Source organism: Corvus cornix, chromosome 4, assembly GCF_000738735.6.
Source record: "Corvus cornix cornix isolate S_Up_H32 chromosome 4, ASM73873v5, whole genome shotgun sequence".
In the NCBI taxonomy this organism is placed as follows: Eukaryota; Metazoa; Chordata; class Aves; order Passeriformes; family Corvidae; genus Corvus; species Corvus cornix.
The window spans coordinates 43,685,322-43,757,410 of record NC_046334.1 but is presented as its reverse complement, the minus strand read 5'-3'; positions in this window follow the sequence as shown (position 1 = coordinate 43,757,410).

Below are 72,089 nucleotides of genomic sequence, written 5' to 3'. Positions count from 1 at the left end.
AAGCTATTGGAAAGGACAGTCTCATTCAGATGCAGCTCACACTGTGTTGTGTAAGAATGCATCAGACACTTTATGACTTCCTGGGGTAGTAAATTTTCGTCTTGCTGACAACAGGAGTAATTGCTGTGTGCAGAATAAAATCTTCTGTTTTTATGAACTATGCTTCCTTATTTCTATTAAAAATCTTAATTGCTGTTATTACTAATCATTATAGTTATGTTTGTGGAGAAAGCATAGAAAATTTTGCAAATTAACATGTTACCATGGAGGACAGAGAAGCAGTGTAATTTCCTTGGGTCTGGAAGCTGTGTATTCCACATTATCCTTTGTATTGTGATGTTTTAAAACCCTTTTGGCATTATGGAGGTGTCTGTACTGAAATTTCTGCAAAGGGGTTCAGAGGTCTCTTGTGAAATGATGTTATACTAGCTCTCCACTTCACTAAAAGTACACAAATCAAAGGAATGTCTTAATAAACAAACTCTAGATACCAGGCTATGGTTAATTTGTCACAGCTGTCTTTGCTTGTGCTATAATTGTGGTTTAAAAATAGTAACATGCAGACATTATGTGAGAAGAAGTGAGAAAGTGAGAAAAAGTTAATATACTCTAGGTGATGTGCCACAAAAATAAACAAAACAAAGCAAAACAAGATTCAGGACAGCTTTGTAAGCTGTCCAGAGCTGAAAAAAAGCCTTTTTTCTCCTTTAGAGTCACTGAAAAGTGCATATGCTTGCTCAGTTGGGATTTTTTATGTCAGAGAGCATATCAAAGCCTCTGTATCAGCTCAAACTTCCCTTGAAATTCATAATCCACTTTAAATCTTGATTTTTAGAGCTGCTTTCCCTGGACAAGAAAAGAATCATCACTTGTGACAGGTCTTACAAAAGGCCAACAAGGCAGGTATCCTGATGGAATTCTGTTACTGAACAACCAAGCAGGACAAAGAGGCAGATTAAATACTTTATAAGCAGTTGGGAGAAGTCTCACAGTCTCTGGCCCTTGGTGGGGGGACTTCAGCTTACCAGATGTCTGCTGGAAATATAGCAGAGAACACAGCCTTGGAGGTTCCTGGAGTGTGTGGCAGACAACTGCCAGACACAGCTGTGAAGGAGCCAGCTAGGGGAGGTACCCACTGGACTTGGTATTCGTGTATAGAGAAGGACTGGTGAAGGATGTGGTGCTTGGAGACCTCTTGGCAGTCATGGAACTAAGGAGGTGCTCAGCAGAACCTTGGACTTCCAGAAGGCAAACTTTGGCCTGCTTAGGAGCCTGTTGACAGAGTCCCTTGGGGGGCAGTCATGAAGGGCAAAATGCCTTCATGACTGCCAAATATCAAGGGATGCTGGCCATTCTTCAAGAAGGACATCTTGAAGGTACAGAACTAGGTTGTTCCCATGTGCAGAACTCACAAAATTCCATCTAGTTCCATTAGGTAGATTTCAGTTATTAATAGGAAAAAAGCATTGCTATTTACATAAGGAATATGATGGCTTCCCATAAAGAAAGGTTTCATCCATCACAAAGACATTAAGTAAGAATGACTTGTTAATGTCTCTCAAAGTGTAAAAGATACTAATTATATGATGCTATGCCTTTTCCATACAGAATATCAAAGACTTGCAGTAAGATATTTAAAATCTGTGTCACAAAATCACTTGAAATTCAATTTTTCTTTCTTGAATTAGAGTTTAGCATATTTGAATTTAAACATTTTATTGACCTCACACATAGTTTCACAAAAGGTTACAGTCTCAAATAAATATTATGGGGATTGGGTTTTTTCAATAAAATTGCATCTTTTTAGAAGAATGAAGCTGAAAATATTGGTATTTCTGTATTTATTTAGAAAATTATTTTAAGCATATAAGCATATCCTTTTGAGATTTCAAAGCTCAGAAATACTTCATCTAACTTATTACTCTCTTGCACAGCTCATTCTTTCACATTTCACATTTGTAGATGAGCTTATTCCTCTCCCACATTTCCCATGATAGTTCCTACTTTGAAAGAAACAGAATTGAGGTCAGTTCTTTCACACAGGATTTATAGTGTATACTTCTGGTTTTAGCAATGCCTTTAGCATACTCTGTTCTGACAAAAATCTTTTGTACCTCAGGACAAGAGAGGTATGTTTCTTGATCTGATTCTTAGAGTGTTCATTCCACAACTAAACAGGTTTTTTTTCCCCTGTCAGCTCCTTCTTGAAATTGGTTAAATATCCCTCTCTGCAGGCAACTAATTTGTGCAATTTGTAAAAGGAAAAAAATTAAGCATGGTACCTATTTGAACATTGTAAATGTTTCATTTTTCTTGATAGAAGTGATTATGCTGGCACTTTTTATGTATTTCATCTGTCTAGTTATGAACATGCAGAATTTTCCCACTGAAAGGGTAGTGAAGCACTGGAATGGGCTGCCCAGGGAAGTGATGGAATCACTATCCCTGGATGTGTTCAAGAAACGACTGGACATAGCACTTAGTGCTTTGGTTTAGTTGACGCGTTGGTGTTCAGTCAAAGGTTGGACTCAATGGTCTTGGATGTCTTTTCCAACCTTAAAGTTTCAATGACTCTATGAGAACTATAATAATACAGTACTGCATTTCTGAATAATTTATACTTTTTTTTCTGCATATATAAAGGTACATATCTTCTGTGAAACATTGGCCATTTTCTAAAGCACTTCCCTGTTAGAACCCCGGGTTCAGAGAATTTCAGTCTTTCAGTGCTGACAGGCAATGATCCTCAGAAGCACACTGTATTTGACCCCAGGCCTTGGGAAAAGCTTCCCGAGTTCTGTGATAGCACTGAGATTGTTGCTGTGTAATTAAAGTTATATCAGTGGGTGGAATATGTAGAGATGTAGAAAATTTAGTTTTCTGGGATATAGTAATATTCATGTAACAAGGTGGAGGATTTTGGGTGTAGGTTAGTTCTTCTTTCTTCTTCCTTCTTCTTCACAAGCCTGGGTGATCTGGTATTGGTTCAAAAACCCGCAGTGTGGAACATGAACGATTAGTTATTGGATTATAAGTAAAAACAAATTAGTTGGCATTCCATAATTGGGTAATTCAGGCTTTAAAAGACCTTGGAAGGTAGAACTCTGGGGCCATTTTCACCTTGTTAACTTAGAGGCACATCCTGTGCAGCTGCACTATAGATAAGAAATAATAAACATCTGCATCTGAAGAAGAATTCCACATCACCTGCGTTTCAATCTGAACTCTGAGTAAAAGAACCAAAAGACAGAGGCAGAGAAAGAAAAGAACACAACAGAAAATGTAATACTTCCCTTTCTGTGTTTGGGTATGGAAATATTGCCAACCGAACATGTAAAATAACTTCATAAAAGTATTTAAAGCAGTTACAAATAGAAAGTAATTTCATTGGTTCAAAATACAACCTCTATTGCTTGTGAGGAGACAAAATCTGGAATCAATAGTTATTCACCCCTGAGATAGTATCTAAATAAAGTTTTAAATGTTTGCACAGATATATGCCTTAATTTGTAAAGGTAGGTAAGAGAGTCAGAATTTTATAAGGTAGGTAATAGAGGCAGGTAATAGAGACAGTTTTCCTTTGGCTTTTCCTTTGACTTCCTTTATGACATTGGACAAATAAATCACCTGGTTTTGGCAAGATGTTGTATAATATCCTTTCCAGATGAAACACTGTTATCAATCTGAGATTAGGAATGGGAACACTAAGAGTCTTAATGAAATTCAAAACATGCTCATACCAGATATTATAGTTATGACAAGCTCACAGAAAACAATTTCAGAAATATTTTGGTGAGTATACAGTGCTTATAATAAATAGATTTTTTTTTTTTTTTTAGCCTATATGCTTCATTTATGCTTTGGATTTAATTCTGTTCAAAAATTTTTATTATTTAGTTGCTTAAAATGCAGGCATTGTTTTTAAGATACTGAAGAAAAAAATTACCTAACCCTGAAGTCTTCAAATGGACATTTATTTAATTTACTTTGTGCTGTATTTCCAAACTACACAGTCATCATCTGGAGATCAGTTTTATTGCATATTAAAGATCATGGTTTTAAAATCAGAGAGGAGGACTTTTATCAGGTACTGATGAAGACAATAAAAGACCTAGTGACACAAATAATGATCATAGTATTTAAACTGTGTCCTTTCATTTTCCTCAATTTCTTCCATAAAGAGAAATTCAGTCTCCCCACTTGGATTACTGGGCAAAAAGTTTTATCTTCTCTAAAATGAAGGAAAGTTTTTTGAAAATGAAACCTCATCTAAAATACAAAAAGTAACCCCAGACAGAATGTACAGAAACGTTGAATATTTCTATGCCCACCAGGTCAGGTGTCTAGGTTTATTACCAAGAAAATGAGAAAATGGAGCAAGAAGGAAAAATCTATTGCACATCTAGAGAAAGCCCAATGCACAGCAGCTTACACCCTGCTACAGGGCAGGGGTGTGGTTATGTACATACTCAGACTCAAGAACTACCACAAAATGTTGTAACCACTTGTACCAGGCTAACACAAGAATATTCAATGCACAGACATGCAAGAACAATGCCATGGAAAAATATGTGCACTTTGTGTGCAACATGCAGACAGACCATATTAGGAATCACATTGATACAAACACCTATTTGCATAGACACTTGGCAACTTCTTTGTAAGACTATTTCACACATTCACACCACTGTGCTTATTTCTGAAAAAAAAAAAAATTTTTTTTCCCAAGGCTCAACCAAGCTTACTTGCATCAATAAGTTTTATACTGAATTGGTTCCCTTTTGTTCAAGTCATTGGCAAAGACATTTGTTTCACTATTGGATAAATTATTGGCAAATTTTCCTCAAGAACACCTCAGAAGAATCCAGATTGTTTGCAGATCTATGTCCATTTTTGTTATAAAGTGAAAACGTTGTACTTAGGTTATGCTTATGCTTTTCTTACTGCTTCTACAAAACATAAACTTCAGACCTGCTGTGTTCATCAGGGTTGAACTCAGCAACATGCTCTTACATAATTGCTGAGAAACCTTTATGCTACCTTATTGAAGTCAGATGAATTTTCCAGAAACAGAATCACTGAAAGTCTTTGTTACAGCAGAGGGAGAAAGGAGATAAAAAAATGAGATAAGGTGTGTAGTGGCATATAATATTTTTTTGCTTTTAGTGGCTTAACTCACTCCAGAAAAAAAAAGGTTTTGTGTATTATACAAACAATACATGCTTGCTGTCTCAGAAAATGTTGCTGGAAAACCTAAAAAAACTGTGATCTTCTGTTCCTGCTGTTGCTGATAACATCAGTTATTATTTTGTCTTGTCCTTTCCTCCATGTCTCTGTCAGATAGATTGCCATCACATATCTGGAAAGGGCACATGTGAAATATATGACATGATTCATTTCATCAAAGGTCAAAATGAGATGAAGCTTTGTCTGACCCTACAAGAACAAGTCACCCACCATAATTGCAACAGTTGCTACTGAGAAAGCAAGACTGCCAACTTGCTGGAGGAGAAAACAAAAACCTCTGTCGAGGTAATCCAAACTCCATGGCTGTCTCATCCGTGCAGTGTGTTGGTGTAAGGGCAAACACAATAGCCAAGAGGGGAAGATGAAATATATTTCTATGAAGGTACCACACAATCCCAGGGAGCAGATCCAAGGGGAATCAGGTTGCTCTGTTTTACCTCAGCAGCTGCATACAGCAGCTGTTTTAAGCAGGAAAGTTACCCTTCTTCACATGACATCTCACAGACTTTGAAACTCAAAACTTAAATTTCCCACCATCACATTGATGGTCCTAGTGGGTCCCTTACAACTCAACATATTCTGTGATTCTGTGATCATGCATGAGGAAGCCAAGAAAAAAATACCTGAGTCACACATCTTGGGCTTTCTTCTGTCTGGAAGAAAGAAGGAGACCAAACCCCACTCAAGTGTTAGAGATCACTGCCTCTTGTCTCACCCTCCTCTTGGGAAACTGGAGCAAAACAGAGGCTTTTAATGTTCATCTATAAAAAGAAAACTTCAGATCTAATTGTCAATTTACATAAACACAGCACCCCAAAACTGAGCTCAAATGTTGATAAGGAAAAGTGTGGACAATCTGCTTCATAGACAGCTCACTTAAAGGAACTAACTAGTCACAGAGCATAAACATATGTAAATATTTGATTCACATGGGTTGAATCAGAGAGAGCAATGACCTCATGTTTCTCTAAGGGATGGGTACTCAGTATGTTGTCAGATTATAGCTTTCAGCCCTGTGTCTGCATTATAATATATCTCAATAAAAAGGCAGCAAGTTGGAAATGAAGTTCAGAGCTTAAAATCTCCTCAGATCCTGTGTATTGCTTGAATTTCTCAGTAACCAAATAAGAAAAACTTATGTATCATGGAGCATTTTGGATTTTCCAGTCATATCATTTTGTCTAACAAATATTCTCCTTTGTGTCACTCATATTTTTAGATAATGCTTCCTATATTAATAAGACTATGCCACAGCTGTACTGATATAATCAGGACTCAGTATTTTATGCTTATTTTACTTTTTGGTGTATTCAATTAGGACTTTATTTTGCATTTGGTCTAATTTCTTCTCTTTTGGGCAAGGCATGATGATGTGTATGTCATGATGTATTTAGCTTCAGGCTGAGAATTTGGCCAGTCTTCATGTTGTGAGCTTTTATCTTCACTTACACAGATTCCAGTGTTGGACAGAATGGGGCATTTGACAGGTAGGTGAAGTAATCAGTTTACCTTTTGTCACAGGTGTATTCCTGGCAGAGCAAATAGATATTGTTAACCGCTGCTTAACATTGCTACTTCCCTCACTTATGTAAAATGTTCTCACTCTTAAATATCCATATTTATCTATATCCTTTTAACAACAAAAAAAAAAAATCGTTCCAAGATTTATGCTCTGGTTAGATGTACTATATGGGATGCAAAGATACCATTTGAAGTTATATTTTTTACTTGAATTATACGAATGTTCTTCCCTGATTTATCAGTGTATCAAGGTGTTTCTTGAAAGAATCTGCAATGGTTTTTTTTGAAAACTACTGTCCTTTACTAGCCTTTCCAGCCAGGAGGAGTGACATTTTCATTTGTTTATGCCAGATGAAAGCTTTTAATTCAAATACACAGCCTCTCTCACTCACATAGTGTCTAATTTATGTACTCTGAAAAAACCAAATAAAATTACAGCAACATTTGCTTTTTAATATCATACAGAAAAAAACCCATCAAAGTCAGCCATGCATGAAGCAAACATACAGGAAGGGACCTTAAATCCCAGCTGCTGACAGATCATGAACCAAAACTGCCTTTTATGTATCTTGAAGAGAGAACTTTGTTATCATCTATGCCATCAGTAGCAGCAGTATATTCACTGAAATCATTATCCCAAAGTGCAAGGCTTGGGATTGTCTGAAAGAGCTTGTTCATTTATTCATGAAGTAGAACCACAAGGCTTCTGTGTAGTGTTGAGGCTTTCTTTAGTTAGTAAGTCAGCGAAGTAAGGCATTAGTTAAACTTTGCCTGAATAGTATGTTTATTGTTTAAAAGAAAAGAAGAAATCAGAATATTTCTGAAGTAAGAACAAACAGGTTAATCTCAGGTATTTATTCTTAAAAGGTTGTCAAGAATTTTGCTGCACCTAAATGCACTGGGAAGATGTTTGTTAAGCACATAAAACATAAGGGATGTTGGATTCACTCTAACAATGAGACTAGCAAAAAAAATGACTACACAAATTTGATTTTTTCCTAAAGCCCTGTAGATAAGAATTGCCAATCTCCAGCAGAGTTAAAACAGGGAGATGTAGAAAAAGACTTGACAGCATGTATGTCTTCCACAGACCCACCTTAGAAAGTCCAGCCTCTAGAACAGAGATGTATTACCGCAGGCCTGGTTCCTACAGTATATCACCGTGTCCCGCAGCTATAGGGAGGAGGAGGAGAGAAGATCCAGCAGGCAGGAATTGTGCAGCAAGATTGATTTATTTAATTATTTTACGAACTCTTTTATAGACTTTTTTCTTCATAGTCTAATTGGACAAAGGACCAGCCACCCCTTGGGGGTGATTGGCCAAAATCCTAAAACATCCATTATCAAAATATTTTCTACTATACCATAAACAAGACTTTCCAAGGTTGCAGGTGGCTTGGTTGTTTACATTCCCTGCTACCTCTTCTGTGAGAGAGAAAAGTCTCTCACGGACTTAGAAAAATAACAAGAAGATCCTCACTAACAGCATTTTTGTACCTACAGAGATGAATCCTTTTTTAACATCCATTCAGTCAATAAAAAAAAAAAAATGCTATGAGATGTCCCACAGGCATCTGGTGCACATGCCTCTAAATCACAGTTGACCAAAGATAGTTTTCAGTTGATCTGAAGCATCTTTTAAAGAATCTTACCTCTTCCATTCCACTGACAATTTATCTCTCATGATAAAAAATGTTTGCACATATTTTGCCCATGAAAAGGCTGCTTGCCATTACTAGTAACTTTTATCTATATGCTTGTTTTGCATCAATGGCTAATTTACAAAATACTGGAGAATGGTGTACATTAACATTCATTATGAAGAATGTAATATATTTTATTCAAAATACAAATGTGGATAAACCTGAAGATGTCTAAAGACTCAAATGCTGACACTGTAATTTTATATGCACTTTAATTCCTAATTAAGCTGGCATATTTTTGTGCTTTAACCCTAGAAGAAAAATGTATTTTTGAGGTTGTCACAACTGTCAAAAAAAAAAGCTCAGAGTACATTAGAGTTTTTCTGAAATATTTTTTTTGCAATTAACCTAGGAAAATTTTGGATGTCAATAGCAAAATCCAAAAAAACTCTACTTACACTTAGACTTGTGACAATATCCAAGCAAGTTTATATTCTGGCAGGCTCTATTAGAAAATTGCACACTCCAGAGAGCATTATCACATGCTGTCTCAACAACAGAAGCACACACTGTGTATATTTCCAGAGGCCATTGTATTATAAAATATAGTGCATGTTAGAATAGAGATGAGAGTCATGGGAGTACACCAATCAAATTAATTTCATTTTAAAAGCAGACAACTTAATGCTATATCTCTTTCACAAGACAACTTTAAATGTCATAAAAATATTTGCAGTCCTTGACAGCTTTCAAAATCCCTTAGAGAATATCCCATAGAGCTTGTGACCATGATTAGCAACTTGTTTGTAATTTCCAGCTAAGCCATTGTGACCTTTAGATAACAGTTAAGACTGTTTAAAATTCTTCCAAAACCTTGAGGTAATTTTATAGTATTTCTATGTTAATTGTAGCATTAATTTCAATAATAAACAATACTGAAGATTTTTCATTCAGAGTGTTTTAGAATAACATTTAAATTTGTGAATAATTTTGAGTATAATCAAAAGGACAAATACAACACTCATAAAGCATTAAGTTTCAAGGAAATTCTGAGGGAAAAAATAGATCTGCATAACACAGTCAAAACTGATTTTGACAATCGCACAGTTGTTTTGATGCAAAGCCTGGACCTGTTCCTATAAAAAAGACCTGAAGAATGCATTATTATATGTATTTCTCTATCCTTAGATGTCCAAAACCTGTTTAGGACCTTGATTTTCCATTCGCTTCATAAAAGTTACAATTTTTTGATGTAGGATGCTCTATTCTAAATCATGCTCTACAAATGTTTGGTGCTATAGATAGTGTAGTCATCATAGAATGAATTCCAAGTACTACTGTGGAACTAAGCAAAAATCCTTTACTGATAAAATTTGAAGTGGAAGAAGATACAAAACATAGGTGCAACAGAGAGTGGAAGGAATGGCTGAAGAATGACAATATAGGGTCAGAGTTTCCCTAGGAAAGTATCATTTTTCTAATGACACCAATAACAGTTGTGAATCATGTAGGGTTGTCAGTTCCATAGGGGATAATGTTCTCCTTGCTATTTCCTTTTCCTTTCCAATCAATCTCTATCTTATGAACTTCCCATTCCCAAGGTTTCATCTAAAACTTTTGTTTATAGTTGCCGAGAATCTATTTTTCAAGAATTTGAAAAATCTATTTCTGTACTCATTTGTAGCGGGTTTTTTTTTCAATTCCTCTGACAATCAGATTCCCAGTTTAACTATATGCTGTGGTTGTATGGGAAAGTACTTCCTTTTGTTTATATTAAGCCTACTGCTCATTATTATTTTTGAAGCCCATTATGCTACTAGAAAAGTGAAATCATCATTCTTTAGTCATGTTTGTCATAACTTCTAGGCAGCATAGATTACATTTCAATAGGTATCTCTTTCCTGGATGAGAAATTATGTAAAATCTTATAAAGTACTATCATTAAAAAAAAAAAATCTTATTTTGGTTATAAAAGAAACTCCTTGTCTTTCTGATAATTCTTTCCTGAACTTATTCCAATTATACAGTATTCATTTGTGGTTGGATGACAAGAATTTCACTTTTGTATAATTTGGATCAGTTAAGCATTTTGTATTTGACTTAGAAGTATCTTCTTTCAGGACATTAAAAACACCTTTTATAGTCATAAATATTTTTGTAAATATGTTTGCTGTTTTAAGTATAAACACAGCTACAGATAAATTCATATGTGAATTCAGGATGCATCTTCTGTCTTGTCAATGTGGTCCTCTCTATATTCATGTAACTACATGAATTAGCCCATGAATGCAAAAATGGCAAGTCACATTATCTTTTTGTAATGCTTGATATATGTCAGCAAAAGGATTTCAATAATTCTTTCATTTCAGGATAAAAAATGCTTTAACATTTTAGTAAGCAAGGGATATGACATACTTTTCTTATTCCTTTGAAGTGCAAAATTGGCTTCTAAATGAAGAAATTGCACATTTGTATCTGCACTTTCGTATACAGTCTGGGAATATAGCAGCTCTGTTCTTGGGGTAATGTAATCCCTGGGGCAGTTAGAAGTGAACTTTTGAGAAGAAGTGCTACCAGTGGGATTTTACGGGGAAAGCCACTTAGGCTATAGAGAGATGTCAAAGAGAAAGAGATAAATAAATACAGGGTAAAAATGCATTTGTCAGCTCTGGTTCATCTATGAATTTTTGTTATAATGTCTTCCATGGAATGAGATGTTATTACTAACTTGTGTATTGCTCCAACATAGCCATCCATTACAGTAAAACAGAAATAGCACATTCCATTAATCACAGACATGAGGTTAAATAAAAATGCAAGCATATCTGGAAAGCAAAACTTCAAGTGTACATCACCTTGATATATTAAGCAAGTGTGTTAGAAGGGGTTACAGGCCTGAGAGAGTAATAGTAGTAATAATAAACAAAGTTTCATTAGCCACGCTTAACTTGGTGATACTCATTTATATTGCTGCAAAGAAATTGATTGTTTGTCTGTCATAGAGTAAGCAACATGTGGTACACAACATTTGGAATCAGAGGGAATTTACTGAAAAAAAATGAGGAGTTTAAATGGAATCAATCCATTAGGTTTGATAAATATTCCTTTCAAAACTATTTTTTTTTCCTTACACTTTACTAAGCTGTTCCTTCTACATTACAGAGATGGATACGCACAGAATCCCTGGTCAATTTATTCTCATGTCAGTGGTCATTCTACTCCTTACTTTTATAAAAAAAAGACCTTAAATACTAGGCAGGATAACTTTGTGGGATATTGTACTATGGCCAGCTGACTTTTACATATTAGGGAAGGTTGTTGGAACAATAGCCATTCCTGTTTTGTTCCAATGTGATTTTTACATTTTCTTCCTTACTTTTTAGTGTAAAATTTCTGTTTCTTTCTTTTGAGCTATTCTTTCTGCATCCTTCCTGCTTAACATCCATTTCCATTTTCTTTGCAGCATGGTTCACAAAGCATCATTGCTCCCAGTTACTATGGACATTTATGGTGTTCTGCAAGAGTGAAATATAACATTTAAATAACAAAGTCCATGCCAAAGGTTGCAATCTAAAGTATCAGAAATGTAGTCATTGATGCCTAACTACATTTCTTGCTTGCATACCAGCTTTGAACAGATTTGGTCATGGGGTGAAATTTTTCCTCAGTATTATCAAGACATACTCCTCCTGCATAGGACTAGCTAGCTTCCTCATTCAATCTGGACACTTTATCATCAAGCTGACTTTTGTCATACATATCTGCTGTTAGTTTTTGAGATATTTCGTTGACAAACATTCTACCAAAGTGTTCTAAAAGCTTGATGTTCGGTGTTTTTTTCCTCTCATCTGTAATTATAGCTCATACAGTCAACAGCTAACTTCTATTGAACTATCCCAGTATTTTGAGTCCAAAGAATTTCTGTAATGCATTTTCCTCACAGTATTTACTTCTTACATCCTTACAGTTATTTTCTTTTTACACTTTACTGCAATACAACTTCTCTGTGCTGGTGTGTCCTTACTTCAAGTCCTGTGTGCAGTTTGGCACAACACAATATAAGATATAAAGCTTTTAGAGAACATCCAAAGGAGGGCAACAAGGATGGTGAAGGGTCTAGAAGGGAATATGTGTGAGGAATGAACACTTGACTTTTTCGACCTCTGACACTGCTCACAGTTACCCGTCCTGGGCATCACCAGCCAGGGTCCTCAGGCATCCTCTGACATCCAGCTTCAGGCACCCACCTCATCTTCAGGATCTGCACCCACTTCTGAGATCTTTCCTCCAATCTGTCCTTCAAAGACTGCTTCTTTTTGGGAACTCTTCTTTTGGTGCCAGCTCCTCTTTCCAGAAGAAGACAGCCCCATACAGTTTTCCCAGCCTCTGTATGCTCTAAGCAGCCTATGTGCAGAAACAGCATGCATATTTAGGCTCCTAATTCACCCTGCCTCATGACTCTGTATTAAATGGAAGAAACAGGATATACCAATTCTGTTTAGCCCAGACACTTAAAAAATGTAAAACTAGCCCATACAAGTTGCATCTAGGAAGAAGCAGGCTTCATACTGAGAGGACTTTATTAATTAAAAGCTGTTTTGGACAATCACATACACCCAATTCTTTACTGCCTGTTAGTATTCACAGCTTAAACTATATTTTCACTGAAATTTATATACAGTCTGATATTCTCTGAAATAAATTGTCAAACTGTAAAGTCATTCTCTAGCACAGTAGAAAAGGGGTGGAAATGTCTTTGCACAGTTTAGTGTGGCTCCTAAACTTTCTTAAGGACTCTGCTAGCATTGCCCTACAGGAGTAATCCTATGTGCTTTGATCATGGGAAGAGCAATGTGAGGTATATTTTTGATGGTGTTTTGAATTAGGTTTCAATTTCTACTTAAACTTGAATATATTGATAAGGAAAAGTAGAAGGCAGAGTTGATAAAAGATATGAGAAAGAATAAATTAAGAATTTCAAGCTACAAGTTTGTAATGGGGTACAGTTTCTTAAGGTTTCACATTAAACATCATATCAAAGAAGTTCAGCTTAGAGTTTCCTGCTGTGTGTTTATGTGTATAAACATCAGAGTTTTCTAGAATCTCTGGCAATTGACATGTTGCAATGTGACTGCCATTTAAATGGTTAGTTATTTCCCAAAATGATTGCTTTATGCGTAAAAATCTTAAACCTGTTTCTGAACAAGATTTTTTTGAACAAAGTTATTTTTTGTTTATTGGTCTAGTCAATTCCTAGCACTGATTTTTGCCTCCTGCTGGGTAACCCAAGCAAAATATCTCTGCAGTGCTCTCCCATATCTTACAATTTTATTTCATGCTTCTCCCATTCTTATCAAGCTTTTTAACCTCTTAATATCCTACTTTCTCCTTAGCCCTTATAACACACCTTTGTTAGCCTTTACTTTCATCTACTTCATACCCCATTGTCTCAGCCAAGCCACAATTTTGTCATTTCAGAAATCATTTTTCTGACATGTCTGCCTCTTCCCATCAGTCTCCACCCTTTATTTCTGTTTGGTACCATCACCAGTGTTTATTACGGATTCTATGTTTCTATTTTGCTATTACTAAAGGATTTCATTTGAGAACAGGTTGTAATGGCATAAATTGATGTGAAAATTTTTTATTTGGCTGATGAGTTAGTATCATCACTGTCTTCTCTATTTCAATAATGACAGAAAAAAACCCCAACACACAGATCAGTAGGTAATTAAAAAAAGAAATCAGAGAGAAAAAGGAGGTGAAGAAAGGTCCTAAAATATTACCTAATCAAATTGTTATTTCATATGCTTTTTCTCTTTAGGAGACCAAATGTATCAGTAAAAGAGTTAACAGAAAATTCAAAGGAATTGAAAAATGCTGTATTTCCACTGTATCGTTTCTCACAGCGCTTGAGAAAAGAGAGCCAAGGTTAATTTGCATAAGTGAAAGCAGAGCATTGATCTTTGACACTTGGTTTTCTTTTTGTGTTGTGTTCTTAGGTGCTCAAGACAGGATTTTTATGATGTGTGGGTCAGTTTCCTGTGTATTTGGATTTCGTATGTATATATAGTTAGCCAGAGCTGCCTGTGGTCCATCTCTATTCATATTGAAGAAGATTCCAGGCATTTTCTGCCAATTTGGAGTCCACTCAGTACCTTGAGAATTAGAAGTATTCCAGTCAAAGCTCACATTGAGGCTGTTTTTGTAACAGCTCTGGTTGCACGGGAAATCTCCAGTGGCCTCTTTTGAGTGGCTGATAGACCTTTTAGTACTATTAATAGGGATTTAATATGAACCATACCTGGAGCACAAATTATAATGAGTGTAGAGGGAAGGAGATCATGTAGAAAGGAGTTGGATGTCACAGCTCACATTTACTGGTTCAGGAAGACTGAAAAGCATTCAGACCTTTATTGCAAACAAACAACTTTAAAGCAAGTTTCATCCCTATTAGTCTATAATTAGGGCAAGGACAGGATGTTCTAAGAGCTCTTCACACATGTCAAAGAGTTAAGGGGAGTATAAAGCCCTACAGAAGATCTAATTCCAGTGTCTCTCTTAACTTTACAATCCCTATCACAGTAAGAGGGAAAGATTCAGCATTGCCTCTGGGGTTCTACTAAATCTGCCTGTTGTGTCTCTTTTAGAGCAAGAACTTTTCTTTCTCTCCAACCTGTAATGACAATGCAGTGGCAGGCACCATCAGTTATTAAGGTAGTGTTCAGGCCTATTCTTTGCTTCCACTGATTTTGGTTGAGGATAGAGAGGCAACAGCTGGGGTGAAGTAAATCTGAAATCTGCAGCATTGGCAAAGAAGCAACTGCCTTACAAAACATCTCTGCACACTGCATTGCAGAGTGCTGACACAGGCCAGGGCGACAGCTACTTCACCAGTTTTGTGTTTTGAGAGGAAAAAGGGAGTAACCCACCAATCAACATCAGCAGGGTGAATTTTCTTTGCTCTTTTGGCAGTAATGAAGACAGTAAAGACTAGGAGTTTGATGCAGTACCTCCCATCAGTGTCATGACTCCATATCAAATATAGGTGATCCAAGGCACCCAACAACTCAACGCTCTCTATATTATTGCATACCTGAAGAATATAGACTGTTATCAACCTCACTGATACTTATACTCTGAAACACAAAGCAGGCATATCTATTAATTTATTATTTTCACCCATATTAAAAATATCAGTACTTTATGAAACAAGGAAAAGGATAATAGTTCAGCATAAGGACAACAATGCAGCATAGTGCATCAGGGCTGGGGGTTAATCACCACCAGCAGGGTCAACGCTGTCTCCAGCCGGTGTGACTCACAGCCACATTCCCTCAGGAAACATGCATGCCATGGCAGCTGATTTTGGCGGATCATTCCTCTAGGATTTTCAGGAGATGAGTATGTAAATTTCTATTGAGAGAGTGGTGCAAATCTGTCTCCCATTCTCCCATGTTAGGAAATTATGCTCTCTCTTAAAATGTGGCTGCAAAATAGCTGTACATTACTCCACTTAATTTTTATTTTAGTTAGGTCTGAATTTTGCTTGAGCAGTTGGTTTGAGTGTGGATATATTTTCATTTTCTGCAGGGGGTTAATCTCATTTCTTTAAAGAAATTTTTATTCTCAATACTACCTACCAGTACTTATGTGTTAGCCTTTGCTATCAAATCTTTTGCTAATGGTGAATTTCTAATGCTTCAAAATTAAATGAGAATAAGAAAATTATCTGAATAAATTAAAAGAGCCTGAAAATAAGAATGTTATTTAGGTAGAAGTCAGCAAATATCTTTTTTGGCAGGGAAAAGAAGCATTTCTGAAAAGGTTTGGTTAACAGATATCACAAGGTTATTAATAGATGATTAGTAAATGGGTTTAGAACAGATTTACATTAATATAGCCTAGAAAAATGATTAAAAAAATGCACGGCAGGATGAAGCTAAATACTGCATTTAGTTTCATTGCGCCTAAAAAGACAAGACAGATAAAACATTGCTGAAAGGAATTTTTTTCCATCAAAATGAAAGGCATTTTGTCCCTTTCATCTCTGTTTGTTATGTTGCACATTTACAGAGAGAAAACTAAGAGCCACGAGGTTATACTTAGTATTGCAGCCATATTTCATTACTTTTTAAGATTTCTAAAATGCCCTTACCAATTATCCTACTTCTTCAAAATTGCTTCATCATCATTCTTTTGCTACTTTATCTACAGCACAAATTTTCTTTCTGCCTCTGTGACATTGTCCCTTCAGAATCTTTTGCATTATCACTCTCCTGTCTGTTGATCCCCCATGCATGAAACTCATGGCATTTCATAGGTTCAGCTACCATAGGGTGGATCAGGTCTCTGCAGACGTGGTACCAACTATCTCTTTTATATTATCTAGTTCATCAATCTCCCTCAAATCACTTCTTGACGTGACCACCACACCCCCTACAAAAACATTTTAACCTCTGTGAAGATTTCGACAATTTCTCACCACTTTGGGAATATGCTGTCAGTCAGTTTTTAATGTTCCTAAGATGGTTTGCTTGTGTCTGACCTACACAGTCTTTGGGGTAAGCTCTGTGTCCTCTTACTTGTTTGTACAATGCTAAGAATACATTAACCACTCAGTCAATAATACAGTCCATAATAAAATACTATATATTTTAACACCACAGCTCTAAGCTTGAACTCTGGGGACAAGAGGATGTAAAAAGACAATTGGCAGTTTGGGAAATTGCTGAATTTACATCCTAAGGGTGGAAGAAATCTAGTTTTCCCAGGGCAAGTGGGTTTTTTTCCCTCCTTGTATAGCGCTTAGGCACAGTAGTTTTTTATGTAGTATGTTTGGACTTACCCTCCAGTCTCAAGGAGGTCTTAAGGCAACTGCATTTCATATTCTTTCAAACTTTTTTCTGCTCACATTAAAAAATAGTTTGGCCCATTAGCTTCAGAGCTGTACTGAAGTCTTACAATTAACCCTGAAACTAGATAAATTAACTTTATGTTTTATTGTAACCTTAGCACTTGAACTCCATTTACTCATCTTCATTATTTTCCCATCTCTGTTTCTTGAGCAGACAGAAAACTTCCCATCAAGATTATTAAGGACAATTTCTTGTTAATGAAAAAATTTTTCCTTTCCACAATTTCAAACCAAAATGACCCAGCATGTTGTTGGGCTATTCACTCTCCTCTTCTAACCTTGAGCTGGAGATGTCAGGTTTTAACCAGTGTTAATATGATAACAATAACCTCTTGGAACAAGTTCTGACTTTAAGAGCAGATGCTTTACCACATATATTTCTTGTATGAAGTTTTAGGAAGTAGATTACTTCTTTTTTTACACAGACATTACCTAGACATGCTACCATGCAATCAATTTACTCCAAAGTTAAATAAATCAGAGAGAACAAGAGCACATGACTTTTCAGTGCAACTAAAGCAACTAAAGTTGGAAAGGCAACCCAGCTCTGGAGTTCTCAGCACAGGAAAGACATGGTTGTGTTGGAGCAGGTCCCAATGAGGGCCACAAAGATGATCACAGGGCTGGAATGCCTCTCCTATGAAGACAGGCAGAAAGAGCTGGAGTTGTTCAGCCTGGAGAAGAAAAGGCTCCAAGACCTTATTGCAGCCTTCTGATACGTAATGGGGGCAAGCATTCAGTAGGGCCTGTTGAAATAGGACAAGGGGTAATGGTGTTAAACTAGTTGAGGGTAGATTCAGACTGGATATAAGGAGGCATTTTTTTAAAAAATGGGGGTTTTGAAGTAATAGATTAGTTTTCCAGAGAGGTAGCAGATGCCCTGTCACCAGAAACATTCGAAGTCAGGTTGAATGGAGTCTGATGCAGTTGAAGATTACACTCCTCATTCCAAGCAGTTTGGATGAAATCACCTTGAAAGTTCCCTTCCAGCTCAAACTATTTTGTGATTCCATGGTCCTACATTTTTCACACTTGCACTTCGTCCACTCAAGACTTAGTTACTCTAAGATCATAGACTACATAAGGCAATACAGATCAATGAAAAAGGGTTTCATGTTACACGATTTTACATCTGGCAGCTGAAATCCAGCCTGCTCACTAAACATGAATACACACAGACTATTCCAGCACCTCATAAGTGTGAGCTGCTACAATAACTCCAGTCATGTAATTGTCCTTTCCTTTTGCTGTTTGCAGACAAGTGAGAGATGAATCAAAGTTTACCATTTGAAACTCAAAGAACAGGGAAAGCAAGTCAGAAGTTGCAGCCTCTATTCTTTACACTGTTAACAAGACTTACTGTATGATGTTGGGAGGCTCTTAGCTTCTCCATTTCCAAATCTGTAAATTAAATTAGTACTTGCCTATCTCATTAGTCAGAAGGTAAATTCAATGATGTGTGTGGAGTGTTTACAAATTTTTAGAATAAAAAGCTTCCTACAAAAAATGACACATAATCTGATATGGAATCACTGACTTGCAGATAATCTTTCTGCCAGAGATTTTATTTTGCTAGTTGATTTTATTAGAGTATTTTTTATAAAATACCCAGGGTACACTTCCTTCACTGTTTATGATTGTATATCTTCGATTGAATATGTTCAGATGTTCATTCACATGTATGACTTCAGATGATCGTGCCATATAAATATTGTATATTTCTCATGTTATCTGGCTTTGTTCCTGCCTTTCAATATTTTCTCAGATGCTAAGGTGAAGAAATAACTTTTTCTGACCTCTTTGTGCCCCATCAAAATATTTCTTGCCCAATCCCGCTTGTAAATCCAGAACCAGTAAAAAAATTTTATAAGAAAGCTAGAGGCCATGTATTTCTCATGTCCTGTTGAAAGCCAGCTCACTCCCTTTGTTGTGATAAGCATTTTTATTCAAAGATCTTAACATATGTAGCAGAGATAGGTAAAGATAAAACAAAAAATATCTTTATCGGTTCAGATAAAGCAAAAATGATACCTGTGTGTCAGAGGAAAAAAGATGATGTGTGAGGGTTATTTCTGCTCCTCTGTATACGTAATCCAGAGGTCTTATTAGATGCAGAAGTTGCAAGATCAGATGACATCTGATCTGAATCTTTCTTTTCTATTTCCACCTTTCCCTGTGTCTTTTCAAAATGCTGACCAATATTTTTTTCCTGAAGGTGTGATTATTACACTTAATTCTGTCCAAATTTCCTCTTCAATCCTATTTGCAAGTGAAAAATTATGGATTTGATAACAATAAATGGTTTTCACATTTGTAGACAATTACCAAAATTTGGAAGATTTGTGTTTCTATAGCCTTCTAATGAGACTTGCTTGGTCTTTAAATTACATCTTTTATGGTATGACATGACCTCAGAGTAGGGTTTATTTGCAAGGTAGGCATTTGTTATTCATTAAAGTTTGGCTGAGTATTTCCAAACAAGATTAGGAATACCAAAGACATATTTTCGAGTCTATAACTCCTTCAATTGATTTCTGTATACAAAAGTAACAGAAATCATAAATATTTTCATATATATCCTCGGAACCCAAGAAAGTCTTCTTGAAGACCATTTACTTCTATCACAAAAATAGTTAATTAACCCAATCTGAAAGAGTTATCATTTTACTAGGCAACATTGTACTCTATTCACCCTTCTTGTAGTCTACTAAGGAGAAGCGCTGTCAGCATGGTTCTTCTCATATCCATTTATTCATAAGTGATAGAAGCTTGAACTCTATAAATCAGTTTAGCTCATGAAAACGAGACTTGATAATAGATAGGCATACAACAAGCATCACTGCATAATAAGCTTTTTGTCATACCAGTTGTCAAAGTTGTTCAGTGAAACACATTCGTGGCAACTCAGTACCCTGCAAGTCTAAATATATGCAGCCTTTAAGGTCCTGAAATGCAGTCAAATAATTTTGTTCTTTCCTTTTCTCTGTTTTCTCTGTCAATAAAACATCACTAACATCAGATTTTTGTATAGTACATTAGGTAGAAAGAAAGTAAATCTTTGTAACTGCTTCCTCTGCACAGTTGCCATATCTGACATCAAATGACATGGTATCTAAAAAGTTTTGATGTCTATGCCAATTGATTTATATTGTGGATATTCCTTACATCTCCATTTTATGATGAAGCTTGTCTGCAAAAACATCTCACTCTTTGTACTGGTTTGCATTTCTAGTGTCATGGATAGGGTGCATTATCCAGGTAGTCTGCATTTTAAAAGAGAGGGTAACTGCTTTTCTTTGCATAACATTTTTGTGAAAAAATTTCCAAAGGTTCCATAGGTCCTATTGATCTTGAACATCAAAATCTGTGCTAGCTGTAATACAGCAGCTGATGGAAGCCTTTGCATTACCAACTGACCAGAGCTGAGTGAGGGACCATGGTTTAATTTACTGATACTATGGTTCCAAGACCTCAAGTCTGCCTCATGTCTTAACCAGATGTGATACTTACAAATTGTCACTTGCCATTCATAGGCATCATGCAGGTGTAGAGAGGTTCTGGAGGATCCTGTACCTTCATTTCAAGTGGGCACCTGTAGCTGGAGCCCTGTTAGGTGGCTTCCATCCTGGCTCTACCAGGAGGGAAATCACTTTGACATCACCAGTGGTGTGCTCAAGTGAATATTGCACAATATTCAAAATATTGCACATCTAAGTACAAGGTAAGTCTACAACTAGAAGAAAGCCTCTAGGACCCTAAATGGCTAATTTAAATATAACCCTTCTTCATCTTGTTTACTAATCTCCTGTCTCATTAAGGTATTTAAAAATATAAGAAAAAATCCCAGAAAATTTTGGTTTTTCATCACAGTGAGCCCTCCAGAATGCTGCCAGATATCATAATTAAGTCCAACTATGCACATGGAGCAAAAATATTCCAGAGAAAATTTACTGTTTAAATTTAACATTGCCTATGTGAAAGTTAAATCACCAATAATAGTAGATTGAGCAATCCAGTATACCAAGGTGAATATTGATAAGCTTGCCAACACAAAGTGAGCATTAATTGTTGTAGGAACCATACAGTCTACTAAGGATTCAGTGACCTTATCACAGATTATTTTTACTGCTGCAGTGAGAAAAAGAGCACAACTTTCCCCTTCTGTTTTGACTTCCTTCTTGTTAAATCTGTAATCTTTTCAGCATTGCCTGTGTTTAGAACTAGGTGGATTTAAATCATGTCTCAGTGTTAAAAAAAGTATGTATTCACAAAATGAAATTCCTTTTCCACTTCTCCCTTTCCAGTGGGAGACTCAATTCATGCAATACTAAAAGTGATAGAAAAAGTAAAAAAAAATTGGGGTTGATTACATCTTATTCAATCACACTACATGACATTCAACAACTACATGTTTTAATGCTTTAATCTCTACTGATTCATTCCTTCATTAAGTATAACATTCAGGCACATTACCTGTACTTTTATATTGACATAACTCCATAGATTAATGTCACAGTAGAGGAGAAAGGAAAATATAGTAAAAACTTTCATAAAATATCAGAAAGAGAAAGATTCCTGAGGACTTTGTCATATTACAAGCTAAAAAATCTATGCATGAATGACAAACCAATGACATATCGAGGCAGGAACTACAATAAGACATTTCAAAACTTTATAATTGTATGTTCTGGGAAAGAGACAAAAGTCAAAAATTAAACTCCAGCATAGTAATTAACACATTTTTCCCAAAAATACATTCAGAAAAACACACACCCAATTACCATATTTTATGGTAATAATAAAAAAGTGAATACAGGGTTGTAAACAGTGTTGTTATTTGCATTTTCCATTATGAATTTCATTTTGTAAATTAAATTATATATTTAGATATTAGTATAACTTGTTTTCACCATATTAATTTGTTTGTTTATTAATATTTTTCTGCTTAAATATATAAATAAATCAAGGAGAAATAAGCATATCCAGCTGTTTAATCAGATTGAGTCCTGAACTTCCAGAACAGTCAGTAGAAAGTTTGGACTTATTTCAACAGTATAATGAGACGCTACAGGAAATGACTTCTAAAATTATGGTATAATAATATAAGACAGATATATAAATCCAGTGGATCCAATATAGATCCAATTGGATCCAATGTTCATCTTGTTGTCCTGAGGCTTTTTACCCAGTGCACAGCACCAATTCACAGAGTGAGGCAAAGTACTTCTGTATTTTATTCTAGTTTGCACAAAGTAGGAAGTAGGTGGTAACCCCCAAAGGGCTGGCTCACCAGCCATCAAAACTTTACACCATTTATACATTTTAACAAACAAAAGCATCTGCATTCATTGGTTACAAATTGCATAACTTTTCTATTAATTCGTACTCAAACCCCTATTTGCTAGTTATATCTCTCACTTCTCATGCTAATTCGTCCATAGGCACAGTTCTCCCCATTTGAGCCTGGGGTCTGTTTTGAGTAGGTGGTAAATGAGTCAGTGGTGGCAATTGCCCACTGCCAGAATTACCTTCCCCCTAGTTACTGCTCAGTTCTGCTGACTTCTCTCCTGGTGACTCTCATCCAGACAAACCATTCATCTTGGGATAGTCTTCACTTTTCCTTAAAACAAAAGATTATCCAAGCATACAATGCTCAAATGCAATTGCTTAATCATAACTTTCCAGCTACTGCTACTGATAAACAAATAAAAAACATTGCAGTTTGAGGAGCTCAAATCTTGGGGGGGACTCGATATCAATCTGAAAGATTAAACACACAGCTTGCCGTCTGCCACTCAACCAGATGGACTCAGAAAAGCTCAGTGATTGAGGTTCTGTCTAGGTAGGTGGAAGGCTTGTGTATTTATGTACCTACTATGTGGGAAGGAAAATAAATGTGTTTGTCTGCTGAGCAATTTAACTGAGGTATAAGACAAAAGGGGAGTGTCTTTCTTCTGCTGAACTTAAGGCTTCCCCTCTTGACTCCAATCAGAAATGTGAATAACTTCCACAGTACTGTTTTGAAGACTCAGAAATGCAAGTTGTTACACATTTAAACACTCTCTTTTTTGAGTGCTTGTGCAGACACTGTTGCTAATCTATGTCATGTGACTACTGGAAGAGGCTCTGTTGCAGAAATATATTCATTTAATTTACAAAAGAAAGAAATTAGCAGAATGACTAAGGAAAATCCACCTTTTTGTAGAAACTTGAAAGCTGTAATAAGCCTTTGTGAGCTCAGAGAAAAAGGGTAAGCACCTACGAACTGACTTGGCATGTGATGTTTTTGGTAAAAGATTTTTCATTATTCACCAAAAACGCTGCATAAAAATATAATTTGCATATTGGGTAAGAGTGAGTGATATGCAATATACAGCAGCACAAGGCCTGACTGTTTCTGTATTTACTGAAGCATTTTGCAGCATGATAGACAAAGCTGAACTAACTGTGATTTACCAAGTTCAAAGTAACCACAACAGCAAATCTGGCGATATAACTAAAGCATATGTTATAAAATCCTGCCAGTGACACTGGGTGTCAGTATGGGACGAACATTATGCCACTGCCATCTGCACTAGTGAGGGGAAAAGTAGTGCAAATGTTTACCACAGGATGATGAAACACAAAAGGCTTGATATCTACAAGTTAAGGGAAATGAGAGGTGGTTTTAGGAAATTGAAAGGAAGGTGTAACTAATCTATAACCATACCACTTTGCAGCACAAACAGGTTTCTATCCATGAGGCAGTTGTGGGTGCTGATCACAGTAAAGCCTACATAGCCACCTCTAAAACTATCTGACGTGGATCCTGCCAAAAAAAGCAGTATTTGAGAGAAGACAATATGAAAAGAATACTGTGCTGGACTGTTGTTATTCCTGACTGCCACCACAGTACACCATACTTTCCAGGCAGCTATAAAAGAAGGTATCCTTGATATGGTTCTAATTTGTGGCAGTAGACAAAAACCTGCCAACAGAAGCATGACCAGAAGAATGCAGAATTGCCTTTTTCCTATCCCTGGCCCTGCTGGTTATCTGGCAGGAATGGCCAGAGACATAGACAAGAGTTCAGTGCAGAAGGCTCCCTGGCACATTGCCTAAAGAAGAAAAGAAAATACAACTAGCAAATCTGCACCAAGGAAATACTGGCTCTTGAGAGCAAGAGAGATTTTTTTAGGATATAGTGGATTAAAACTTCCTATAGCTGGTGTAAAGGAATTATCCCTCTCTACAGTTATCAGTTGTCAGTGGTTGTTGCAGAGCTTTATTATTAGTCTTAGGTATTAGGTATTTTCTTTCCAAAGGTATCAGTCAGTACAAACACAGTAATGTTTGAAAGTGTCTTTCTGCTTGAGAAGCAATTCTTTTAAAAACATAGATGGAAGGATGATGGGTGTCTTATACCTTAAGCTTATATTTAGTGGTAACATAGTATTGAACGAGCACAAATATTGGGAGTATTCCAGCTCTTAACTCAGTTGTTGAAATAGGAAAAGGTGACAGATATCAGTTTTTGAGCTTAAGGCATCTCCAAAAAAATTCACTTCTATTTGAGCAATTTTCCTTCTGAATTTTTAAACTATTAATATGACATCATTAAATACAACTAAGTTTCACTAATACTAATAACATAAAGGGACAGAATAGCATTAAGTAAAATAGTGCTTAATTGCAAATCTATTATTATTATTCTGAGACCAATTTCACCAATTGTTATAAATATTTTACCACCTCTGTTAAGCAAAAAAAGAGCATAAAATGAAACAAAACTGTCAGAAAACAAACAAAACAAACAAACAAACAAACAAACAAAAAAGGTATGAATTCCCAAACCAAACTTTCAATGATATGTTTCAAATTCTCAAACACAGGTGGAAAATTACTATATGTTTTCAGCTTTGGTATGATGAAAATCTCAGAAATAGAATTATTATTACAATATGAAACACTCTTTTCAGACTTCCTTCTTATCTACTCTTCTGGAGCAACTACAGCAGCATCCAATGAGAAGAGAAACACTGTAATTTTCTTCTTCTAACTTCATCAATTTTAATGTTTTCTCATTATTATCTATTAGATCTTTCAGTCAGGGCTCAAAGCTGGCTTCCACACTTGTTCACAAAGCCCTGAGTTAAGCATTGTGCTGTTCAAAACCTTTTGGATCTACTGCCATTGGCTTCAGCACTGAATTTCAGTATTCCAAGGAGGTGTCCTGATTGACAACTATATCTCTAATAGCACATCAAATTCTTTTGTAGTTCTTGAAATTTTTTTTGTTTCAGATAGGATTAATAGAGTCACTGAAAGTGAAGACTTGAAAACACTCTCAGTGGTAATGGAAGGACCACATGTATTGTCCATATTAAGTCAGAAGCAATTTTTTACAGAAAAACCTCTGCCAACTTAAAATGCAGGTAAGAGCCAGGAAAAAAAATTTGAAATTTCAAATATTGTTTCTATTCTTATGTGTAAACTGCTGTAAGCCTATGATGTTCTGTCTTCAATCTTATCTCTATGAGTACTGAGAAAACAACAAAAAAATTACATAAACCATGGTATGTAGCAGCAGTGGAATGCCAGTAGTGTCAAGGAGAACAGGTAAGTCATGTCAGTTCCCCATGAAAACTTTCACTGCAGCCGTGATATTAAGGATGATTTATTCTGTGAGACTAATTTCAGCATCACACCATCTTAGGGAAACCCCCTGCAACAATGTGGCTTTTAAGTGTCTAGGATTACTTCCCTCTGAGTGTTTGCAGGTGAGGCAGGTTGAACATCCCAGGAGTTCAGGGGATCCAATCACCCAAGCTGCATGGGTTTAGTAGCTGTTACCTACCCATTACCAGATAATGCTCCAAGTTCCCAGACATCTCACAACAGTGTCGTGTCGAATGCACTTCCTTAGACTTCTGAGCATTTCCGGTTGGTTACCAGCAAATGCTGCTGTTAAATGTGATTACAAAATTTTCATTCATCCACTGTGGCAAGGTTGTTTAGCAGGAAAACAAGCTTTTGACACAGAACTAGAGGTTCTCTCCTTGCATTATTCTTTCCCTTCTGATCTTTTTCAATATGTCTATAGCCTAGACTTCAGGCAGCAATGAATGATGCAGGTTACTGCATGACTGCCAAAACCTGTAAAAGCCATCATGAGAAGCAGTCACTTGGAAGAACAATGCAAAGAGCTTTTGTTAGCAGCTTACTTCTCTCTCTGCGTGTAGTAGGCCTGTACAATAGGCAGCTATGCCTATTGCTATTTCTTGCAAGGTTTCAGCTTATCACTGAGTGTCATGGCAAATTTTCAGGCTCCCTTTATTAAATCCAAAAAGGAAGGAAAGAAATTATGAAAAATAAGGTTTCATACTGTCCTAGGCCTAGATCAACAGGACTGAGAGACAGACTGCCAGGTTTCAAAGAAACAGGTTCATACCTTATACATGACCACAATGTCTAAACTCTCTGCTTCATGAAGAGGTAGGTCTTGGAGACCTCAGTGTAGTTAACCACATTACAAGAATATAATCTTTACCTTTTTCCTGAATTTCAAATGTAAAAGCACCTCTTTCTCCCCAGGAAACCACATTTCCAACTAACTTACACCAATTTGTCATGTATCTCATCTGCACCATAAAAATGTGTTTTAAACATACTCTATATTACTGTAAATGTAAAAATTGCTGTTAGAAAGTTGTTACCAAGAGTTTTATCATTAAACTGCATCATTTTGTTAAAAATTAAAAAGGTACAAATAAAAATGAAGAAAATATTTACATACATACTTCCATCTTAAAAAAAAACCCGAACATCTAATTTTGATAGTGGTCTAAGGGAAAACCAAAGAGCTGCAGGGAAAGGCAGGAATTACATTCAGCTGCGTACTTGATAGCCTGAAGACCCAAAATATACATGTCAGAACAATTTGGTGTTGCATCATTACTGGAAAGCAATAATTATCTTACCACATGACTCATCTTCCTGAGTCACAAACATATAAGCCATTTCCATTATACACACTCTGTCAAGTAATGAGGTACTTCTTGGTAAATATTGGTGCTAAAAGTGCATTCAAATGGTTCTCTGAAAAAATCTGTCTCTCTAGTGCTTACAAATCTGTAGTGACATATTTCCTCTGGAACTGCAGTAAAAATGTCTGAGAATAGAAAAATTTTTTATATGTGTCATAATAACATTATTTATCTATTTGCCTTACTTTGATGCTGACTGGGTATCTTAAATTCAGAGAAGATGAACATCGATAGTCTTCCCAGTTGACTCAGCCTGGAGTTCATCTATGAAGAGGCATTATCAATGTTGTCCACAGGATGCAGAATGTCTTCAGCAATGATATGTGATATGCCAACAACTGGCATTTAAGTGACATGTTTTAGGGATGGATTTGTCAATGGTATGTTTACAGATAGACTCTATGATCTTAAAGGTGTTTGCCAACATAAATGACTCTATGATTCTATGAATTGTTGTTATCCACAAATAAAATATGATTAAACAAAGAAGACAACTATAAAAGTAAAGAAAAACAAGATCTAATTATTTATCCTTGTATTTTTTCTTTCTTTTCCCCTCCCTTCTTCCTTATCACTTTCTTCCTAAATTTTCTCGTCTTTTTCCTCTTTTTCTTTGAAGTCATTGCCTTTCGCCTTACAATTGTTGTTATTAGATCAAGTTATTTCTTTGCTGGGTAATGAAAAAGGCAAGTCTTTTATCAAAATAATTATATATAATTAATGTAATTAAATGTGGTGACAAATCACATATATTGTTGAACTACGTAACAATTAATAGCTGGAGGAAAGCCTTGAAAACCATCTAATATGACAAGTTTCTAGGATTATTTCTTTTAAGAGATTTTTATGAATCATCAGTTACTCTTAGTGCAAGGTTATAGACCTAATGGTAAAATTAAGTAATTTGAAGCCATGAAATAGAATGTGAAATATCTCCCTGCAATTTTATTATAGAGAACACACCTAACAGGCTGTATTGGCAGTCCTGTTGAATTTGTTCATTCATTCAGCATTAGCAGCAAAAATATATCTCCACTTTCTTTGTCCCATGTATGTACATTTGCTTCAAAATAAATTTTTTTTAAGGTATGATTTCTCAGTTCTTTGAAAGCCTCTCTTTCCATTTCATTAGAGCAGATATGAATGAAAATTGAGTATTTTACAACCCGGCTGTTTAGCTGATGTTGAGTTCCAATAAGTAGACAGTCTCAGCAACTTTAAATACACAGTGTCAAATTCAGAGATGTAAATATTGTTCTGTAGCATGGATCTCCTTGTACTCTGAATTGCCTGTACTGTACTGTATTGTAATGGTGTTGTATGGACTCCCTCAATCCTGCTTCCCTCAATGCACATCTGACTTGGAATTATAATCTACATACAAAAATACCACAAGGAGACAAAAATTAAATTGAAAAGGGGCAGTGTTAAACATAGAAAGGGGGGGAAATGAGACTGCAAAGCTTTAGGGGAAACACCTGAAGAATAGGTAGGAACAATGTCAAAACACTTCAAGTCAGCTGTCACAACAGCACTTTACAGAGAAGTGAAAGGTAAAGAAAATCAAGAGTACCCTACAGAGGACAAAACATGGATGCCATAAACTTGCTATCTCTGCTACCGTGGAATAAAAAGTGGATGAATACCCACTTTTATGCGGGCCAAACTTGCATATAGGATAAAATAAGAGCTTGGCATCCACAGAAGTCCTCTAACTCTCAACTTACACCCAAAAATGATAGGCTGCCAATACACCCTGCAGCTACTGTTTGTAGACACATCCTTCTTGCAATACCTACATGCACGTCAGAAGGAGACTTGTGGCAGGCTGTCCAGGACAGAAGGCAATTAACCTGATTTTCATATCAATTTAGAGGTCCATAATGATGCAAAACCAGGGGATTAAATATTGTTCCTTCTTGGTATATCTGTTTGCATAATTTTATAACTGGCTAAGGCAAGGGAAAACATTCCCTCTTCTACTGGGCAATATGGTTGTATAAATTGTGGATGTGGTAGAGGTGAGATTCTCAAGTTATTATTCTGGATTGACTTTATCAGGGAATTCTCTCACTGTTAACAACTTGTCCTTCCTTAGAAAAACAGAGGACAAGTACATTGTTTGAGCATTGTGTGTTTCTTTTAATTACTTGCTTTGGGCATTATTTCTTGAACTTCTTTTAATATCTGTTGGCTGGGATTTCATGGAGATCAATGATGTCCAGCAAACCCTTAAGGTGTAAATGGAACTTACTTGAACCAAAAAAAAATGGGTCGCTCGAAGTTTCAATATGAGCCAAATTTCCTGTTGGTGTAAATGGACATCTGTTTCATTTGAAGACTGCATTATGAAGCACCTTTCATAATTTTGTACTTCATGAAAAATATTGTTGACCCACAAAAAGACTCAATCTCTTCTTCAAATGAAAATGTGTCTAGTTCACATTTGCAAATTGATTTCATGTCTTTAGGCTTAAGATTAATAAGTAAATGCTATGCCTGGCTTTAAAATTGCTGTTTACATACATTTAGTTTTTAGGGAGCTAACTAATGTTACTGACCAAAAGTAACTCTATTGGCACATCTAAGCAGCTAGACAGAGGCTTTGTGGATCAGTCTGAAAGAGCTGAGCTGCCTAAGCTGCACGGGAGCTACGGTTTAGCTGATTAAATGCTGATTTGGCTCTAGGCTGTGACTCCCAATGTCACAGCAGCAAAACAAATTTCCTGCCTGCTCTACACCACCGTAGTTCCTTTAAAATCAGTGTATGAAGTTAATGCGCTTTAAGTCAATACTGACCTAGGCCAATACTTTTCTAAGGAATTATTTGAGTGCAGAACATCCTAATTAATTATAGACTGATTGGAGCTGTTTTTACATTTCTAATGAATGCAACCCTTTCTATATTCCGAAATATATTATCTCTTTTTCCATTTCTCATAAACAGATGATGGAACTTCTTTTCACCGTTAGGGAGGGATCCACCAGCACCTATGTTAAGCTAACCAGTTGTCATAGGTTAGCAAGCATAGTCCTGGAAGAGACGTCCTTGCTAAGGGGTGCTTACAGTTTCCTCTGGGAACTGATAGAACCTATCAACTGGCCAGTTTGAATATGGACAATTCTCTAAGCCACTTAAAGTTGTGACCACCTCTGTGATCCACATTTAAGAATAGGCAAACTCCCCCCCCAAGCTCTCTCTCGTTTCCGGCGCTGGCACAGGCGGCTGCAGGGCCCGAGCAGGGCCCAGTGGGCCCGGCCAGGCCCTGCTCGGGCCAGGCCGGGCCGGGCCACGGCCATCCTGAAGCCATGGACCTGTTCCAGCCATGGAACCCCCCCCCCACTGCCTTGCCGTGGGCAGCCGGAGCGGCTCGGCTCTCCCCCCTCTCCACTGCGATAAGAAAAATTCAACATTCCAGCTGCAAAGCTGCAAGGCCGAGGTGAGATTAACCCTTTTATTGCTGTGAAGAGCTGAAAACCTGAGGGAAGAGAGAAAGGAGATGCTTAAAGCTGAAATTCTGTTGTGAAGCTATGATATATCAGAGTATCCTGTTGTAATTTCATGAAGATATGGGGGGTGGAGTGTTCAACTCGTGAGCAAAAGCACCTGCGCTGAGATAGGCAGATGCTGACGCAGCTGTAATTTCATGAGAAGTTTGCACAGGAAGAGATGAACCAGATGAGGACTTTTGCTCCAAACAGGGAAGGAGAAAACCTCAGTCCCTAGAGATGCTCCCAGAGATAGTCCTAACGATGAAGATGATGAAGACCCTTTGCTCCCAGGGAAGGAGAAGGGCCTGTTTTTGTTTCTGAACGGCTCAACCTTAAAGCTGTACCCCAAAAAACTTCAAGAGTGGACCCTCAAAAGCAGTTGTGGGAAAAGCTGCAAGTCGGGGGAAAGGACTCACATGCAGGCAGAGAGACTCCTCTTCCTAAATGGACTGAACAATATTTGGAAGTGGGCGGCTGTCTCGTTGTGATAATGTTTTCATAGCATGAGCAAGAAGAGACTTCTCTTTCTAAATGGACTGAACAAGGTTATTATGGAAGTGGTAACAGACTGAACATCTTAAGGGTTGTCTTTTCACATTGTCAGTGGGAGAAGGGAGGAAGGTGGGGGGAGGAGGAGAGTTCTGAAGGTGGTATAATATTTCTTTTCTTCTTTTAGGTCTGTTAATAAACTTCTTTATATTTTTTCAAGTTTGGTGCCTGCTTTGCATTTCTCCTAATTCTTATCTCACAGCAGATAAACAGTAATGAGTATTTTGGACCAAACCACTACACTAAATTGGTGTTTCTGCCCGGTTACAAACCGAACCCGCGACACCAGTGGAATAAATAAAAGCACAAATTATTGCAGTACTCGAGTTTTCATACTGTATAAAATGTAATTGTACTTAGACTCACAGACTTTCCTTGGTCTGTGGGTGGTTTCCCATCAACTTTCCTGGGAGCTTCACATGTAAATAAATCAATCTGAACCACAATAATTTAAAAGTGTATCATGGCTGTGCAAACTATGACTTGGAGTTCTCAATCTTTGAGTTAAAATATCATAAGAATTTAGTTATGATTTTTAAAAGAAAAAAAGCCCAAATCTTTTTTATTTCAGCTGTATTTCATACTTTTCTAAAACACTGAGAAAAATATATAGGAGCACGTATTGAATAGAAGCAGATGTATTCCAATATGTTAAACTGCAAGAGAAAAAGAAATAAACACTAGTGAAACCTTCCTTTAAAATTAATTTCACAGATCTGTAAAATTAATATATATATGAAACATGAGATTTAGATTGTTCCTTATTTGTTTGTTTGCTTGGGGAATTTTTGAATGCAGCACAGTGGTGGATACACTCTAGAAACCAGAAGTCACTAACAGAAAACTGGTTGTATCATTTGTTTCAATACAGCAGGGCAGAATGTTCTGAGAAAAATCTAGATTAAACACTGATACCAAAGAAAATCAATTTTTACACACAAAAGTGCTTATTTCATCAAGGAAATTTTTCCTGACCTTGAAAAACATTCTACAGTTGACTCAACAACCAAATAAATGTACAGTTCATTACCTGACAAACAACTTACCTCTGAGTCCTTGAACAGTCATTATCTGTTGGTCTCCCACACATTTGCCTCTTCTCTTTCCACTTAGAATTTCAGAATTCAACAGGCCCTGCATAAAGACAGACATGATAATATTTTCATTTATATAATTGAAGTATAAACTTATTCTCCTTTTTCATTTGTATTGCTTAGAAGAGTGTTAATCGGTTAAGTTGATAACTAGAACTTTCAACACAGATAGAGACACAATTACACAAAAGTGATAGAATAAAATAAAACCTTGTTTGTACAGAATCATAAAAAATTTTGTGTTGGAAGTGCCCATAAAGATCATCTACTTCCAACCCCCCTGCCATGGGCAGGGACACCTTCCACTAAACCAGATTGCTCAAAATCCCATCCAACCTGGATTTCAAATGGATTTCAACCTTCCTTCAAATGGGGCTGCTTCTTTGGGCAGCCTGTTCCAGTCTGGCCACCCTCACAGTAAAGGATGTCTTCTTATTATCTAATATAAATGGTCTCAAAGGGTGAAGTAGAAATTAAAGAGGGATAAAGTAGCATTTTCTGCTTTCCAAGATAACAAAAGAAGTATAATGCAGCAAGATCAAGGTTAGATTTCAGGGCAGACTGCATTAAAAAAAAAAAAGAAAGACAGCAAAGCATTGAATCAATTGCCTTGAAGTCTTTACAAGTTTCCAGCAACTGGCCAGATGAATACCTGCCAGAAAAAATCCAAATATATCTAGAAAAGTGGACCAACCCTTGTTGCAGCAGGGATTTCTGCAACATGCATAAGACAGCGAGGCCCGTGGAAGAATAGGGACTGATTCATGATAGATGTTTCAGAGATGTTTATTCTCCAGCCACATGGCCAGGGGACTGCCGAAGAACTGAGCAATCACGGGACCAGCAGGTTCCTCCCCGCCCAGGGGAACACAAAACAACCAATGGGGAACGGGATTCACCAGGGAGTAGGGACACCCCATAGGCCGTGCCTCTACTCCAGGGTCCCCTCCCCCTGGACCCCAATCCAGGGGGGAGGAATCCCAACAAACCCTTCCACTCCTTTTCCCTTTGACTTCATTTTACTGAATCTGAACGTCAGCATCCTGCACCTAGTCTGTAATTAAAAAGTTCTAAAGTACCTGAGATTCTATCCCTGCTCTATCTCTAGGTGCAAAGTACATCTGTTGAGAGAGCACATCATCTAGGAACATTGCACAACATCAAACTGGATTCTTCATGTTTGCAATAACTAGAAAATGAAATTGGATTTCTACTAAACGTGGAAAATATTTACCTGCTTTCATTGTTTATTAGGAATGTAACCAAATAGCTGAAAAGTACTCACCTTTTTTTCTCAAGGTCTAGATACGTTCTTACCTAGCTCCTGCTGTTTGCCCTTTTCAGGTTTCCACGTTTGGTACATTATCAACACCAAACTCTAACACAGTAGGAGTATTATATCCGGTATCTGCAGTGGACTTTGTGTTTAGAATTGATTTTTAATATATATAAATCACTATATACATGATTGAATGGGAAAACATTGAGCCAGTTTTGTACTTTTATTCCTGGTTTTAGAAGTACAAGCATATATTTCCACTGACACCACTGGAAATCTGTGGTTGGAAATGACACTGGAAATCATGAATGACCAGAATCATCACTGTTCCCAAAGTGAATTTAGCTTCACATGCATCCAACTCTTTGGTGAAACTGTGAGGAAAACAGCAGTTTTCTGAAACTGGACTAACACATTAGAGGCAGAATGATTCACAAAAGGAATTTACCATTAAGCAGCAATGCCTGTAACAGCTTAAGTATTAGCAATTGTGGCGATTCAGTGCTCTTCAGCCAGGGTTGTCTAGGATAGGGACAATCATATCTGCATGATATATTACTGCACCATTAAGTAGATGTGAAGCATCCATCACTGGTCATCACTAGAACAGGATATGGAAATCACTGAACCATTATTCTGTTCTGGAACATTTCTTATGTGCTCAAGCTCTTGAGCACTTGACCTTCAGCAAATACATGCATACCTAAAAATAAACTCATGAGTAAATGTTTGCAGAAGTGGCACAGAAGAATACTGACAGTTTTGGTGACAAATTTCCACTCTTTACTAACATATAAACATAGTTTTAAACAGAAAAGACTGAAGCTTCAGTACAAGCTGCTATTCTTAAGGCCTGTCTACCTGAGGATTTAAAATAGTTTTGCTTGTTTATATAAACCAAAAGAAGTGAAATCAATGCTGCTGCAATATGTTGCAACATATTGCAGAATAATGTGTTATTGTGAAATAATACAAAGAGGTTTCAGACTCTTAATGTGAAAGTGCAACTGATATTGAAAAGCATAATTTCCCATGTTAATTCCACCCTTAGAATAACTTGATATTCTTCTGTGGTCACAACAGCTTCTGATGTGTTGTAGAAATGATCTCACACTTTTGTGATGTCGTGTCAAAAACCATAATAGTATCCTTTATTGTCAGAGCATGATGACTGTAATAGACCTTATTCATTAGATAGGCTCTTAGTGGATTCTTATTGTTTGGGCTAGCAGTTGTGAGTAGCAGAAGTAAGAAGAGAACACTTCCATATTGAAGCAGTCGTTCAAAAAAAGCAAAATTTTTTCCACCTATCAAAGTTTTACAAAACCATTAGCTCATTTTAAGCTTTCATAATTAATTTTAAGTCAAGTAATTCTTTACACCAGTTAAGATTTGACACAGAAATATAGAGTAATTTGGTTTTCAGGGACATTTTTAGGCACTTTTCTTCTTTTAATTTTCTCCAAATTTGAGTAGCCTGCCTCAGAAACATTCATAAAGAGGGAAGAAAATAACCAGTGCAGAACAGATGAAAAGTAGTCCCTTTTGGATTTACTTAGTTCACATACATGAATTGTTCCAAAAAGCTGTTCCTTTGGGCTTTTAGAAGTTTCTATAGAAGCTGTAGATCATCTTGCTTCTTTTGCAATTAATGAATCTTAGCAACTACTGAAATCTTGTGGTGGAGCAAATTTTTAATTTCCCACCTTGTTAATTCATGCTCTCATGTACATATGAATCTCATGTACATTCAAGAATCATAATGAAAGACAGACAAAATAACATAATTTTGCTTCCCATCTCTCAGTTACCTTTGGCCATGTGTTGCTGAAACTTCAGCATAAAATCAGGATCAGAAACCTTTTGTTCAATTTTTATATTTAGATTTTATAAATGTTCTGAAATGATTAACAAATTGATTTAAGTTTCAACAGGATCTATGATTGTTTTTTGTAAGGTCTTTTCCCAAAGTCATTGAAAATGAAAGTAACAGATGAAGTACTCTTCAAATTGATTTCTACTTTCAGAAAAAAAAGGTTTCAGTGAACAAGTTCCAAATGAAAATACAGTGATATTTTTAAATCCTTGGCTGTAGCTGACATATATGCTTCTAAAAAAATTAAATCAATGGTACAAATCTCAAGTATCCCCTTAGAATTTTGGGATAGGATTTGTCCTCCAGTTCCACTCTACAGTTCCTTACTACAGCTTATCAGTCTTCTGTTTACTATTCGGACACAAGTAAAATAAAATCATAAAAAATAAAAGTAAATACAATTAAAATAAAAAATAAAATGCAATTTAATCTTGAATCTAGAAGAATCATAGCCCCACCTGAGGATGATTTTTTTCAGCATATTTCTCTTTCCTTACCCTTATTTTTTCTCATTACAGACCCTAAATATTTTCAAATTTGATTCATGGATTCCCACATGGGAAAGTATTTGAGTTGTATAAAGCCTCATTAAAGTCAATAGATGCCCCTGGGCATACTAAATTCTCACTACATCAAGTTCCTTTTTGGGATGAGTTTCTTGGAGGAAATACTGGTATTTTCAAATTTGTATGCCTAAAGCAAGTAATTTGTATGAAAGTGACAGTATTTCCATAAGGAGTGACAACCAAACACCCAGGAAAGCTAATGTGAACAGCAAGCGATTTGGAAAAAATTGGGCATTATGAATCTCCATGATCACCAGTGAAAATAAAATTAGAGTACTGCAGCTCATTCAGATGTCTGCAATGCAAAAGGGAGATTGACAGATTGAAGAGAACAGAACAACCCCAAATCTCAACTGAGGTACAAACGCAAGAAGAGATAACTAAGGAGGCAAACCCATTTACTTCATCAAAAGAGAATCCTGAGATATTATTTAATCAAAGTATTGGAATACGTCCAAGAAAATACAATACCAAATACTACTTTAATAGAAAAAAAAGCCTGTTTTAAAAGTCTGGGTACTAAATCCATACAGATTTGTATTAAAAATAAAGGCACACATCTGTCATTATGAGAGTGGCTAGTGGGTTAACTCTCAAAATAAATTACTGAGGTAAGGAATAGTTCTCCATTTCTTGACAACTTCATTTCAAAACTGGTTTCCTTTCTTTAAAATACATTTTAGTCAAAAAAAAAAAAATACATTACCACCAATGTAATTGGAGGAAACTGTGTGTGGCATATAGTTCCATCACCAAATCAGATGGACATTTCTACATTTTAGAGTGTAAAAATCAGTGAAAATATGTCAGCAAAAAATCACAGGTGTTATATCCCCACTCTTGAAAATTTGCTTTTTAGATAGAATAGTTAATGATAAGGTATAAATCCAGTACACAATTCAGAAGAAAATATTGTGGAACATTAAGGATCCTAAAAAATAAATAAATTTTAGTGAAAATATATATCTATGTATATAATTTGTGTCTAGGTACATAAATAGATCTCTTTTCGCTACTGGCTTCTTTTTCTTACAATTGAAACACATTTTGAAGGAGAGAAATCATGATGAAATTTTGGTACGTGAACTGAATGCCCTGAAAGATTTTGGGGTGAAAGCACTAGAGTGGAAGTTTAGCATTTCATCCTCTATTGCATTCTTAATCACATTAAACCTCCCTATAAATCAAGGCTACTTGAGAGGAACCATGCCCATCAGAGAAAGTACAGAAGGAAAGGTCTGTGGAGAGAAGTAACACTTCTAATAGACCACCTTAGGCTTGGAGTGAATTCAGTCTCCTGTAAACCCTGGCTTGGCGGGGGTCAATTAATGCCTGTTGTGATGATATTTTCTGTGGAGGAGATAACCAAAGGATCACTACTGTGCACCTCTTGGGTCTCCTTCCCCTCCCACCCTTCTTTTCCCAGTGGTAAACATCTGGGTGATTAAATTAATGGTAATGCAGCTTAAGTGTTCTCTGCTAAGATGCATAGTGGGGCAAGGTTAAATTCCCTGTGGACTGTGGGCAATCAAATTTCACAAATAATTATCAGGATAGAAACAGGCAGATTTTGATTGTCTATTTCTTTATATACTTTACAGGTGTACTCAGGATTTAATTTTAGATGCAGATATCCTGACAGATGCTTATTCTACATGCCAGGCAGATACAGTGTGTTTTGTATTGCTGGTGAAATGGGTGCTAATATGAACAGGAACAAAAATAGACACTTCAGAAATTTTTCAGACAACAGGCATGTGTTTCTCTTCATAAGAAATAAAATATTTTCTGATCAATCAATGTCAACATTAAAAGTACTTTGTTTCCTCTTATTTGCTACTGCATGGAATATTTCCTTGTGTTTCTTTTAAAAGGTTTTATTTTACTGAAGGCAATATTTTGCTTTCATAAGGAACACAGAAATGAGAAGTTCATAATTCTCAGGGGCTTGAAGTCTTTCTGACTAAGTGTGGAAAAACAGCTTAGCCAAACTTTTGCTGGTGTAGGTTCACTGAGGAACCAAGAACTAATCCTGCCTGAAGAATGTGCACAGCACACATGAACTAGAAAACAATATCTTAGCTATAAAAAAAATGCTTGTGAGTCCATCTTACATGGAATATAATAACTGTTCCCTTGTTACCCTACTGCTACACACTACTAAGAGACTTCTCAATAATCCCCTGAATGCAAAATAACTATTTGCCAGCTTGCAATAAAGCCTTCTCCAAGATCTATTGTACTGTACTGTGCATTCACACACCATAAGAGAATTAGGACCAATGAGTCTACTGCGGTCCAGCAGAACTAGATTTTTTCTTCTAGTTCTTCTCTTCCAGCTGTGAGGAAATATTGCCTCCAGACGTGTGCTGCAGACACCTGACAGCCCCAGGCAGAGAGCAGCCAGAGACTCATCCTGTTTCATTTCCTAAAAGCTTTGGAGAGCCAAGATGGCAGTTGCTGCTGAAAGGTGGTATGAAACACGTGGGGCAATTGCTTGATGAGTCTGCTGACTTAAGAGAAAACACTTTAGAAGATGTACAATATTCAAGAAGAATATTTTTTCATCCAGAGGTGTATCCTTGGCAAAGTAAAGAATTCATCTTTCTTAGCTGCCTCCATGGATTTCTAATCCTCTTCATTCTTTCCCTTTTGCCCCACAGGATTTGAAAGGGGTTCATGAATTTTCCTAAGCGCTTAATTGACTGTTCCTGCATTACTTGGAAACCTACAGCCGAAAGGGTTGGGGAATAAATGGGTTGAAATTAATGAGATACTTTTGCAGCCCTTCCAGAGATCCTGGGAGAAGACGATGGACCAGAGATAAAGAGAAGGAAATATTTCATAAAATTAAGTGTGGTACAGGCAGGAGGTTACCAGAGTGCAGTGTGCTTTATGAAGCATAAAATAGCACCATTGCTATTAGACTTGGTTCAAAAATGTAGAGCTAAATATTCTACACTGTGAGGCAGACTGGTGGTGTAGTTTGCTTGGGGATTGTATTCCACAAAGAATGGCGAGATAATATGTTTTCCTGGAGTCCAGGATATTTTTCTCTCTGTGATGATGTGGCTTTAGTACTTTCAGGAATTCTGATTTGACGTCTGCATTCTTCACTTCTTCATTCTTCATTCTTTGCACACTCTCTGACATGTTGGCCCCATGTGTATGGAAGTCATTCCTATGAATCCTGCATTCACACTACTCTGAAATCTCTCCAGAAGGAGAAGACTAAAAATCACCTTTGCTTTTGTCTCAGGTCACATGATGTTAGGAGAAAAAACATCAATGCATAATACATTTGAGAATATTGGTTTTATCAGCCACTTCCACCACCTTAAAGAGGCAAAAAGGAATAATGTTAGTCATAATCATAACAAAAGATCAATTTCTTAAAAGAACAAATATGCAGCAGGCTTTTTTCTATAACAAAATAAATGTGAATACTTCTTTGAACTAAAATTATATTAAAATCTACAGTCTCATATAATATTTTTAATTGATTCAAATGAAAGAATGTTTCCAGTATCAATGACATAGAAGTCAAAAAAGTCCCTTTTATCCTGAAATATCATCCCACATACCCACAGTTTTGACTATCAACCCTTTGCAAAGTTTTATTCAAACCAGACACTGAATTTCTTTGACTCATTGAAAAACCTTTGTTTAACCTCTCATGGGAAAAAGGTGCTTTTCTTTCTCTTAGCAACAGTTCTTGAAGTTGAGAAGAAGCATGATAGGAGTGCTTCATTGAGGCACAGAGCTCTCCACTGCCCTCAGCACCTTTGTGCTGTCAGCATCCCATTGGCTGTCAGCTCGTGCAGCAGGAGAGCATTGCTATTCTGCTCTGAAGAGAAGAGCACAGGGGTTTGCAGAGCTCCCTGGGAGCAGGGGCACAGGGAGGCCGATAACAGCCACAGCTGAGGCTCAGAGAGTACAGTGACAGTGAGCTCCAGTATCATCCTAAAGTGCATAGTCCTGGAGGTTTCGTGTTCCTCTCTCATCCTTTAACTATTCTTCAGTTCTGTGAAAATGATCTGTGGAATACACACAGTCTAGTTAGACTATTGTTTAAGATTATCCACCACAGAAGCCTTATTTTTAAAAAATGAACAGCAAGTTTTATTTACTTGCCTAATGACTGCAACAATGGCAGCAAAAACAAGCAAAGAGGCAATGAAGGTAGTCAGAAATATCCGCAGTTCTTCCTGAGTGACTCTTTTTTAAACTGGAAACAAGTAGAGATGAAGGGAAATTCTATCGTTTCTTCTGGTTCTGTAAATAAAGAGTATTTTGCCTGAGTCATTACTGCAGAAGTCCAGAATATAAATGACTATTTATTACAATTGTTGATATGGACATCCTAAAGCTCTAAATGAATAAGGACAAGACTTCCTGTAAACAGCCAAAATAATTAATTCATCAAGGATTTAAACAATTAAAAAAAAACAGCTGTTCTCACAGAAAGACGAGCAGTAACTAATCTCACTAGAAAAGATGGATTTTCAATTTCCTTCTGCTAGGAATTTTCTTAAGACTGTATGCTTCACTGTTTCCATTAGAAATTTCTTCCCCTTATATTTAACCTCTTTCCCATTTGAACATTGTTTGAGTACAGTTCTTTCTCTCTCATTGGACTACCAAAACATAGAAAACTTTATTCTACTGAGGAATTAATTTGCTCCTTTGGGGACAAATTGCTCAGGAGACCCAAAATAATAAACATGCTAAATCAAACATGCTTCTGCTGAGAAGACATCAGGAAATCACTTAGGACCCAGGCTGGTCAAGAATGAAACATTCAGTATATCATTAATCCTAAAAATCCTGCTATTACACAGAGTAACTTGGGCCACATTTGGAAAGATGATCTTTTTAAAGGGCTACAACCAGAATCCTTAATTAAACAATTTTGAAGTAGTCAGCAAGGAGATAATTAGAGCAATATCTTAATTAAATGGTCCTGGTCCAGAGGACTGGGAATATATTACCATTCCAAGGATACTAAGGATTCAAGATAAAGAAATTATTAAAAATCATATACAAATTCAGAGCTATTGTAATTGTCCAGAGAAAGTTTGCTCTAAAACCACATTAACAAATATATAGGCTAAAATAATTGCCTCCTTTTATTCCTTACTTATAACCTGAACTTGGTGGGAAAAAAAACTTTTTGATGAATATGTGAGATAAAGCAGCATGATTATTTATAATATTAGTACAATAATATTTTCAGTTTACAACAACTAGAACAAAAAAACCAGTTAAATTTTGACTTGGGTTTTAGTTCAGCATTATTTTTCTATATCCATATAAGCATATCTTTACATTTAAAAGTTCTTTCAGAGCAACTATAAGTAATTTAAAGACTTAATAGAGATTGCACAAATTTAAGAACATCAATCACTTCTTTGGAAATTTAATTCATATCAGCTGTGTGTATTTTAATGACTAAAAGGGGCTATTTGTATAGATACCAGGTTCTGGATAGTGTGACTATCAAGAAAAGTGTGAGAAGTAGCTTTAAGATGTAACAATGAATAGTCAAAACCTGTTTACTGTGAAAAACAAAAACAAAACAAAAAAACCCCAAACCCAGATTTTCATTTTCATCACTCAAAGGATTTCCCAAATTTGCTGGTGGTGCAGTCCTGCTGCCCCTGTGGTCTGACAGAAGAGCTCCTGGTAAAGGACCTCTCAAAACTTTTCCACCAGCCAGCCTGACTCCTGCAAGGCTTCCAGCTGGTTTGCTGACCTTGGTCATAACGTGTCAGTGGCTGAGGTCAGATCTGTGCTTACAGGCATCACTGCCCAGCCAGAACAGACAGATGGTCATGCAGGGTCAGGTAGTGCAGATGAATTTCACTGTCAATGTCAAACACAGTCAATGCAAAACAAGAAATATATATTTTCTAAAGCAGAAATTAATTCAGGATAAAATGCTGAAAACTTCTAAACAGAACTTTTCAGGCTCCTGGCTTTATCCTCCAGTTTTGTGAAATTAGTAAATTATCCTGTTTATTGGAAATAAATTTTATGATGGAAGCAATGTTTTCCCAGACAAAAAAAAAACCAATCTAACTTGACAGAGTCATATTTTTTATCCGGACATGTGATTGTGTATGAGCTCCTTCCTACAATTTGCCATCTTTTGAATTCCCAAACAAGAAAGAACATGTGCATTAAGACCTTCAGCCTCAACACCTTCATGAATACTAATGCAATCTAGGATTAATTAATGATGAAGAGCCTGAGTGTCTTAGGTCTAATTGCTTGCCATGTTAGAGAGAGAAGCCACTTCAGAGTGGCAGAAACATAACACAGAGAAGCACATAGATGAACAGCCATACTGTTGCTGATAAACGAAAACAAGTTGTGTCAAAGTCCTGTGACAACTTGAAACATAAATTAGTTATATTTTCAAAAAGAAAATACTTCATACTTTCTAGATGGCCTAAAAATTCAGTAGACATCTTTGAAATTTTGTACTTTCCAAACTTCTGTGTAACAATTTGCTGTATGCAGAGTATTCACCTCTACACAACTACAGTAATTTCCTTTAACTTGTCTTCCAATAACGTCAGAGAGAGAGAGGTTATTAACTGCCTGGTCCTACTCCTCTTTCCTCTGGTAATTTTTATGCTAGTAAGTAAGCCTTCTACAATGCTATTATAAATGTACAAGTATTTTTCCCTTTTAAACATAAACAAGAAAATTTAAAAATCATTACATTAGTACAGTTTTCTCTCCTGTTTGCCTGGAGATAGAATTTTGACAAAGTCTTAGTTATTGACAGATCAGCATCTACAGTGATACTAGCTTTGACAAAGAATTACAGAGTAAATGCTTGCTTTTTGTGTTAAAATCCATTTTTCACACTGTTCTCCAATTTTTCAATAAGCACAAGAAAGTTCCTTACTGCCATAAAGTCACTTCTCTTAAGAAGACACCTTGGTTATTTTTCATTCCTGAATCGTTTTCACTTTTGCAAGTGCTTTTTTAATTTAAAAAAACATTTAATGGGTTGGTGAATTACTTGTTTTACAAATAGAAAACTCTTACGCTGAAAAATCACCCAGCTAGCCAAAGGTCTTGAACCAAAACTGAGACCCACAATATTCTCAGTCCCAGGGCAGTGTTTGAACTTCTTTCCTTCACCTCACCACCCATTCTCAGAGCAGTTTAAATCAGAGATCAAGTCATACATCTGTTCATATGAAAGCAGAATTACGTATTAAATATTTTGATACGGGCAAAACACTATCTTCTCTCAAAAATATGAAGTGTAGTTAAAAAAAAGGAGATTTATTAGACATCCTGAAACTTCTTTTCCATGTAGCCCAGAATGCAAAATGTTTGGTGAGAAAAGCAGTGTATTTAACACTTTTAGGAAATATTTAAAATGTAAAATGTTTCCTTTTACAAATAGAGAACTAATTATATTAAGCTATTTAATAAAAGTTCAATAATTGAACAGTCCTTGGTCATTCCTACTGTATACTGGATAAGCCTTAATCATGGTCTTTACAGGATGTGAAGAATTCTGGCATCTAGTATTTAATACAAATTGGATGTTACTTCTAGATGCACTACTCTACCTAAAAATATGCTACATTTTGTCAATGTTCAGATGAAAAGCTGTACAATGGTCTTAAAATAAAATGTCACATGGGTTTACTTTCCTAGATCCTGGAGCAATTTAACTGCATTAAAATACTCCATTTCAAAATTTAATCCTAAAATTGTAATTAGATAGTATAACTAGTTACAATATAGATCAAATACGAATGGTTTCAATTGAGATTCTATCAGTTCCACTGTGACAAGTGACTTAATGGGGAATTTCTGATTACAGGTAAGTGATTGCTGAATGTGCCTAATCTGTTTGCAAAAAAAACCCTCAACAAAACAAGCCCCATCCCAGCAAAATTGAAGTACATAAAAAATTTAATCCATTTATCTATATAAATTCAATACAAAATGTGATTAACAATAATAAAAAAAAAGTCTCCAAATAATATTGAAAAATATAAAATTTAAGGGTTTGGGAATAACCATCTTTTTGAAAGACCTGCAGACTCCATTGAGGTAAATATTCACTGACAGCTCCTTTCAGTGTCAAGTGACAGTGGAAGTATTACAGATTCATAGGCTAATATGCAATTTTTAGATTAGTCAGCAGGAGAGGTTTGCAATAAACAGCACTTCTCTCATTTCTTCATACTTTGTGAGAATGGGGTAAGAGAAGAAAATTACTCCTAGGGGCATTTGCAAGGCCACAGAAAGCACAGCAGGACTTTTGGGGCAGTGGTGGCTCTGCCACTCGAGCACTGCCACTCGAGCACTGCCACTCGAGCACTGCCACTCTCTCAGCCGGTCCTTGGGCACGGGAGTCACAGGCCAGGGCTCGGATTCATTACCCCAGAAAGGCCTGGCAAGACACCCAGCATGGCACAACTCAGTCTTTGGGAAATACGGCCTCGAGGACAAAGTAACACATTCTGTTCAGAGTGAGTACGCTTGCACGTAACTTATGGAGACTTGCAGGATTTAATAGAGGGCAGAAAACTGTTCCTTTCTGTGCTGATCTCACTGGATATAAAACCTCCTGTGAGTCTTATATCATGTATAACATTTTTCTACTAGTTAAAGAAGCAGGTTGGCTGTAATAGAGATACATTTTTAACAGTTCTGTGAGAATAATAAGTTCAGGAATTTTGAAATAAATAAATAAATTCAATTAACATATTAATTGTATTAAAAATTACATACCATCATTTTGGATTTGGTGTTTACTTAGTGTCTCACCTTCAGGATTAGGAGAAAAGTGCATTTGACTCTCAGAGTACCTGTTTAATTGTCCCATTTTTTGATTCAGTGAGCTGACAGAAAACATACACTCTGTGGACAAGAGCAAAAAGACATGCAACAAAAGAATTAAGAAGATAAATCCTTCTGGGAAGGATTGAAACAAAAATAGTAGAGGTGGATCTGGCAAAAGGCACCGATCAAGGAAGAAAGAATTCAGCAAGACATTCTGGCTGAAAACAGTTGCTATGGACAAGAGCTATTGTATTAGACCCAGGAAGTTTTGTATCTGCTCCATGTTTGGAGATGCTGTATTTTAGAGTGAAAAAAGATTACACCACATAAGAGGCATGAAGCCAATTTTCTCCCCTTTTCCTCAGCGTAAATCCAGACCAGCTCATGAAAGATTTACAGTGATAGGCTGGCAAACAACATTTGATCCATAAATTGGAAGATATAAACCTGAGATGAAGAAAGGAGGAAGGAGAGATATAGAACTGGAGTTTGTTCTAAAGGACAAAAATTAGTGATAAAGAAAAAACTATAAACTTTCAATGAAATATAAATGTTAACTATCCCTAAATACAAAAACAAACCATGCAATACAATTCTGTGAGGTTTCTCAACACAGAGTAACAGGTTATATGAATAGTTCTAAAGGGCTAAGACAAAAATAAAAAGAGTTTAAAATGAATTTAGGAGTTGCACTGAGGAAAATAATTCTGTAGTCTAGGTTGCAATTTTGCACCTCTTTTTCTAGTAAATATTTCTTGATCTGTTTCTTCTTCATGTTCACTGGTACCCCACTTTTTTCCCTCTCTCAAAGAGAAAAAAAGAAGAGGGGTAAATAACATTATAGGGGATAACTGAATAATTATGTTGACAGTACAGCAATTCTACAGTTGTATTCCATCAGAAAGTGTTCAATAGCCCATTTAAGACATATATGTGGGAACTGGAATCTTGTTTCTTAGCAAAAAAGACAGAGCCAGGCTTCTGAGTAGCCCAAAACATAGATTAAGATATACGACAGATGCAGAAAATTTGCTGTTGCATGTTCTAAAATATTATGCTGTTTTGTCTCTCCTGATTACCCATCTATAAATTATAGTAATTCACATTATTGGTCAAAAAAAAAAAGTCACATATGGTCTATTCTGGATTCGTAGAAGGGTCAAGCCCTTTAAACAGAGAGGCTGAGATTTACAGAAAAATACCTACTCTGCCGTTTAGTCTAGGGACACTTTTTTGGTAGGAGGTATCTCCATGGCTTACCATGGCTTCTTGGCAGTTCAATATTCATCTTAATATTCAGATAAAGGAAATATTTATCATTATCAGAAAGTCTCACTGACCTTTTCTTATTATGAAAGAAGGGTCACTTTTGCTGTAAAAAGTTAATGAGGTTTATTTAAATGTTGTTACATAGTAAAGGACATGGAAAGGCAAAAATGTCTTTAAAAACACTCAAAGTGCACTGCACTTTAAGCTGATTTACAGTTTTTAATTGAATCTTTGTGTTTTCCTTACCACCTTTATACTTGTATTGTCTTGGTTATATACTTCCTTTTTAACTCACAGAAAAATTAAACCCACAGGGTTCTGGTCTATAACTGAGGTTTTGGTAATACTACTACTAGTAGTAGCAGTAGTAGTAGTAGTAGTACTACTACTACTACTAATAATAATAATAATACTATCTTGTGTGATTTTTGTCAGCGATGTTGTTTTTAGCCATAAACATATTTTTGTGAATAAATATGCAAACAATAAAAATATTCAAATAAATTATTTGGCTTCATTCAATTAGCCATTCAATTCAATTAGGAAAAAACACCTGTCCTGTTATAATTATATTGTGCTATAGATTTTTTAGTACAGAATCTGAAAAAATCAGTGTGCTAAATGAAAATAGCAGTTTCTATTAGGGCCATAGTACCATTCATCATCTATCGAGAAAAAAACCAACAAAAAAAGAAAATACATCAGTGACTTTGAATTTTATATTATGTTTCTGTCCTTAGCACTCTATTAATTATGAATATTTAGATTCAAAACAGTTCACCATCAGATGTTTTGACAAGATGTTTTGGCACCTGGATATGTTTTGAGACATGGGTCTGGCTCCACTGCTCGCTGCATATTCCAGGGCATCAGGAGAAAAACTGACACAAGACTCCAGTTATTTTAGGGAAATTATCAAATTTTTTTGCCACAAAATTAAGATTTCTGTAGACTGCATCTTTTTTTAAGTATGCTTTCTGTTGCTCATGAGATTTTCCAGATCCACATAGCAGTTGTGGCTCTACAAGCAAGAGCTAGGACTTCAGTGAAACCCTTTTGACAGAGAGCAACCTGGTGATGACACAAGAATAATGTTTAAAAGTAACAACAGTCTGGATATTTTCTTTGTGCACATGCCAGTCTTCTAAGTATTTAAACTGACTCACTTTTTAAACTGTCCTGGAAATATAAATACAAAACCCCCCTATTTATGCTACTCGGTATTGTATAACTCTGCTTAACGAGCTTGAGCTATGAATTTTTTACTTTACTGAAAGCCATAAATATTCAAAAATTAAAAGGCCCTAATCTCATGAAATAGTTTTCAAAATGTTCTTTCCATTCTTCACTGCAGTCACGAAAGTTCACTTTTTCAAGCTTTTGTCTCTAACTTGAAGAACAATATCTTCCAGAGGGGGGAGGTTAGGGTGGGTAAAAAATGACCAAAGTGAGGCACACAGCTTGGCCATCTGATTTTAAAAGCTGGATATCAAAGTAAAGCATAAAAAACCACAGCTAAAATCACACAGGTTGATACAATAGACTTCCTTTATAAGAGCTATTTTTTCAAATTATTAAATTAATTCACTTTTGTGAGTTAAATCAAACTGCAAAATCCTCAGGGCATAGCAAAATCCTTTTTCAATAGAACATTAATACAGAAGAGGCCCACTCTTAATTGGAATTCTTCAGCTCTTCTGTAATATAAATAAAAATCATAATTAGGAATGTACTAAGATAAAAAGAAACAAAAGGTCTTGTAAATACCACTGAATGTTCCTATTATCCTCGTGGCATTAAAAGTTCACTGCTTATTTTGTTACAGAGCAATTAAAGGCAGGTAACTTTCAAGGCTCAAAGAAAAAGGAGTGAAGACTTTCCATGTGCACATTCTCTTTCATGAAGCCAAGGACAAAAACAGATTGCAGACTTGAACAGAAATTGAGAGGAACACCTTAAAATCCGTCTGAAGGATTGTCTTGAAGTATTGTGAAACTTCACAGAACATAAAGGTAAGAGGAATTTTATTCATATAGTGTGCTAATTTTATTGAGGGAAGTAACTCATAAGGAAACAGTAACTCATTTTTCAAAGACCAGTGCTTAACCAGTCAATGCCTGAGGAGGTCAGCGCCTGTCAGACAGAAATGCTGGGATTAATATTTACAGACTGGAAGACAGGACGACATATTAGCTACTTCCCTATGAGAAGTGAATAAAAAAAGTCTTTTTCATTCTACACTCACTACAAATAAGACAAATCTGTCCATCAGAGGGTAGGTTCATTGAACATGGTTCTATTAGCTCTTTTCCGCTAACAGAGCTCTGAAATTTGTACTACAGGAAACAGAAGGCATAGAAGGCATTTATTTATTTCCTAAACATAAGGCTATAAAAGTGGCAGTTTAGAAGCAGAAAAAAATATGCAAAGAAATTTTCTATTTCACTAACGTTAATGCATAACCAGCATTTACTTTATATACATAATGCAGTGAAAAATAAATTAGATGACAGATGTCTTCTCCTTCCCCCTTGTCAGTTGTAGCATGAGTAGACAAACAATCTAAATCACTGGCAAATATGTGTTATGGAAACACTGTGCAGAGGTAGTTAATTATTCCTGTCAGAGAAAAAAATGCAACTGCATTATTTATTTTGAAATTACAAAGACAATAAACCATAAAATAATTATTATTTACATAAAGGTAACTCTGTGTTCATATCCAGGAGTGATCAATAAATCCATGGATTCAGTAACTGATACTTCTTTATAAGTGAAAAGCAAGTGTCTTAAGTGAAAAATATTTACAAAGGTTATATGAATGCTACTGACATAAACCCCCAAAATTAATAATTATCTTCTATTTAACTGGACCCTTATGCAGGTATACATAATACAAAAATATGTTTTGCTATAACTCTCTTAGAGGTAGAGTTATCACTTACTACAATTAATCCATCTGTTTCCTCATCATAAAAGGAAAAACACCACCTCTGGAATTTAGGATAAAAAAAGAATTTTGCACTCACACTTGTTTGGTTTTCTAGTTCAATACTAATTCTTCTCCTTTGTCAGAGTAGTAAGTTCTCTTGGAGGCACTTGTATTTCAAGATAGTGGTGCACCTAGCAGAGCATATCCTCCTTTCCATCATGATATTCAGATGATGTGACTTGGTGGCAAACATGGTACAGACCCTAGTTGGGAGGGAGGAAGAGGGTGAGAGACTTGAAGGCTTTTAACATCTAAGGAAACTCATACTCTGATAAAAATAAAGATGAGAGAGAATGTAGCAAAAAGTATTTTCCCAATTATGCTGTGTATTTGTCACTCTTTTAAGAAAAGTTGTCTATCCTTTACCTTACAGTCTGTGTCATCCCTTACTGCCAGAACACTGATTGATGTACAGTACTGGACAAGAAAGGAACTAGTCTCTTCATTTTCTGCATAAGTACTTTCATAAAGATAAAAGTGGATGTTGAAAATTGAAATAAAAGAGCTGAAGAAATATATGATTAATACATATTTTTATAGATTCTTAGTTGCCAACCATCAGTGCATAAATGTGCCCTAAAGCATATATTTTTAGCAAACAATATAAATAATGTATTTTTACAATGGACTGAATAATATTCTAGCCAATATTTTTATGATTACAACAGTAGGAGGTTATAAATGGAAAAAAAGAGAATATATTACAGGTAGACAGATTTTACACATTGCTATTAGTGTATAACACAAGCTATATTTGCATCAGCTACTATGGTTTAAAATGCCAGAAGATCAGAGGAAGAAATTCTTTAGTAAGCAATTTACCTCAGCTTTGTCAGACACCCATTTCTCAGCAGACACTGCTGTATGTAAAGCAGAGGCAAGAGTGATGGTAAATAGAAGCGTGAATCATTCCTGGAACATGTTCAGAGTTTTGCTGATGGGAAAGAACTGTTGTCTCCACACATGCAGACTCCTCATACACAGCCTTACACAGCCTGGGACTCAAAGTCCATCTCACTCCCTGCTACCCAAAGAAACGCAATCTCTGGTTTTCGAAGCAATAGCATCAGGACACTATCGACCCAAACTATCACATCTATTAACTCCATGGTACCGATTACAACTGTAATTAAAACTCCCTGTCCTGTAGTGAAAGCCTTCCAATGAATTATCTCAAGGTACTAAGCAGCTGTCTCTGTAAATGCAGCAGTTATGTTCCCCTGGGCCCACGAAACTGCTGAATATTAGAGGAATTTGAAAAATAGTATTAAACTTGAAATTACTATCTGATTTATTTAATTTTAATTTTGCTTGGTATTATGAAGAGTTCTATGGAGGAGATATGCATGTGGACTTGATGGTGATTCCTTTCCTTAAACACACCTAAAAAGTAATTGCACTTTGATTAGTCATAATTTTTCAGGTCATGTTCATTTGCTAGCAATTAGTCAGTGTTTTCTGGTAATCAGAATATGGATTATTATTTTACACTTGTAAAAAAATGAGCTTTTTTCCACCTTTGATAATGGACCACTTGAGATTAATTTATTCATCTTTGCAGCAACAGAAACCCTGCTACATTTGTGATTATAAGAATACTTAGAAGTGAGAAAATGATGAAGACATGGGTTTCAATACAGATTTTACAGAATCCTGCAGCTCTCAGTAGGGTAAATACATCATCCAAAATGCACCCCACCAAGAAAAAAGGAAAGAGAACAAAGTAATGAAAAAGAAAAGGAATAGCCATTTTTGATTTGTAGTCCAAGTGTTAACCTTAGTCGCTGCACAGGACAACATGAGACAGTAAATTGCTAGTATTGCTCTATTAGAGAAGACAAAAGGAGCAAATGAAAGTAAAAAGAGCTCATAAGATTTTCAGAAAGTAAGTACCATAATCTAATGGAAGTTTAATGACAACTGGTCTTTAACTCTCAGCACAAATCTCTGAAGAATAAACATCTAAGAACTAAATGTCATGGTAAGGTGAAGGAGAATTACAAACATATACATTTCTATGATATAACAGTCTTACAATATTAAGCTTGAGACTGTGTCTAATATTCGGTTTCATTATACCACAAAATCAATTCCCATGGGATTGTTCACAGCCTGATGTCACTCATATAAAAAATTATTTCTCACGAAACAAAATTTTGTGTTGTTGTCTTAGCTATTTGATACCTTTTAATGAAAATCCTGGTATAGTTTCATGCCTCCCTAGCTGACCTATCCTCATTTCCTACACATCTGTATTCAAAGAAAACTAATTCTTAAAAAACAAACAAACCAACCCAACAAAACCAAAAAATAAATACAACAATTAAACCAGACCCAAAACCAGCTAATTCATTCCTGCAGATCTAACTAAAAGTTAACATAAAGCTTTTTCTTGTGTTTCTGTAAGTTTACCAGAAAGGTGAAAATTTAGGAGAGATCATGGAAAGCTTTTTCTGAAGTTTACTTGCAAATCACTGCAGTCTAGAGAGTGGAATTGAACAAAATGACACCTGACAAAGGGTAAAGCCCCAGCATTTTTGCTCTCTGAAGTGTTTTCTAAAATCTAATTTCAAGGAACATGGCTTATTGTAGCTGCTGAAAATAAGTTTCTAGCTATGATTATGAAGGACCTTGGAGAGTTGGGAACTGTCTGAAATTCAAAAAAGGCAAGTGCAGGGTCCTGCACCTGGGGAGGAATAGCCCCCTGCACCAGCACAGGCTGGGGATTGACCTGCTGTGGAGAAGGACCTGGAGGTCCTGGTGGACAACAAGCTGTCCATGAGCCAGCAGTGTGTCCTGGTGGCCAAGAAGGCCAATGGTGGCCTAGGCTGCGTCAGGAAGAGCGTTGCCAGCAGGTTGAGGGAGGCGATCCTGCCCCTCTACTCAGTTTAGGTGAGGCCACACCAGGAGTGCTGTGTCCAGCTCTTGGCTCCTCAGGACAAGAGAGACATGGAGCTCCTGAAATGGGTCCATTGGATGGCAACAAAGATGATTAAGGGACTGGAGTATTTCACTTATGAGGAAAGGCTGACGGAGCTGGGTCTGTTCAGCCTGGAGACAAGTGGGAGGGGACGCCATCAAGAGAATGGAGTGAGGCTCTTCTCAGTGGTGGCAAGAGCCAATGGGCAGAAACTGATGCACAGGAAGTACCACCTGAACATGAGGAAGAGCTTCTTTACTGTGTGGGTGACCCTGCACAGGAACTGATTGCCCAGAGAGGTTGTGGAGTCTCCCTCACTGGAGATACTCAGGAACTGTCTGGACACAATCCTGTGCCCTGTGCTCTAGGATGAACCTGCATGAGCAGGGGCTCAGACCAGATGACCACTGTGTCCCTTCAAACCTCACCCATTCTGTGTTCAGTGAAATACATCTGAATCTATGTAAGATCCTTTACAGACCCTATCTGTACATATGTTGGAGAATAATGTATTCTACTAGAAACCCTGGATATTGCACATAAACTGCATATGCATGACAGAAAACAATTCTGAGAGTTTGGAGGCATATTTTAATACAGAATAGAAGAGTGGACTAAGTAATTAATAATCTGAAAAAAAAGGAAAGTAAATACAATGCATAGGGGTAGTAGGAAGTTAATTATTTCATACAGAAAATAATAAACACACTGAATAAACTGTCAAAATTGAAAGCCTGAATTTTGCCAGAAGATAGATGAATTCCACACTCTTATTAGCAAAGCTTTGAAGTGAATATATAAAAAAATTGGAAAGGGCAGCACAGCAGTTAAAAAAAAATATGTTCACTACAGAGGAAAGTCTTCAAACCCAGGCTAAAAAAAAGAAATTTAAAAAATAATAATAGCAGCCTGTAATGCTAGTATGCTGTTCTTTGCTGGAAGGGAAACGCCTGGGGAATTTCCCATTTGAAAATGAGCAAATGAACAAAATCTATGTTTTGATCATCATGTTTGAAGTCTGAGTCCTAAGAAAAAATATCGACTCATGTTCCATATGTTCAAAAAAGGAAGAAGATGGGATATTTAATTAATTTACAAAAGAGTTTCAGTGATATTCAAAAATCTATGAATATGAACATTTTGAAGGTATTCATTAAGGAATTTACGAGTTTTTCACAAATATTGACTTTAAGAGAAGAGGAAGATCCCATGTTACAAAGAAGAGCATAAAAATACCTGTATAAAGGGTACCACAAATCAGCAAATCAATGAAAACTAGGATCAATCAAGAAACAAAAATATATGTAAGAATAGAAAATTTAGCAGGTTGCTATGAACACTGGAACAAATAAGAGAATTCCTCAGATGAAATAGAGAAGAATAAAAAAAAAGTTAGACAAATGCATCTTAAGGCTAGTTAGAGACTTAAAATTCCAAAAATTAAATTAAAACTGTGGGTTTAATTTCCATAGTGTGGAACCACAGTCAGTAGAGGTCAATCTCATTATTTAATGCGCTCAAGGAAATATTTGAAGTATATAGGAGAGTCTCAAAACCTCCCTGCCGGCGATCTTCGACAAACAGGATGGGGGGCCCGGACAAGCGTTCTAGGAGCTTTTATTAGTTTATCAGTCTCACATACAGAGTTGAGACAAAGTTGGTACAGGGCTCACGCTGTCACAGAGACATCCCCAGATTTCCTGGTTGCAAAGCATTCTTAAAAGCTTTTTGGCCAATAGCATGCTTCTAAAAGTTACAGACATCTGTCTTAACCAATGTATAATAGTGCACGTACCTCCATTGTACACAATAGTCATTTGTTATGCCTTATATAATAACATAGAACATCCCATTATTAAGTTTAAACTTATCTCTCTAAATAAATATGCTTTTTGCAACTTCAGCATCCATCTAGGCCAAGCCTAAGAACTAACCATTGTCTTTTAATGTCCTTGCTGCTAATAACTCTATCGTCTTCTAATTCTCCCAGGCAAAGCTGAATTCTTAATCCCTTGCTTTATTTCCTGAGGCCTGCTTCTATATCTCACACCTAAAATCCTTTCCACCTTTTGTGATTCCCCACACCTCCTTAATTAAATATCAATAGAATGGTACCTGAGACTTATTGTATACAATATTAAGCATACACTAACCATCAGAATACACATCTCACTAACTGGAGTAGCTAGTAAGACAACATAATTAGAAGATTTGGTTTTACATAAATGACAGCTCTGTCATTTAAAACATCTCCTTTATAAACACAGTAAATCACTCCAGTTATATTCAGGAGTTATATTTTGAAAAAGTAGCTACTATTTCATGGAAAATAATCAGCAGTGATGCTAAGAATGGCATGCTGATACTCAGCACCAGCTCCTGAAGAGTGAATTGTTGTGACAGCTTGCAGGGACATCAAAAGCCTGCAACCAGCCCCCCACTTCCACATCCAAAAGGGAACAGCTGCAGAGAAGGACATGGTGGTGCCAGGTCACTGCAGAAGCAACACAGGAAAATAAAAGAGGGTAGACACCTGACCTAGGACCTGGATGGGGTCTTTCAAGTTTAGGAGACTGGCAGCATCCCAGAAAGGAGGGACCCTTTGACCCTTTTTTTGTTTTCAGCTTTGCATCTTTTTTTTTATTATTTTCGAAAATTACTGATTTCCCATGGGAATTCACTGGAAAAGGTGTGAGGATGTAGGATTGAATCCAGTACTGAGATTGGCACTATGACATAAGAAGAAACTGTAAATAAATGCAAGTGTTACAAAGATTAATTGGAAATATAAAGCATATTGTGGGATAAAAAAGAAGTCATACCATAGGGACCCTTTTGCAAAATATATAGCAGCAAACAAATAAATGAGAGTGCAGCATTACCAGCAGGGAGAATAAAAATGAGGGACTTCATCCTAGGACTGCAAAGCAGGGAAATTTGCATGATTTCTTGCATACTAATCTAGTGTTTGCAGAAAATATAGGTAAGTTAAAACAGTCACAGGGCACAATGTTTTCTCCTGAATAAAAAAGGAATTAAAGCAATTCAGAACAGAATTAATCTGTGAACTGAGAAATTATGTCCGTTCATCTTGTGTTTCATTAGCAGGTCCCAAACTCCTACATACTACAGGTGACAACGACATGAATCCATAATTTATTATCTAAATTCCCTCTGTCTCTCCATTTCCCAGTCCTTTCCTGGTTTTGAAAATAGGTTAGTTGCTATTCAGTGAGTGTTTGTAATTGTATAGTTACACAAATTCAATGCTTTTCATGGCTGCATGGTTTTAACACACCAATAGAACGTAATATCAGAGAGAAATAGAACACTACAATCCTTGTGGTCCCATCTATGGTGTGAGAAATATATTTCTATCCCCACTCCCTCTAATAATGTAGAGTAAAATCAGAATGAGCCATTACCAGAGGCAAATAATGGGTTTGTAAAAATTAAAGTGGATGGATGAATTTTTCTTCCTTTTGTAGTAAGTTATATCTATCAAAGGCACAAACATTTGCATTTTTATGAATATAGCCCATAACACTTTATGAAAAATTAGGTTCAGATTTCACCCGTGTCACGATTTGAGCCTGTTAGTAACCTCCAGAGCAATATTTTCATTATGGTGTACCTATACCCTCATCTTCCTGGGACACAGATGGAAGGGCAAACAAGGAGGAAGCTAACATGGAAAAAAAAGGCAAATAATATGCACAAGAAACATTTACCAACTGGCAGAACATGTGTATTCAAATCAGCCACAGCACCTATATTAGAGGTAATGTTCCAAAAACACACTCCAGGCAGAGCAAACTATTAAATCATCTTTTCTAGGGCATTACATCATATAGTATCCTGCTACTTGAAAATCACATATATCTCCATATTTTTTGGTTCATTAAATCAATCAGTCTGATGCAGTAAAACATCTTAATAAAGACTGAGCTCACACAGTTAAAAATAGTACACTGGAAACCCCTTGCTGTTACACAAGGATAAAAGCAATTATCTTTTTGAAGAAACTTGTATACGGACACATAAACTTTCATGCCAACACTCCACTCTCCCACACACTCTATTTCTAAGGTATAGTAACTCTAATATTTTATTTTATAACACTTTAAAGTCAAAGCTTTGAAAATTCTTCATGTCATCTAGAAGATGTAAAGCGGAATTCCAAGATGATGTTTGAACATTATTGTAACTTATTTCTAATTACCCTACTCTGATTTGATTGGTAATAAATTCAGTTAATTTCCCCGATTCAATTTAGTTTTGCCCGTGATAGTAACTGGTGAGTGATCCTTATATCAATTCACAAACCCTTCATTCTATTTTCTCTCCTTGTCCAGCTGAGGAGGTAAGTGACAGAGCAACTATGGTAGGCACTTGGCACCCAGCCAGGGTTAAACCACCACGGGTACAGTGAAATATAACTGTGACAAATGAATTTTCATTATACAAATAGAGAGGAAATTATATTAAAAAGTGAAGATAATGGTCAGAGCAGATAAAAGGCAAATAACTAAATATAAAACAAATAGAAAAGGCAGCTTAATTTGTCACCAACATTCCCAGATATCTCCTGGGGTTTTTGTTGTTTTTCTTTTTAACGAGATTCTTTCTATAGGGTATTCCTGGTTGAATGACATATACTGCACTTGAATGCTAAAAAGAAATCTTAGCCAACCAAATACAAACAAGAAAACAAAGTCACAAGCTGTAAATTAATTCTCTAGTTGCTCAATTTGAAGGTATGTCTTCCTGTTTATTGACAAACATGTTTCCCAGTTTTCCCAGTTTCCCAGCTCCACAGATTTGTAAAAAATCATAGAATCATAGAATGGTTGGCCTGGAAGGAACCTTACAAACCATCTAGTTCCAAGCCTCCCTGCCATGAACAGGGACAAGTTCCACTAGACCAACCTGCACTAAATCCCATCCAGCCTGGCCTTGACAGCTCAGGAGTTGGAGTCTGGGCAGTCTGTTCCACTCCGTCTCACCCCTCTGTGGCAAGATGTCCTCCTCTCTCTCATGGCAGGGGCATTTGGAAGAGATAACTCAGGCCACATTAATAGCCCAGCGAGGGGTCAGAGAGCCCGGAAAGGGGTCACCTCCAGGCTCCTGAGAGTCTGAGCCCCAGCTCCAAGTGCACATCTTGGTATGAGAGCAGATGTGGAAAGAGATAAAAGAAAATAAACATCGGTGACCAAAAGGCATGGTTCTGATGTCTATAAAAGTCCACACGAATTATCACAGAGGCAGAAGCCTCTTGCGCACTCCTTGGGAATGTGTGAGAATATGTCTCCCTGAGCATTGGGCACAACTTTGTGGTTACTTTTCCAGAAATTGAGGGAAAGGATTTCGATGTGTGCCCCTTCAACAATTTGGTGAGAAGAAACATTGGGTCCTAAGTTACACTATTTCTTGGCTAGCTGTAAATTTAATGGTACCTTTAACCCCATGTGTATAATACTAGTATTCCCTTTTGTCATATCCCTGTGTAGTAATAGTCTGGTTTAAGTCTCATGTCTGCTAGTTTCGTGTCCATTAACAAATAATTCATTCTATGATAGACTGAATCAGCCATTATTAAAGAACTTGTGAATGAGAGTGGGTCTTGGGGTGCTGGCCACCTCAACACAGCTACTGCCGGCTGCCAGAGGCCTGGGCAAAAGGCAGGGACTTATTTAAACCCACATCATCCATTCATAACACCCTCTTAAAGAATTTCTTCATGATAGCTAATCTAAATCTACCCTCCTTCAGATTAAAGGCGCTCCCCCTTGTACTGTCACTACATGCCCTACTAGATCCTTCTAAAATGCAATGTTTTCTCGATTAATCATCAAAAAATATTATATACCAACTTACTTGCAGCTGAAATCTTTCTTTTGGCTTTTAACCTTTTATAATGAATTAAAAATTGCATTGCTATAATCTGTCTGGATGATAATGCTGGGATGTTATTTTCAAGCACGAGTTAAAAGTGCTCTAAGAAAACTCTCTTATTTAACATACATATAAAATAATTATTTTATTAAAGAGTTCAGAAAAAAACAAAACATGAAAAAGTATGTGTTACTTCCAGTGAGAAAAAAAAACAGTGAGAGGAAATGTTGCATTCCTGTGGTATTACAGTGTGAATTATTGCCAAAAGGTCTCAGAGATTTTGTAGGAGCAAAAAGTGACATCATGTAAAAAGTTATTATGGTTCTTAGCCTTCTTAAACCTTCTTAAAGTTAGTGAAAACAGGGTACACTAAAATGAATAAATTAAAGAATATGTCCGAGTTCATTAGTGACTTTGCTTGTGTAAAATGTATAAATTTAGATATTTTATATGTTTAATGTTAAAAACTTCATTGCCCAGAAAAGAAGTCACCTCTGAGATAAAAGAACCCTAATGCTACACAACCAAAAGAACCCTAATATTACACAACCAATAAAATGAAACAGGAATACTAAGAAGTGTTTTGAATACAATGGCTTTTACATATAGTGTCCCCAGGGAAAAAAAAAAAAAAAAAAAATTAGTATTCACAAAAGATTGCCAAAGAGCAAAGAGGACCAGAGACGAAAATTATTGTTTATTATTTTAGTCTGTTTTACTCTTTCTGTCTCACTTCTGCTGTTGTTTTTTGCAATTTTTATATGGTGTAAATTATTGATACAGGTGTCGTTTTATGACCCTCAAGTAATGCAAAGGATTGAACCATGTAGTTAGAACTGAACTAAAATATGTGCCGGAAAATCAGCAAGGAGTAAATATATACGTATTTTCTAACACAGTTTTTGTATTGCCTCATAATAACACTTTGTTCTTCCTCTTCATTAACTAGTACCAGCAGTTGTAGTTCCATGTAATAGACACTGTTTTCTGCTTGATCTGGAGTAAAATCAATTATTAACATATCTAGTTTGAGTATTTTTTATGTTTCTATTTTATGGTATTCTGCAAGCTCTACAATAAGAGTTACAGAAATTTAAATGAAAGCATTGGGAATGCTGCACGACACTGCAGAGATGGGGTGGTCACAGATGTGACTCGTGTCAAATGGAGAGCAAAAAAATCAGGAAATATTTTAAATGGCTTGAAATGAAAAAATTCTTGAAAAGAGAGTGAATTGATGACAGGGTGGTTCCTTTTTTCTACTGTTTCTAGGGATCTAGGCAGTCTTGTTGATTCCTGAATATCCCACACAAGGGAAAACAAAACCCTGTTTTTAAGAAAGGTGGAGCACAGCCTTTTTTTGGTTCATCACCTTATGCACCTATTGTTAACTTTTTTCAGAAAACAGAAAGAATCTAGAAGCTTTTAAATATAATAAGCACTGAAAAAGTGCTTAACACTGACACAAGAGTTAAAAATAATGATACAAGAGTTAAAAATAATGATACAAGAGCTAAAAATAATAATACAAGAAAATTGAAAAGAAAAAGACTCACAAACTTCTGGTAGAACCCACTGGTCCAGAACAGAAAATATTCTAAAATCTAAAACAAAGAAGATTTTTTAGTGTGGAAATATTTTGTCTCTATTTTCTGCAGTTGCTGCTAAGATAAAATGAAAGGCTTTTAAATTTACGTAGTCCAAAAATGCATAGATACCACAGCCTCAGATGTAGATACAAGTTCTGTGCATTTTAGGAAAGGAAATGGAAGACTAGCCTTGATCTGATTTTCCAGTTTTCTACTGCTTGCTATGATAGAAGCCATCATAAACTAAATCATAATTTAACCCACCCCTAGAAGGTACTTTAAAATTAAACTTGTTTCAGAAATCCCACAGAGCCCTGGGGCAGCTGGGTCTGAGGAGGACATGATGTCCAAACATGTAGCTTTGAGGAAAAAACACGATTCCCAGAGAACCAAGCTTTTAGGGAAAAGCTCCATTTATGAAGAGCCTAAAATTCTTCATAATACTGTAAAGCTCAACAGCATGTAGCCTGGCAGCTGTCATTCTGCTATTTGGGTATCATGCATCCTTTGGAGACTGGGATAGTTGTGGAGCACATGGAAATGCTCACAGTATGAACAGCTGTAACTGAGATGATGGATAGCACAGGTCTTTGCCACAGGATCCGAACACTTCGATTGCTATGGACCAAACACAGCTCTGAATGCTCTGTCACTGACTAAAGTTGTGGTACACGGAAAAGATTCACACACAGCTCAGCCTTCTTCCTTAGGCACTGCCTCTCAGGGCACTGGGAAACAGAAATAAACAGAAGAAAAGAATACTCTGGTGTTTTGTTACATTGCAATTCTCTTGTTGTGTATATTTGCATAATATACCTCCCATAGTATTATAACCCCCTAGCCTGTTTTTAGCTCTCTGCCTACAATGGAGGATTAATACCAGGATTAAAAACCTCCTTGTTACAATTTTATTACCTCTCCATGCCATTTTTCTTAGCACTGTACTTCTCTTCCTCTTCTGTACAGGATAATAAAAGAATGCAATACCTTTCCTGTTAACCAGCTATTCAGCTGAAAATAAGAGGATAATGAAAGAATGATTCAATGTCCATTTGGAAAGTCAATCAAAGTGAATTTTGATCTATTCTCAAAGGCTTACAAACGAGCTGGAAAAAATCATTACATAAATCCTGATTCACAGTCCCTTTCAGTAATATGGATAGGCATTAAGTATACATGACTAGATTTTTAAGGGAACTTCCAGCTCTTAACAGTCATCAAATGAAATTTTCAAAGGTAACTAAGTATCTAATTCTCACTGGTGCTTATCTGCATCTTCATGAGCCTAAGTACCATAAAAAAATCCATCCTTTGATTATCATCAAGTGCATAAGGAAACTTTCAAAAGCATGTAAATAGTTGGAAGATATTCATTCAGAGGAGAGGAGGTAGGAGGTAGCAGGTGGCAGGTAGAACAGAAGAATAATCACAGAATCACAGAATCAGAGAATCACTGAATCAGCTAGGTTGGAAAAGACCCTTGAGATCATCGAGTCCAACCTATGCCCTAACACCACCTTGTCAACTAGACCATGGCACTCAGGTCAAAAATGGCTCAGATAGGAAGTTATATAATATACATTTCCCCCTCCCCACAAAGTCTTTGGCCTTACTTAGGCATAGTCTCCAAATCATAGTATATTGTAGCTTATTTGTTCCACTTTCAATTACCCTAAAGATGGAGAAGAAGAAAAGAGAAAAACTTGTTTCCTGATTCCATTCAGTCTTTTGCAGTCATTTTTTTCCTTTATATGTCCTGCTCCTTTACGTTATATTTTTGAAATCATGTTTATCTCCTCCTGCCTTCACACAGCAGAAATGTTGTTTCTTCTCAGAAGGGAATAAATTATTCTTCCCAAAATTTCAATAGCTTACTTTCTTCCCAGAATTCAGCTAACTTCTTTTAAACTCCATTTTTTTCTGGAAGATGGAAGTGTTTCAGTCTTCCAGATATCATTTGAAAATGACATGCAAATTCCTGCACATTCCTTAAATTTAGAGACATGAAACTCTGTTTACCAACATGCTGGTTTGGGCTGGGATAGAGTTAATTTTTTTCACAGTGGCTGGTTTTGTGTTGAATGAGGTGTTAATAATATAGCGGGTTTTTTGTTATTGCTGAGCAGGGCTTATACAGAACCAAGACCTTTTCTGCTTTTGGTACTGCCAAACACTGGCGAGGAAGTTGAGGGTGCATGGGAGGCTGGGAGGAGACACTGACAGGACAGGTAACCCCAACTGACCAAAGGCATATTCCAGACCATATGGCATCATGTCAGAATATAAACTGGGGGAAAGAAGGAGGAAGGTGGGGACATTTATGTTCCCAAGTCACTGTTGCACATGATGGGGGAGATGGTTGAACACCTGCCTGCCCATGGGAAGCAGTGAATTAATTTCTTGTTTCCTTTGCTTGTGTGTGCAGCTTTTGATTTCCCTATTAAACTGCCTTTGTCTCAACCCATGGGTTTTCTACCTTTTACCTTTCTGGTCCTCTCCCTGATCCAGCTGGTGGGGGAAGAGAGAGAGTGGCTGTGTGTGGCTTGGTTGCTGGCTGGGATAAACCAGTCTACCAAAATTCAATATCATCTAAGGAAAAACAAAACTAAATCAAAGCCAGAGTGCTAGGGAAAAAAGAAAAAGGGGAAGAAAATAAAAACTATTCTTGATAGATTGCATCAACAAAGTTCCAATTTAATCTCTACTCTTATCATACAACTATAATGCTTTGTTTCATCACACCTGGATGCTGATTCTTCTTGGATAACATTTTCTGTCTGTGTAAGTGAAAGAAATTAGTTTTTACAGTTAGTGTGAGAAATTATGGTTATGGTTATAGACAACAGAAAATAAAAAAAAGGAAGTGCTTGAAGTCATCACTGAGGAGACACAGAAGCCTTTCAATTACTCAAACTCACAATATACCTATCATCATGGATTGCAGACTTCAGCTTCCTGGCACATAAATCAAAACAAAAGTGGACTTCAGCTGCTCACCTATAAGCACCAAGTGCCATATGGGACCTGCTGAAATGTCAGCATGAGGTTGGCAGATACAGTACAGAACCTATGGGAAGCTCACTCCCTCCTGGATATCTATCTTGAGACTCAGCAGTAGACTCCACAGCACCTAAGAGGCATTAGATATATAGCTCAGGCAGGGGAAGAAAGTCTCAGGAGTCTTCAGTGATAGTAAACTCTGCAGATTTTCCTTCTGACCGGAAACTGTAGCAATGCACTCAAATTGGGATGAAACCTGAGAGTTATACCAAAGCCTTAATGATGTCAGAGGAGGCAGAAGAAACACAGATGTGTAGGATTTTTCTAAAACCAAATAAAACCTTCTAAAAACTGACTCAAAATAAAGAATTTTTAATGAAAATTTGGAGTGTTTGTGATATTGTTTAGAGTAACTTATAGAATCACTTTGGGTTTTGTAAACAAGAGAAAAAAAATGAGAATAAACTAAACCTCAGGTAAATAAGGTTAGACTTAGAGAATTGACAAAATGCTTTTCTCAGACAGACAGTAGAATAGAAATTCTGCTTTTCCTATCATTAGTTCTGTGTTGAGGAGTATAGCATTTTATATACAAAAAAACATTGATAATGAAATACAGAATATTCAGCTTCATCTGTAAATTGTCTTTTTTTAATGAGATCATCCAGACCTCAGGTTAGACTTTTAATAGCAAAGACACTAAACCATTTGTGCTTATAATGGGATGATAGATTCACTATTGTAGGATTAGTAGAATTAGTAATGGATTAGTAATAGTAGAATTAGTAATGAATTTGCAACTGAAGAATGTTTTTAAAACCTCTCCAGCCGTATTTAAATCACTGATTGTCTGAAGATGCTGTCTCTCTATTGACTACACAAAGCTTTTGTCCAGGCTACAAGAAAGAGACAAATCGAACACCAGGGATTTATTTCATTTTACATAAAGCTTCTTCAGTATCTACTTTACTTTGCATGTTTTACAATCCAAAATTAATAGTTTCTCTAATCCTCTAGTATTTGACAAGTACAAAATACAATAAAATTATTATTTTCCGCTTTTTACAAACTGTTTTACAACTGTTTATATTACTTCAGATTACTATTACCTAAAACACTATTCTAAATAGTGGTAAATACAAATTAAAGCTAATCTTCTGCCTAAATCATCATTGCTATGGACTCATTGTCAAGATGACTACCTTAAACTTTCAAAATTTTGAACTGGAAAACAATTTACTACAAAATGACAAAAAAACTAGGGGCTAAGAAAAAGTCTAAATATGAACTATTACCAGAGGATAAATGATCATATCTACATGATTTTTTAAAAGTGGAGGTGAAAATAACCAGAAAAATAACTTCAGAATACATAGCACTTTTCACCTGTAGTATACCTAAAACAATCTGACAGATTTTATTAGCACTACCACAATCTGAAACTGTATTTTTTTCTTTACAGAAGAATCAAAAAAGATATTAAGAAACCAAAATATCTCAGCTAAAGTGACATTCTGATGCAAATTTATTAATTAGGTGTCTTTAAATTGAAAATATTTTTATTTAAGCAACTAAAAAATCTTTCCAATGCTTGTGGTATCTATCCAGCCTTTTCTACTTAAACTCCTTTTAATGTCTGACTAATTGATAGTCAGGTGCAAAATTAAAGCCTCACACTCTGTCTTGCCAATTCAAGGCATACATAAAATTTGATTCAAACAGAATAAGCCACCACATTTTACATTAGAAAGATGTCAAAGTCCTAGGCCTTTTCTAATAAATAACTCCGGCATTTACAACAAAAGGGGAGCAGCAGAGCAATAACAATTTGTCTGGCATCAGTCTGTTCAAAATTCCTTCGAAGGCACATTGAGAGGGAAGTCTGCAGCACAGTCCCCCAGGAGGCATTGGCATGTTTCATTATGACAGTCCTTGGCAGCTCATCATTTCTACTCAGGAAGTGATCGGCCCCTTCTAGCAACCAAACTAATTTGTTTCCTATTCCAGCTTTTAGATTCCACACCCTCTGGCCATGTTCTTTTCTCTCCAAAGCATCCAAGGCAAACAATCCCATCTGGACTAGATGCCAGACTGTCCAAGCCAACCCTTAACAAAGGGCAAATATGCACCATACCCAACAGCCCCTACCATGTTCCTGTGAACACAAGAACTTGAAGGGAAAAGGGATGGCAACCACTTTCCTCCATGGTTAAAGATTGTTCACTAAACTGCATAAACATCTGTCAAATGGTTTAAGAGGAAAGCAGGCTTGACAGATATTTTTAATATTCTCTTTTAATTAAATGTTAATGTCATTAAATTCATCACTTTTTCAGCCTTTCAGCACAACAAGCTTTGAGCTACCTTCAGAACAGTGCTCCATGAATGGAGACCCTTGATATCTCTCTTCATTTAAATTTTGATCAGTCTGAGTGTAATTTCTATGATGCTTCCTTAGCTAAAGGTCTGAATTAAATTACATTGATTTGTATCAACTTGGTATTAAGTATGCAGGTGCAATTAAGCCACAACACTAAGTTTCTGTACTGACATGAGAAACTTTGCATAAGTAATCTTTCACTGATATTGCCACAATGAAAATTGTCTGCCTTTAGCCAAATAACAACCATGAGATGCCCCTCAAGAATGGTTTGAAAGTCAAAACATTCCTGCCAAAATAGACAAGAATCCTGTTCAGTCACATTTTCCTTGGTAAGTAGGATATAGGAGCTTAGTACCTGGGGTAACTCATTCATTGTGACATACCTGTTCCAGAAAAATCAACAGCATATGCTTGTCCCTAATACTGGAATTTTATTCAAGGTCTTTGTATGTTCTTGTTTTCTTCTGATTAATTTTAACAGATTATTTAAAAAATAGCTATTTTTACCCAAATGTTAGAGAAATAACCATGAGAAATGCTACAGTAATAATCCGTGCAAGGATACCCAACACTATTAATAGATGTTGTTGGGAATTGTTAACGGGCTTAATGAAGGTGATGGAGACTTTACATCTCATTTCTGTGATCTAGGAACAGGAGCTTCTGTGTCACTACTCAGCCTTTCCATCATTATAGCATATTTATATGTTTTTTCTCTGCAACTTTTTAAACTGTATTTAGTAGATTCACTGATAAATGTCTGGTCTGTGCCAAGAAGACACAAAGAAACTATTAAAATTCACACTCATGTAGTGTTTAATTTAAATCTATAAGTGCAGTTGCAGCTATCTGCACAGTTACTTTGCCTGATCGTAGGAGAGGAGGAGTAAGCTTAGCTTGAATCTGAGTTTGAGAAAGGATTATGATTCTGCACACAGGTGAAGGATTTTCTGCCAAAAGATCTCTAAAATGGCATTCCCCAGGACTACCTTTCTCTTGGCACCTTGATCATCAAGGAAGCACACACAACAGGTGCATCAGCAACTGAAAAAGAAACACAAATGTATGATCCACAATACCCTGTTGACAATTGAACAATATCACCCAGTCCCAAGAAAACTCCTCTTAAGAATGACATGGATTAAAAAAACTCAGCTAAACTGTAGAACCTACCAAGCCTTATTGTCAATATTTTTATTTTTGTTGGGTTTTTTTTCTAACTAAAAATCTGTTTTATTGATACAGTTCTGAAACTGAGAGTTGCTCAATTCCACATGAATTCCACAATCATTAATCATGAACATGACAGCAAAGCTCCTTGGACCATAGGTTGTACCTTCCTCTGTATGTAATGCAGACAGTCGATGAATAACATATAGGATGAATAACATATAGGATTATAACACATTGTTTCAGATCACTGTTCTTTAGAGCTAAAGTCTCTGGTTGCCCTTATGACTCATGTAGATTTGGTTATATAAACTGATCTCCAATCATCTTTTTTCTAAAGTGAATTTCTGCATTATAATAATTAAAATAAATACAACTCTTGGAAAAAATATAAAGCTGTAAAATCAGCAGTAATCTCTGTATCTTGCCCAAATTTTGCTTGAAATACACTATGTACCACATCCCAAATCTTGTCAAACATCCAGCAGTGTTAAACCTAAAAATACAGAAATAGCAGCACTCCAAGGGGTCTGATTTTTTTTCACACAGTGTTCTGGCAGCTCAGCTGAAGGGACAATGACCACCTACTGCCATGGCACCAAATGCAGCTAAACAAAATTTCACCGTGTATCTGCATCTGTATCACATTTTTCATTTACTGCCAGGAAGACTGAAAGCAATGCAAAAAGTTTAAAATTTTATTTAGAATCTAGACCTTTTTAAAAAAAAATTAATTCTTTCTCTATTGACAATGAATTCTGAATGAAAATAACAACAGACATTGAATATCTTGTCAAACATTTAGGACTCCAGGAGGAGGAAAAGGTTTATAGTTCTCAGAATCTGGGATCATTTTCCATCTCTCTTAAAATCTTTCCTATGGCATTTTTAGCTAATCATCTAAGTCTGTTCATTGCATCCTTCTGTGAATTTTTTTTAAAGTATCAGCAGTCTCCAGATGTTGTTCTAAAATTCTACAACCCATACGCAAAACACTGGATCATATAAAATCTTAGTGGATCCTAATTAAGATGTCGTCACAAATAGTTTGAAAATGATTGGATTGAGGAATCTGTGTTAAAAGAGATTTCCATGCACTGTCAATAGCTTTGCATCATAATCATAGAATATCATAGAATCACAGAAAATGTGGAGATGGAAGGGACCCATCAGGATCAGTGAGTCCAGCTCCTGGCCCTGCACAGGACACCCAAAGAGTCACACCATGTGCCTGAGAGCATTGTCCCAAAGATTCTTGAACTCTGCCAGGCTTGTGCTGTGACCACTCCCTTGGGGACCCTGCTCCAGTGCTCAACCACCTTCTGGGTGAAAAATCTTTTCTTGATATCCAGCTTAAATCTCCCTAATAGTTTCATATCTTTTTTATATTGTGGCACACAAAACTGCCCCCAGCACTCGAGGTGAGGCTGCCCCAGTGCAGAGCAGAGAGGGACAATCTCTCTTGCCTGGCTGGTGATGCTGTGCCTGATGCACCCCAGGACCCACTGGCCCTCCTGGCTGCCAGGGCACTGCTGACTCATGTCCAGCTTGCCGTTGACCAAGACCCTCAGGTCCCTTTCCATGACATTGCTCTCCAGCCTCTCATTCCCTGATCTATACAAACAGCCAGTGTTGCCTCATCCCAGGTGCAGAATGCAGCACTTGACATCGTTAAACTTCATATGGTTGGTGACTGCCCATCTCTCTAATTTGTTGAGGTCTCTCTGCAGGGACTCTCTGAAAAGTAAACCTCTACCGCAATGTAATTAGAGTTCCATCATTTAAACTTTTCCTGATTTTTAACTTAACTCCTTTGTCAAACCAGTTCTATTCAGTCATCACTTGGCCCTGTAACCAAAGAGTTACAGATTCATCCAGTAAACAAGCTGTTACAACCATCTGATTTTTGACTTTTCAGTGTCCTTCTCCTAGATTACAGTGCAGTAAACGCCCATACCTTGACAAATAGCTACTCATGATATCACTTCATTTCAGTGACATGCATCTTGTTCTCATTGAGATAACTCAAAAAAAGTTTTTAATCTTGCTGGTTTGGTCAAAACATCCTCTACTTTAATTCTCCTGCTAGTTACAGCCTTATAAAGTTGACACAGTTGCCTGATTTTTAGGCTCTAGAATAATTTAAGACTTCCTTTTCTACCCTTGTCTTCTTCACCTATATTGCCTCTCTTTTCTATAATTTCACAGAATCCAAATTACCTCTCTGGGAGTTGAACATGACATTATTCTTGCTTTCTTAAAATATTCTCTGTGCTGATTCCTACATACAGTCTTATAAAAAAGAAAGAAATAATGAATTTACACATATAGACACAGTTCTTAATCTTCACAAATGTACACAAAAATTAATCCAATGACCTTATCATTGTACTTAATTTCTCTCCATGCATTCAATCTTCATTTTAATTGTTTTTCTTATACCTAATCTAAACTCAGTTTTCTGGTTCTTTTGAAGAAATAATCACATCTATATAAGTTCATCTTTGGGAACTTTTTGAAAAGAGAATACTGTTTGCAAAATTCACCTAATCATATTCAGATTAGAAATAATGCATGCACCTTGTGAAAGTGATTAGCATATGCAAAAAATACCCAGGAAAAGAATACTTCCCATATATTCATCATGTCTAGAAACCTCAAACCTCTTTTGGTGCTCTTCTAGAAACAAACATTTCAATCTGCATTTCGCTTGTTGCAAGTTTGATGATCAATTCTTCTACCTAGGTATTGATTGTGTCTTTTACTTCACAAACTTCAGGTGTATATTTCCTTTCAAAGTGTGTCAGTTTACACCCCACAGCTATAGTCATGAAGATTTCAATGAAACAATAAAATAGCAGTTAAAAGTAATATATTTCAATGCAGCTCACCATGCATATGATACACAAGACATCTTTTAACTTCATAAAACAACCAATTTATTTCTGTCTTTGGATAATATTAAGTGTCTTTTAATACCACAGCTATCCCAAATGCATGAATCCAATGGGGTTTTCTTTATAAAGAGTTCTTTCAGGGTAAAATTTTTAACTGGGGATGATAGTGGAATATTCACAAAAGTTTCAGCACCCGGATCAGTGAGTCACATCTAGAGGAGAGAATTTTCGTTGGAGCTGGCTTCACAACTAACCTCAGACTTAATTCTGTAAATTTTATTCTGTTTTAAGCTTTAGTCTCACCTTTCCATTGGTAAAATAAATGGAAACATAAATCAAAGTTGTATTATAAATCTCTCTCATTTTTCTTCAAGCTACTATCTAGCAAAAAGGCAAACTATAGATTTCTGAAGGTTATTCAAAACTTGTTTGTGAGTTCTGAACTAGGTTTTTTCAGTTTCCAAGCTAAGGTCTATTGTACAGCTGCAATGTGGATAATATGGATAACCGATAACTGTTTCTTTCTTCTGATACAAGAATAACCTTTCCCTCCTCCTGTGAGATTTTTGCAACTTATTAAAGCAAATAACTGAATTCTTTAAAATGTAGTTTGTGTCATGATTTTCCAGGGTCATAAGCTATGAAATCAGAAAAATATGAGAGCTGTACATGTCGTTTAACATCTTTCAAAATTAACAATAACAATTGTATTTTGTTATATCAACTTTGCAAGGTGGCTTTCACCAGGCCTAATGTTAAAGTATGCAATTATGGCATTCAGTTTTCATTTTTGTTTTCTTTCTCTTTAAAGTACTTGAAAAGCATCATCTGGGAAATTTCTAAGATTTCATGAAATCTTGGCCCAGAGATGAACACAGAACTCCCACTGATTTTAGCATATCTTTAGATAAGAACTCTTATCCCAATAATTTAAATATAAAACCTATATAAAATATATTAATAAAAAGGTACTTTTAATTAATTATGCTTTTCCAAAATCTTCAGAGAAGCACACCTTCTGGCTTTCATTTCTCAAAGAGTCTAAGAGACAGGTCCTAGAACTACTGAGTTAGCATCAGAATCCACATTACTTGCCCTGCACTTGTGGATAAATAGTAATTTTTGTGTAATAATGGGCCTAAAACTGTTATTTCATTCTGGATTGGGTAATAGTTCATTTTAAAACAAAACAAAATAGTCAAGGAGCTCTCAAAAAATATGTCTTTTGCCTTTCAGTTCTCTAAATAATGAACTTGATGTTACAAACAGCTTAGCCCCAAAAACAGCAAAATAGAATTAAATTTATTTGCAGTGCTTGAAAAAAAGTAGTGAGCATATTGAACTAATTTTTTTCTCTGAAAAATCAGAATATATATATATTCCCACCCAGATTTGTGCCTTAGTTTCCAAAACTGAGACTCCCTCCTCAGACAAAATCACAGAGAATCAACCACAGTATTTTTGACTGTGTTTACCACGGAGAGATTGGCCATTCAAGAAATCTTTTTCATGTTATTTCTTTCCTAAAAATCGAGAACAGTCTAAGTATTAAGGAAAAATATGGGTGAGCACCACAATAAATTTTAAAAAAAATTAGCTGGAGACCTGAGATAAACTCATGTAACTAAACTCCATCCTGTGCATAGGTGCACTGGGGAATGGTGATGTTATACAGAGGCTTTTCTCTCCACTGCACCCATATAAAGTAGTTCCAAAACAAATTTCCTATTTGTCCTGAAGCAGGCAAGCACACCAGAGAGTAGCAAGAAGAAAGTTTAGCTTCTTGTGTCAGCAAACGAAATGATCATGCTACTGACTAGGTAGCATATCTATCCCACTTCTAGCACATTCCCTACACTGTGGAACAAATATTCTCTCCTTTTTTCACTGAAGAAGAAATTGTTTTGATTTTATACCCCTTTGCTCCTCCACAAGTTCTTACTCTGAGCACCTCTGCCCATAAAGAAAGGGCAGACACCTGGTCACAGTGTGAGCAAGCACTCTGGACTGCCACCCGCTCTCTGCAGTTTAGCACTGCAGCTCTGCATGTAAAGCAAATCTCACCTATGAAGGCTGGGCTTCCTCTCCCTCATGCTCAGGTTTCTGCCAAAATCCTTCACATGTAGGTGACCATTGCCTTAGCCAGCACTAAGTGATGGAGGAAGGCTCTTTTTCTATTGCCCATAAACTCATCTGGCCTATGACATCACTTCTGTCTTCAAAGTACAGTAATGCAGAGTTACCTTGCCCTGACAGTAAATTCAGGGTGCATTTTCAACCAGCTCTTACTTTTGATAATTTTTTGATGCAATTATTAACACTCATCATTAAAATAATTTAAATAAGTTACATAAACCAAGACATGCTGGTGGATACCAAAACACTACCCAAATACCCTAATTAAATGCTGTCAACCTATGTGTAGCTGTTAACTGCTAATATCTTTATGTAGGTGATAGGACACTCAATATATTAAGTTGTTAAATACTTCGTCTAAATTAAAAAGTAAATTGCTTAGCCAGAATTAAAACCCAATCATTCAAGAACTTGTCCAGGTCTTGTTCAACTATGGTTCAAATTCTTTCTCAATGAAGTAGCAGAGTACTTTGGAGGAGCACAGTAAATAACTTGTGGTGGCAAAGCAAACCTCTCTAAACTTTTCTACAGAGCTCTGTCTTTAGTTGCAGAGAAAAAAAACGTAAGCCCTGCTAAAAAGAAACTTTATAGTATCTGCTTTTCTGGTCATGAACTTTTTATCCAATATGTTGTTGTTCTCATTGATTCATTAATTCTATGGAGCTGCATGCAGGTTTGCATTCATTATTTTACCTGTTCTGAACTAGAATAGGTTACAAGGGTCAAAAGCTCTATTTGAAAAAAAAAACCAAACAACAAACAGCATATGAGATAAGGCTGTACACAACAGCATTTGATGTATTACA